The sequence below is a fragment of the Poromitra crassiceps genome (assembly GCF_964638095.1).
Source record: "Poromitra crassiceps genome assembly, chromosome: 30".
In the NCBI taxonomy this organism is placed as follows: Eukaryota; Metazoa; Chordata; class Actinopteri; order Beryciformes; family Melamphaidae; genus Poromitra; species Poromitra crassiceps.
This window is the reverse complement of record NC_139652.1, coordinates 11,411,022-11,473,521: the sequence shown is the minus strand read 5'-3', so window position 1 is coordinate 11,473,521 and position 62,500 is coordinate 11,411,022. Positions and strand designations below refer to the sequence as shown.

The following is a 62,500-nucleotide window of genomic DNA, read 5'->3' as shown; positions in this document are numbered from 1 at the left end:
CATTGTATAAGAGGATGACATACCAATTTGTGCACTGACAGTAGCCTCAACAGAATGCAATAGATACAGTTGGTCACGTTACCTCCGGTAACGTGTGTGTGTGTGTGTGTGTGTGTGTGTGTGTGTGTGTGTGTGTGTGTGGCCGTGGGGGAAAACGGGAGGATTTCCCCCACGCTGATCCATATGACGTCGACACCGCCTGAACAGAGCACTCTAGTAAGAGAGTGACGCCAGCGGAGGTCCAAAATGTGCGACTCAGTGGCCAATGAACAGCCAGGAAGGGGGCTCGCAAAAGCTCGCGAGTTGCAGCAAAATAGACAGTTTGTGTTGTACTACTCTGAAAGGGTTTCCCCCCCCCCCTTGAATCAAATTGTACATTATCAGCTTTATTTTAGCATGCAAAAGTAGCACGAGACCCATTCCTGGCTGTTCATTGGCTAGTGAGTCTCGCATTTTGGTCCTCCGCTGACGCCACTCTCTCTCTAGAGGACACTAGATGGATGGATGGATTTGCAAATTATACCGTTGCTGCTGCTGCTGCTGCTTCTTCTTCTTCTTCTTCTTCTTCTTCTGTTGTATTGTGTTGAACCCAGGAGAGACTGTATAGAAAAGGTCAAAGAATGAATGTGCTTTTCTTGCGTTGGTAGGCGTCTCACATATATCATCAGAACACTTCACGATGAGGGAATACAAAGTTTGAGTCTACCTCAGCTATTCAGCAAGACATCATTTTCTCCTTTCTTAAAATGTGATTTGCAAGTGTGAGAAAGTGTTTTTTCCCCCCCACATGTTTCGTGGGCTGTCTGCTCTTCTCCTGTGCACTTGTCACCAATTAGCGGGTATAGGCAAAGGACACTGCTGCTCCATATGACCCACTGGCAGTGGCTGCCCTCCAGTGCAGACAGCAGTGCAGGATTGCCTGCTGAGATGAAGTATGACCTGACTGACTGAGAGACTTCCTCCGCTCTGTCCCTCCTCACTACTGGGCCACAGAGTGGGTGGATACGCTTAGCAGCAGTCATAACAAGCATTTTTCAAAATGACCTTCATTTGATGACAAGCTCGGACATATTGAATGGCCAACAGTGTTTTCCGATCCAAGCCTCTGATGATGCTGTCCAACAAAGACGTCGCTCTCCAAACGTATGGAGGTAGGAAACAGCTAAGGGGGGAGACTGAAGATGCGGTGCTGCCTGCAGACATCATCCAGCAAAGCAATGTTAGCATCTTTAGCGCAGCACACAGTTGGACGTGCACACGCTTTAGTTGCTTTTAGTTGCTAGTTGCTTACAATTTCTTTCTGAATTAATCCCAGATATAGTTATGTTGTCAAATTGCATGAAGGCCAGTCTCAAACATGCTATCATATTGCATGCATGTGTGGTTTCTATATTTATTGTATCTGCGCCGTCGAGATCTCTATGAATGCCGTATCATCAACTTGTTGCAGAAGCGTCGCCAACAATAAACAGATTTCCATTTGCAGGCAAGTGTTGATATTGCGCGTCTTAGCTTTCCATTTCCACAGCGGCTGGTCACCCGACCCGCCCATCTGGTCTCATTTTGACACCTGAGGTTGCCATCGTGTACGCGAGGAGAAAAAAAATAAGAGCTATAGAAAAGGTGACAACAGTTCTCCCTCCTAGTTTACCTCCGTGCGCCACACTGAGTCTGACAAGCTGCTGAAAAATAGGACTGGCTCACGTTTCACCCTCAAAAGAATGTGCAGGGGCTGTGAGTAACCCTGTGGTCTGCTTTGGCATGTTTGGTCTGGCTCTTTATAATATCATGTAGTGTGCCATTGAGGAGCGAGGGCATGGACACCAAAGAGAAAGTGCTGAGGGCGTTCCTACTTTGGACTTGCAAAAAATCGACGCCAAAACCTAATAGTAGCACTGTAATCAGTCTTCCCCCTAATATTAGCACCGGGGCCTTTTTCTCCAGGGTGGCGGTTGGTTTGTTTGGCTCAGTTGGCGGTTGGTTTGTTTGGCTCGGCACATCCTCTCTGACCTTAAATTCAGTGCTGCGGCTTTCGCAAAGCAACCCTTGGCATCCTCGGCCGTCCACACACACTAATAAAAACACTGCATTAAACCTATATGATGCTTTTTTGCCCGAATGTGAATTTGGCTTTCGAACATGTAACGTATAGCGAGACAACATCCCCCAACCACATCGTATTAAACCCACCTTAAAACAGAGAGGATTATTTGATTTATCCATTATGTTTTATGGCATGTTAGCCGTATTAACTTCTCGGGGCTATTTTTGCCATATGGTTTTATCGTTGAACTCAGGAAATCTCACAGAACTGGTTTCTCTTTTATCAAAACCAGAGGTATTGGGGATGGCAAGCCAAAGCAGGCACTAAGAGAGGGTTGGGTTACATAGAGAAATAAATGGTGTGTCCCAGAAGGAGAAGACAGGAACGTAAAGACAATTAGGTCAAAGCCCCTGAAATGACGGTTTGTATTCTGTGTCACCCCCTTTGGCATTTGTTGCCCTCCTCCAAAACCTTCTTTTCACTATTGCACCTGTGCTTCATTTGCAGGAAACCCCATATTCTGGCCTAAAGGGAAGCGTGCGTCAATTAGGGCAGGAGGCAATCTATGGTCAATCAAGCCACCCAGTATGCATTCTTCGGTGTGAATTAAAATTAAAATTGATATCCCCAGCAAGGCCAATGTTTTTTTTTTGTTCTGCCACTAAATGTCGGCGATTTATCATTCAAACATCCTCGGGTTTTTTTGTGTAGGTACTTTTGGACCTCGGGTTCAGTGGGTTTGATGCTTGGCCAGGGACAATATCGTATCCATGCCAAGAGTCCAAGCTGTGAACGCTTGTCTGAGAGTTACCGTAAATCCTTCTGCTTGCACCACTAAGAAGCTCAGAAAGCCACAGCCCTGCTATTTGCCACCCCTGTGGTCCTTACAGGTAGCCACTGAGCCTCCCCAAATTAGGATCTCCATGTGCAGGGGAGCCATGCAAGAACAGAGCTCAATGGATAAAGGCCTACCTGTTGCCCCTTGTTTCCCTCACTGGAAAAGACTGGGGCTGTCAGTTTGCCTCTATGCTGATTAATCTGGCACTTTATTGGATATGATCCTGGTGATTAATGGGCTATTATCCTGGGGTGGCTTCCCCTCTGATAAAACATTACAATTTCAGATGTTTTCTGGCCCGAACTTGACATGTTTTGGCTGTCATGCACATGCAGAAGCGTTTGAATCCCCCAACATGCTAATCCTTTGAATTCGATGCATATATCGTGCATATTTCGTCATTCATTTCAAGTCAGATGTCAAACATGATTCATTTGATAACATTTTTCCATATGACCCACAGAAATACATCAAATATGGCGTCATTTTAACCGACACAAAAAGCTCCATTCAGCTCTAACCCAATTTGACAGTAATACATGTAGTTAAACCGTAATAATTCATTTCTGTCAATGGAATGTAAAAATTTGCACATTTTATACATGTTGATAATATAATTCAATGATGATGGTCAAAGGACAAATTCAAGACAGCTATAAGTGGACGATGGCTCGTTAATCTTGCCGGTCCCTCCTGACAGATTTCACTGGTTGAAGTCTGATACAGATCGCCTACTTAAAGGACCGCCGAGGCTCAAAACAATGAATTGCCATAATAAACACGATTACGTTCTTAATTTAGACCTTTTTTTCCACGTTGGAAAACGGGTTACCTGAGAGGTCCAGGAGCTGAAGTCCAACACTGCCCCCACCAGGAGTTCCCAGCAGGGTTCTTCTGGGATCACACATCAAGGTCTGTCACTGGCCCTCGACCCCTGCCCAGGCCTCTGGGACGGGGAGGGGGGGAAGATGGAGCAGGGGCGGAGGAGACAACACACCATAGCTGTGTGTAGCTGCACAGTGAGTCCTTTCGCTCGGTGCCATGCTGTAGTTGACCGCAGGATTGCAGTGTTTACTTAAGAGCCGGTGCATAAGAGAAAGACGGACCACCGGCAGTCACCACCCGCCGGGCCCTGGGCAGGACCTGGGGCTCATCTTTGTTGAAAATGGCTCTGGAACCTGCCACCTCCCACTGGGCCGGCCTATATTTAGCAACAAACTGAAAAACCTCTTCATTCTTAAAAAGCTGTTTAGGTTTCCATTGAGAAGGGGGTTCAGAGGAGGACGGGGTTGTGATGCTGCACTCCATCGCTCTAAGAGACCTGGACTCACCTGTAGATGTTTATGCTGCAGGCTCTCCCTGGTTGGATGGAAATAGACTATCTCCCAAGGAGTGCCAGAAATGCTGTCAAATAACAAGAAGGGTCATTGGGAAATCCAGTGGGAAACATTGTAGCCTAATGCCATATAGGGCTCCAGTGGCAAGGCAAAGATAGGCGATTATGAGTCAGATGACGTGTGCAAAAGAAATCCCTTGAAAGCCTAATGTGCATGGACAAAAATTAAGATGTGATTATATGAATGTCTGTTTTTCTCCAAAAATGAAACTTTTCACATAGTTAAACCATTACATATTTGCGAACATGAAGGAAAATTGCCTTGATTTTCTGGTTTAGGTCGCATCTTTATCTTGTCTGATATCAGATGCGATTGGAATGATTAGCCATGGGGTGGACTATTTGACCAAATGATGCTAGCCAGGAAGTTCCCTCAAAACTGGTGTGCAGCCAGGTGTGACCATTTTGCATGTTGTTACCAACAGAGATTTATTTGTTTACTTGGCTACAATTTCAAATGAACACGTGCTTTTGATCCCCAAACTTGTAGACATTTTGAATTAGTCTTCAGATGGAAAGTGACTATTAATGCTTAAATCTGCAAGAGATGTGAATGGTAGTAGGTGTAAGCACGATCCACGAGCTAATGGAAAGCCATAGTTACATGTGAAACTGCTCTCAACCAAAACCAAACAAACATCTGGTGAAACAGAACAGATTTCACCTTGTTGAAAGGCACCAGTCATTTAGAAATATTTAAAAAATAAAGGAACAACAAACTATAAGTGCACTAAGTAGAGTGCAGATCTCCGCCAGGCACCGCTACGCCTAACCATGGCGCCAAACCGAAACCCAACTACGAAGGGACCCACAGCGGGAAACACCAGCTAATGGGAGAACAGATTTGGACACAACACACGTTAACATTGACTTCCCTTACAGGCAAAACATATGTCTACGGTAGTGTTGCGGGGTTTGTTGCCAGATAAACTGTCGCCCAGCAGATCAACTGATGGCCAATTAACTGCCACCCAAGCCACAGGCCATGTACAGGCCATCTAGGGTGGCAAAGCGACCAATCTGGCAACCCCAGCCACACTGAACCAAGCGAGGAGAGGAGGAACACACACACACACACACACACACACACACACACACAGACGCACACACAGACACTTACATACACACACATGTACACATACACATACACTCGAGCGATTGCATGATCTCCTCCGACATTCACCTGGCGGAGATAACAATATAGCTTCATATAGGTGTATGCCTTGAATCACATCACCTAATGTTACAAAAAGTATATATATCTCGAGGAAGTATTTGTGAGTCAGGTTGCATTATGAACTGCAAGATTTTGGCCAGATCTAAGCCCAAATTAAGCCATTCCACATCAATTTAGAGGATCGAGGTTAAGACCTAATGTCGGACGTTTTTCTTAAATATTTTCTTAAAGCATCTGGATATTTAGTATTTGACTACAATCAAGACTTTGTTGCTTCGTTCGTTTGTCCAAGAAAATCTAGTAGCGCGTTTCCATCCCCGATGATGTTTTATTAATGAAGATCTGCTGACTGTGTGTTTTTATAGTTGCACGATGTTTTACTCTTCCCACATTCTCAACGTCTCATTGAATTCGGGGGGAGGGCGAATCCGAGAGAGGACATGCGTATTACATGTTTTCATTTCCCCCTTATACGCGCCTGAATAGCGAAACAATCCCCCTTTTCATGCCCACGGTTTCATTCAGTGGGTGGCGAGAGCACCACTATGATTGGGGATGAGGGAGCTGGGGCGATTTTTTCCAAGGTGAGCACCTCATGGGAGATGACTGTTCGCTGCCATTAGTTTAAGTGCAGGAGTGTCAGTTAACCCGACACTGGCACCACGAAATACTCCCTGCCAGATGGAGGGAGCTGTCCTTGAAGTCCTAACAAGCTAGGCACACAGAAACAAGCCTTTATTCAGTGTTCAGAGAACATAGAAAAAAATTGATAACTTAGCAAGGTTACCACAAAGTGTACGTTAAATCCCCACATAGGAAAGGGAGGGATAAAGGAGATTGAAGGGGGTGTGGGGAGGGGCAAAAGTCCAAAGTGGATAAAAACACAGTTTGGATGTTGCTGACTGTAATTTTTTATTGCGTTCAAAATAGGCAGGGGTATAAAACAAAGCGGTGGTTGTCACGCTAAAGGGTCCTGCTGCTTAAGAGGTGTCAAATTATTGTACCTCAGCTGGATACATCGGTGTTGGAAGCCAGGGGGCGAGAAAAGCGCCAAACCCAGCAGACTTTGGCACATTTGTCCTTTACCGCTGGCACGGATGGGCCACGCTGTGAGGCTTCAGAGCATCGATAGGCCCCCGGTGTTTTACTACCCAAAAGTATGAGCTGCTAGAAGAGAGGCGAAACATCGGGACCACCGCCTTGAAGGATAGTCCACATGACAAGGGCCATTTCCAGATGGCGTCGCTCCCAGCTCACCAACACTGTCCAAATATTCTGATAAAGGTCAGGCCAAGGAGCCGTCCGTCCGCTCAAGCAGCGAGAGGGAGCGATATACGTTTCAGTTTTCAGAATCGCATAAATAAGATCATATCAGAGGAAGTGCTAGGTTTTAGGGAATGTGTGCTCGCTGTTATATTCACACACTTTTTGAGCTAAGAGTCATTACTTAACTTAACAAAAACAATGAGACCAAAATGACCCCAAACTTTCCAGTAGGGAAATTACAAACACAATCCTCTCAGTCTGTGGAAGCAGCTCGCATAAGAAGGTCCCGAAAGGAGCCTGTTATTGTCAGCTTTGATAAAATCCACTCCTCGTTGGGGTTTTTTGCGCTTAATTGAAAATTGAGCCTGACTTCTGCCAAGAATCGCAGTAAACTGCTGAACGTATTGAGCTGCTGGCATGTTCCCTGATCTGGCCCTTGAGCCTGTGAGTGTCGGTGAGCCTCTGTTGATTGTCTGCTTCTCCTTCATTAGGTATGGTTAATGCCGAGGCTCTCCCGAACGGCGACTTTGCTCGAGGGAGGCGGCCATGAGCTCAGGACACAAGCATCCAGGAAGGAGAGGAAACAGTTTGAGGGGCATGGCGGTGTCACCACCGACACATCACAGGAGGCTTTTGAGAAGTCTTTTGGCTCTTCCCATACTGGTCCGGTACCAGTGTTCAGCCATGCGGACAGAAAAACTAAGCAGAGGCAGGTCTGTTGAGCGCTCCGGGCCAAGTTAAGCACGGAAATATTTCTTTCCTGTTAACTCAAGAGTCTGGCAGTCACCTGTGTGAGGTTACCCTCGCTCTGTTTCGTCGTGAGCCACTGGCCATTCGGTTCAGCCGTGTGAGGCACTTAAAACAAGCTCACTTGATGATGAACCATGTGTGACATGCACCTACTCATATCAGATCTGCGGTTTTTATAAAATCCTAGAAATTGGATGAGGATTCGAAATGCTGCATCGTCGGTAAAATACGAAAACGTTCACTTTGCAGGATGGATTTGCTGGCTGAATGAACTTCCCTTAATTGTTGAGGTATCGAGTTGCAAGGAGTTCCTGAAGGCCCTCAGGTTGGGGAGCCAGGGTTGTGCTTGGGGACAGTGTATAAATTTCTGTTTGGGCAGGGCTGGTGATTGTGTTTGGCGCACAGTAGCCTGCGCTGGCACACGCTGTGCTTCGCTATGCACATAGGGTGCATGATCTGTTACTGTGGATACAGGATCTACAGCATTGTAGCTCAGTTTCTTGTACTACATCTGGTCACCCTGAGCTACTGTGGAGGCACCTTCAGTGGCTGTGACCTATCAGATTTGTCTTGATCCTTTATGCCAATTACATGTGACTTCCTTACGTTTTGAGGAGATGGATGATCAACATTAAAGTTTTCCTCCAAATGATCCAGCATGGCATCCCACGGGCGACTCAGCGGAGATTTAATAGACACTTTTCTTTCCCTATATGGAAGTTCACATGCAGTAATATTTGTCTAGAGTTCCGCAAGCACACGAGCAGTGTGTTCTGTCTTCAATGGCCAAACAAAACGGCAAAAGCTCAAATAATAATGCAAATATATGGAGGCGTACTTAGCTCTTATGATGCTAACAGGCAGGTGGCCAAATGGGCATCGGCACAGCAAGGGCCGGTGAGGGAGTCTCATTTTTCCTAGAAATGTCTACAACTAAGTGTGTGTCCTTTAAGTACAGTTTGGATTGTCAACAGATGAAAATATACTGCGTGAGCACTACTAGATGGCTGTTCCTAGGCCAGGACACACAAATCTCCACTCCTGTGAAATGCACTGGACCCACTGCCCGCATCCTACCCTCCTTTTTGCACAGGAAACTGCACAGGGTCCCATCTTAATTAGTTTGGGAGTAAGGAATAACATCCTTGGAGGATTACAGATTGTTGTTATAGATTACTACAGGGAAAATGACCTAACCTTTTTTCTTCTTTTCGTGGCAATTTGACAATTGCATAGTAGTGGAACACACCACCATGGGTTCAATGTTCAGTTAAATTTGACTGATCACCAGGATCACACAAGAGCCCCTGTTAATGCAAACCCCATAAGAGTGCATTTATGGGTAACAGGATCAACTTTTCACAAATAAAAATACAGCTGGCTGACTGCCATTCAGATGTTGACCAAGTAGCAGATGTATGAGGTGACACAGTTGACCTGTGATCATACAGCGTGTTGAAATTTCATAACTTTGATTAGTTTCTCAAGTATGACTTTTGTTGTGTCAGTGGAATTGGATCAGACATTCTCTGGGTGGTAACGGTTGACTTTTCCTAAGCTCCTCCTGTGGTTGGCCCAATTGGGATTTAGACATGCTTAAAATCCAAGATAAACGGGACCAAAGGAGTCTGTGTTCAACATTTTTCTAAGTGATCCCAAAAAAAAAAATCCATTTTTAGAACTTACATCTTTGAGTCAGTGTTCATTCAAGACCTATCCCTCTCTCTCCTCCACCCATTAGGCTATATAACATTTTATTATTTCAATTGTCAATACGCAAGCCTTTATATTTTCCATAATTAGATTTTGGTTTGTTTCTACCAATATTTTTTTAATATCTTGATCTCACTAAACTGTCAAACAAAATGCTGCACGACATACTGCCTGGTAGGCCTACAGTATACAGCTGCATGTCAGGTACAGCAAGTCCATTTTAAATGAACTCATTCTGAAAATGTGAATGTTGACGATTAAAGAGCGAGCTTTGATCATTTTTCAGAGGCCATGACTGTTATGCTTAAAGAGGCACTCTCTGTGATTCTTGGCCCGTGCCTTATTTTCTGTATAAATTACACACAAAGAAAGCTTAAGAGGTGTTTCTCAAGGGCTCAACATTTTTACGCTTACACTCCATTGGCAAATCCACTATGGAAAAGCTGAACTATACTTCAAGTAGCTGTATTTAGTGCGGTTTGCAGCTGAGGTGGGGATCAATTGCTCGGTTTCTGCAGCGGCCCCGGAGAGGCCGCTCTGAAGGACAGGTGGGGGGAGCCGCACTGCCACCTCAAACCACTGTCCCCAAGGCAACATGCAGCCCTCACCACAGAGTTACACACTGGCAAGCCCAGAGAGACCCAAGACAGGCAGACAGCGGTCAGACTGCCACCAGGGTGTGTGTGTGTGTGTGTGTGTGAGAGAGAGAGAGAGAGAGAGAGAGAGAGAGAGAGTGTGTGACTGTGTGTGAGTGTGAGGAATTTCTGGTACACAGCTATGCCTCATTTTAACTGGGGCTCCGATAGGAAGCAGGTGACAGTTGTACCACCTTTTGTCTGTTCTTTTCCCTTTCCTGGTGTCAGACGAGATGAAAAGCTCATAATAAGCCCGTCTACCTGTGGTTTCTTTCAAATAAAGTGGTTAATGCTGCCCTCTTCTGCCGCAGGAGCAGATTTCATCTATCACGTTATGTAATTTGAAAACCCTTCCAGCTCCGCGTCTGATACCAGGAGGTCTGTATTAATTTAGCTGTTGTGCCATTCATTTTCAACAACATGAACATGTTTGGCCTTCAGTTAGGCCAAATTCATACATTGAACATAATGTGACAGCTGCTGGTATTTCCACCCACATGTAGGCGGAGGTCATTTCATTTTTTAGTTTTTTACAGATTATGAAAATTCAGATTGTAAACTTTCAAATGATGTGTGACACATTGTAATCTGAAAAGAATGAAGGGAGATATGCTTATTTGAATGTTCACACTCCTAAAAGCCATATTCATAGATATTGGCCCTCAAAGTTGGAGAAGCTTTTCACCCCTAGGCAGCAGCTGGGGGGACTGGACAACAAGGACTTTTATTTAACAAGATACACTTATTTACTGATTCTAAAACGGCTGCATTTTATGTGGAATGGATAGTTCAAAACCTAAACTTGTGTATTAATGGAAAAAACGAAAAACTTTTTTTTTTTCAAAAAAGAAACTATTTTCTCATTTTCTGGGAATTACAATTGGCCTAACACTGGTCCCCATGGTGGTCCCTTCCTCTGGGGAGTGTCACATGTAAAAAAAAAACAAAAAAAACGCAAAAGTATTATTTATTTGAACGCACTGATACATGTTTACTAGTCATGTAGTGACGTTTCTTTACTTTTTCAAAAACAATTAACGTTATGTTGGAGCTCTGCTTTTGTCGAATTATCCTGCCTACACTCATTTTTGCACAGGAAACTGCACATCTTAATTAGTTTGGAAGTAAGGAATAACATCCTTGGAGGATTACAGATTGTTGTTATAGATTACTACAGGGAAAATGACCTAACCTTTTTTCTTTTTTTCATGACAATAAAGATGCATATCTCGTTCTTCAGCCTGTGGTTTCTTTCTTTGTGGCGGATGACAGCAAGCGTTCCATTCATAGCAAACCAATCAGATTTGAGTTTGCTGGGGTCTCTAGTCCAATAGCGTGCGCGCTTATTGTGTGGCCCTGATGCGACCGCGGACAGACAGTAGCAAGTGGGCCGGTTTGAAGCTAAGCTAATTCAAACATCTTACAGCTAGTTAATTTTGAATGTTTGCGTTGTGATCATTTACAGCAAAGGCGCCTATCTTACTTTAAAAAAACACATCTGACTGAAAATAATTCAGCTACGAGGCTAAGAAGAAAAACGGGGCCTTTATTTTGTTAAAACATTTCTCTCCTGTTAGCTGAATTGCCAGCGAGTATAGGCGCCAGTCCTGTTTGACAACAGCGCTATTCGGTCACGTTCTTGGTGTGTTGTTGTTTGTAGCTGGCGAGCGAACTTGCTAATCTCCGTTAGCTGCGAGCAAAAATAATAGTAAATACGCTAGGCGAAAAAGCAAAACATGGCAGAATTCCTCGAAGATCCGTCGGTTCTCACGAAAGATAAGCTCAAAAATGAGCTGACTGCAAACAATGTACCGCTTCCCAGCGGAGAACATAAAAAGGAAGTGTATGTTCAGTTGTATCTGAAGAACTTGACCGTACTAAACGACAAGAGAAGTCCACCCACAGACGCGTTTTCCAGCGACGAAGAATTACCCGCTCCCGTGATCTCCAACAGAAGTCGCTCTGGCAGAGTAAGTTGAGTTTTGAGTCCAAAATTGACATACATCGGTTATTTGCGGGCACTAGATGTGGTTTATGCAATGCAATGGTAAACTCGTCTATATGGATTGATAAACAAAACACATTTGTATATGACTGATTTAAGTATTCATATAATCATTTGGCAGAAAGCTACCAGAAAGACCGACAAGCCCCGTACAGAAGAAGTAGAAGTGACAGAGCTCACTGATGAAGACTTGAAAGAACAGCTGGCAAAGCACGGTGTGGAAGCAGGACCCATTGTGGGTAAGTTTCTTGAAGCAGGAAAGATCTGGTGATAAAAAGTCATAGCATGCAATTGTTCTTTACTGCCCCACTGACATTTTCGAGATGGTTATCAGAAAGATTTGGAATAGGTAATACAAATTTGTTTGGACTTTGATCTTATGAACCAATTATCTCTGCCAACATGCTTGCTGGTATCTATCTACCGGTAGTTACCTTTGACTCAGTAGTAACCCAATTAAAAAAATAAATGTAGAAAACCATGGGCTTATTGACGCTGAAGCTGTGTGCTATGTAATGAAATACTCACATAAAAGCTGCATTTATTCAGCAAAAATGTGTGTGAAACGTGTCAGAGTGAAAATATGTTAAAGTGTTTGAAATTCAAGATGTTATCTAACTCCTTTCTCATTCCTGTGTCCCCTCTGTTCAGCCTCCACCCGTAAGGTGTATGAGAAGAAGCTTCTGAAGGTTATGGACCAGCCTCCAGCTGAAACCCCCATGGCCCCTGAACCTGCCACAGACCTTACAGCTCTGGCAGACAGCAATCAGAACGGCAACACAAATTCTGACCAGTACAGCGACAAGGAAGATGGTGAGCTATTGCCACACATCACTGACCTTCACTTGAAATTTGACTTGCCTCGGCAAACAAAAGCATGGCCTGAAAGTGTCTATGAACATGTTGATATGTGAAAGAACAGGTCACCGTGACTAGGGATGGGGCAATAGCTAGTATTACTGTAAGTAGTAAAAAATATATATATATATATTTAGGATACCGCCAAATGAATACTTTTTTGTTTTTCATTGTGACCACCATAACTGGCTCTCATCTGTCATTACTGATGTTTTATTTCCCCCAAAAGGGGGGGCACTATGCAATTTATATTCACTTACTTGGATTCATGTTCTGACTGAGTTAGAGTAGATGCAAACCAGTAGCTCTTTAATTGAGATGCAGCTGATTTTATGTTTGGTTTTTTGTTATTTAGAATTTTATTTGTTGTGTAAGCTACATCAGTATTTCCTAATTTTATTTATTTTATGTTATTTTTTAAGAAAAAGGTAGAATATGTGGCAGGGGCGGTGGTCATTGCTGTAGTTGACATTAAAAAAAATCTATTGTAACCATTATTTCTCACTGTTAATGTTTGCATTGCCTCTTTTTTTTGTCAGAGGAGATCGCTGCCCCTGAACCAGAGCCTGTTCCTGTAGTGGAGAATCCTGTGCGAAGCAGAGGGAAAACTCCTGTCACTGTTAGGACCAGCAGCAGACGACAAACCAAGGTGGGATGCTTTCTACTGGTCCTAAACCCATATAACATACATACAGTACATACACACACACACACACACACACACACACACATACACACACACACACACACACACACACACACAGCATGTGGCTATACATTTGTACAAAGTATCTTACTTTCTCAACATACGGTACTTACAGGTGGTGGAGGAGAAGCTTGACAGTGACGACCAGACCCCTATGAAGACTGGGGAGAGTGTTGTTGAAGATATCCTTGCCAATGAAATTAGCACGCCAACAGGCATCAGGTAACAATCAAACATAATTTTCTCTCTTTGTTACTTTTGTTATTGTTTTAAGGTGCTCACATACACTGACTGAGGTGCCTATGCCACATTTACTGTGACACATTATTGTTTTGGAACTACAGAGCTGAACAGTTAATCAAAACAAACGCACACAAAAATCAAAATTGCAATATGGACTTTCAGATGCTGCAATTACCGTAAATTCCGGACTATAAGCCGCACCGGAGTATAAGCCGCACCTGCAAAGTTGACTGTTTTTTACATATATAAGCCGCACCGGACTATAAGCCGCGGGTGTTTTAATGTTTTTTTATTTTTTATTTTTTTATTTATTTATTTATTTATTGTGTTTTAATGTTTAATTACCATATGTAAGGGTTCATGCACAGAGGGGATTGTCGGGAAAGAGATGGCTGTTTGAGGAAGCTCCCATTTATTAACATTTCAACAAAACAACATAACACAACACCACCTGTGTTGTGTTATGTTATGTTATGTTGTTAAAAGAGGGCAAGAGAGGAAATTAAAACAGAAGTGGATTTATAGTTAGAAAGAGTGCTAAAAAAGAGAGATTTTTTTTTTTTTTTGAAAAAATCCATAGATAAGCCGCACCGTTATATAAGCCGCAGGGGCCAAAAAAGCCCAAAAAACGGGAAAAAAGCCGCGGTTTATAGTCCGGAATTTACGGTAATTGCTAAAGAGTGAGGCATCCAAAATATTTTCCAGCTCTGGGAAATCTTTGGTCCATGAATCAAGTACAGTGTTGGTGAAAACCTAAATCCTGCACACTGACCTCAATTCTCTATTAACAAATCACTTTTAATGCAACAATTTTTCAAGCGCAAGAAAATGTATGGCAAGAAAAACTTGTGATGATGCCGATGTGAAGCTCAAGCTTTAATCTCAACTGCAATATTCTTGTCAAATCAGATTTATTTTGATTTTTTCCCCCAATATCTTTCAGCCCTATTTGGAACATCTACGGTAGTAAAATATTAACATTAAAGTTAGACATTGTTTCATATTTTTCGATGTTCCTCTGTGATCAGTGCAACCTGCAGGCGGCCGATCCGAGGAGCAGCCGGTCGACCGCTGAAGCCTAGCGACTACTGGCTGGACGAGTCCCGCGTGCAACGCAGCGTCCACACGGAGACCCGCTCCTACTCCGAGTCCATCTCCCGCGTCGGCAGCATGGCCTCTTCGAGCAAGGCGGCGCCAACCACCCGAAAAGGCTTCCTGTCCGTGATGCTTAAGTTGCTGCTCCTGGTTGCGGTGGCGGGCTCTCTCTACTACGCCTACCAGAACCTGGACGGCAGTCAGATCGACGCCCTCAAAGGCCTCCTGGACAGCGTGACCGTCCCCCTGCTGGGCATTGTGGACAGCGCGGCCACCTACCTGGGCATCGGTGGCGGCAGCGGCGCCGCAGAGAGCGCTGGCAAGTAAGGACCCTGAACCATCCCCACACCCTCCCTGCCATCTGCTACAGCTCACCACAACCCAAGCAGCAAACTCAGACCACCTCTTCTTTTTATACATCGAGTAAAGGACACTGTTTTAATTAAGAACGGTAAACTCCACCCCCCCCCCCCCCCCCCCCCCCATATCATTGTTTCAGCTTTCCTCCCACAACAAGAGGGAGGTCTATTCAAACAGCTTCTTATGGATAACGCTGTTTCATGGCAGTCTGAAGAGACTCGTCGTCATGTTTTTAACCTGTGAATTGTTTGTGTCCTTGTGTGTATTTAACCCTTACATGTAGAAATGAGTGCAGGATGGAGAGGTCAGTTTGTCCGTGCATGGTTGTAGTTTTTGAAGGACATAATAGTTTCTGATGCTCTGTGCCAGGTGTTTTTTCTGACGGTGAAGTGCCTGGACACTGTTAGCACTTAATGCCCTCCCACTTTAAAGCACAAAGCGATGCTACTAGCAACAAAATTTCAACGTGTATTTCCTCTATGAATTTTTAAATATACACTAGTTATAGAGCTAGATGGAAGGTCTCATTATTTTTAATGGTGCTCAGGTCAATTCCGCTCCTAACTAAATGTAGTCTCTGTGCTGGGAGGTGACGTGGTGTAATCAGGTCACATCACTGTATGAGGAAAATCAGACCGTCTTAGAGTTGAGGTAGAAAACTGTTTGTTTTTCCAATGGCTAATCACTGATTGAATCCCAGTGCAGAGGGCTTAACGATTATGACTGCAATTATAATGGTCATTTATGCTCCTGTTGTGATCACGATTGTTACTGTTGATTAGCTTGAGGAAGAGGATTTGACTGCACTCTTGTATAAACACCGTCACTGTTTTCAACTAATGCTACAGTGGATATCCTAAATTAAATTAAGGTATTGTTGATATTCCATATTATTTGACAATTACTCATTGAGGAAGCTAAAAATTGTATCGGAACAATTTATAGATTATTCATTGTCCAGCAGCCCTACCAGTGTGCTCATGTGAGTTTACATGCTTTGGGTTTTAGTGCTCCGTTTGTGCTTTATTTCTGTATTTTTGTGTGCGTTAGATTTCTGATCCTTGAGTCCTGTCTGCAGGACTGGACCACATAGCCCACCTCACTTTACTGCATGTGTCCGTGCACACCACTGATCTGGAAACAAAGAGACCATGGAGGACCTAAATCCTTATTTGGGGACAGTTCCAGTACTTCATCTTACTCTCTTCATAACGCTCAACTACTTCTGCCTGTGTAAATTATCACGATTTGATATTGTAGTGCTACTCTGAGAAAGATGGGTTGTTTACCCACCGGAAGTGGGGTGCATCATGGGTGCATTCTCTGGAGGTGATGGTTGTGAGAGAGAGAAAATTATCCAGTGCATTTTTCTTTCTATTTTGATATTTTTCTAACGTGGTGTGTTCCAAGTTTTTATAGCACATATTACGATAACATTTGAAAGCTTATGCAATGTAAAACATGCAAGTGATACTGTATCTTAAATCTGAACCTTGTTTACGTAACACATGATTTGGTCTTTCATCAGGCAGCTCTCTGACAAATGGACAGAAATGCTAGGGTTATGTGGGTAAGGATTTTTAATCTATGATTATGTAGATGGTATATCATGAAATAAAATTTGTTATTGCCAAATGTTTTGCTGTTTGTGTCTTTCTGTAAATATGACGATAAGTGAACGATAAGGACACAAAACACAATTGGGTGGTTTAAAACAAAAAAGCACAACAGCTCAATATTCTATTGCAAACTATGGTTTAGCCCAGAATAGAAATGGCAGCTAAGAACAACAAATCATACATCAGAAATAATGGATAGCCTACATCAGCAGAATCATAATTATTTTTATTTCGACAAGGTATGTTTGCACATCCAAGAAAATTGACTTGGTGTAGTGTTACATGATACATTATATATTAGACAAGACAACGACAGTAAGTTAATCATTTTAGTTATTCCTGTCTTATCTGCCTACATTATGATATAGCAGCAGCACAGTTGCTTATTTTCATACACACTTTCAATGTCACCACTCTGTCTGTGCATGTGACCATTTATGGAGGTCGCGTGACGTCGGACCTCCTGGCTGGAGTGCGTACGTTTATATTACTTGATGGTCCCTGCGGGTGGAGTTCTCGAACTGCACCAATGCCAATGGAGAGCCAGGGAGCGCGTGTGCAACAAATCAAGCGTCCCACCATATTGTCCGACAAGATTCTGCTTGACATTTCCCTGCATTCTCCCTTTTCACTGGCGGAAGCCCCATAGCGGCAACGCCATATTTCTAACGTTACAACAAAGTCTTAAAAGTAAGTAAAGAAACGTTCTCGTCATATAACCTGGCTGACTACTGGGTAGATCACAGGTGATCCGTCGTTTTTGAAGAAATAAAATTGAGCAACGCGATAGATTTTGAGAGGAATGCTGCCAGTTTAGCCAAGCTAACGTTATTAGCCAGCCAACGTGCTAGCATTAACTAGCTACAATGAAGACAGCAGCAGTTAGCATGGATGCTAATGCTTATGGCAAGCTGTTTTCTTTTCTTGTCTTTATTTTTATGGCAATCTGTTTTAGCATTTAATAACTATCCGGAATGAACATTACAGAGATCAACGACGACATTTCTAACGTTAGTCGTAATTACATTGTAATGTGACTGGCTAGTCTCAACTCAAGCCAGACGGTCTCCTACATTCTGCGAGAGCCAACTCGTCTGTTTTAGAGACGACTAGCGTTAACTACATTGTGACTAAACGTTAATAGTCGTTTAGATAGATACCGGCAATAGAGTTTTCATTCAAGATATTCTTCCTAGTCAAAATGAACATTTCAGATTTCCACAACAATGACATTCTTCCTATACAAATTACGCCAACATTGCCTTTCAATGTGTATGGAGTTTCTCATTACAGGTATCTACAATTCAGTTGCAGGTATCCGCAATTAAATTATGACTTAGGAAGAATGAGATTGTGACATTATGTTCTTTTTGGCTAAGAAGAATTTAATTATGGATATCTGCAATACATAAGTCTAGCTATTAAATGTTAGAACGGCTTGTCATAATTAGCTGTTCAGCTGGAGATGCTTTACCAAAATGTGTATTTAATTAGACTTTTGGTTTGTTGGTTTGTTTTGTTTTGGACTGATTTCTCATAATTTCCCACTGTACAGCTGAGCAGGACAATGTATCCCGGTGCGCTGACTCAGCTCTCCAGGGCCAACCCCTTCAGTGCCCCGCTCTTCTCCCTGCAGAAAGTGGAAGAACCGACGCAGAGCCCGGCTCCTCATGGACGACTCCAGCGCAGACTGGCAGCCGCTGCAGTGCCTGGTACTACTAACTCACTCTCTCTATTATAATAGACAACAAACATGGTTTCCTCCTCAAGTGAAAGACCTCACACTGTTGAGCAATGTCAACTCGCTCTCCCTAGTCATTCAGGTGTTAAGCAAGAAGAAAAGTTGTACAATTGCTTAATGTGAAGGTGACTCTTGACAGATTGCCCCACTATCTTTCCATCCGTGGGGGCATAGTTGTGATATTGCTTCAGTGAAATACGTGATCGTCGGTGGCTTCGGTGGGATCCCGAGCTGTCCGCCCTTGGCTTAGTGATGCAGGTCTGTGGCCTCACCTGGAGTCTCTTGGCTCTGCCCTTTGATCACAACTAAAGCTACTGATTTCTAAAGCCGTTTGACGTTTCAGCACTAACATCACTGGTGAAGAATGGGGAAAACCAACAATGGATTAACCATTTGCTTTTCTTTTGAGTGACAGTGACAGACCCGGCCTAACTGAATGCTCCCTTAAACATAAAACCATAACAGTTCCATGATATAATGTAGCTGAATAATTTATTTTGTTTTATTTATTTATTTACATTTTTACTACATTGTTTGAGCGCAGTTAACCATTTGAAACCAACAGGACAGTGCTGTTTATGTATATCCGTTGATTTACTGAGAAATCTGCAACCCTTGTTGAAATGTCACTTTCTACAATGTCATTGTGTGTGGGGTGGAACACTTTCTCAGTAAATTCATGGCTTGTATTTGCATTCCTAACATTGTGTGATAAACGTCAGCCTAATCGCGTGGTGTGTGTGTTTTTTGCCTTGTCTTCTCTGCGGCAGATTCGGAAGTGAGCTTTGGCTCTATGAAATACTACGCCTTGTGCGGCTTCGGGGGCATCCTGAGCTGCGGGATAACGCACACAGCTGTCGTGCCCCTCGATCTGGTCAAGTGCCGCCTGCAGGTCGGTGTTTGAGCTCTATTGTGAATGTGTATGCATTATAGATTAAGTAAGGGATAATCAATGCATTATAGATTAAGTAAGGGATAAAGTTTGGCTTGCCTCTGAAATGCCTTCAAACCATTTAACGCACACCTACGAGCTGATTATCCCGCTTATACCATGGCCATTTGCCAACAATATACTGTCAAATAAAAGCATTCGCAAATATTTGCTTGGTGAAAGTTTTGCACCCAAAATCGAAAGGTTATGAAGAGCTCACCATTGTCACGACAAGGAATGATTCTAGTCCCTTTTACAACCACGCCGGTTAGGCGAATATGCTACTAGCTTAACAAGCGCAAACCTTTTAGACACCCCCCCCCCCCCCCCCCAAACACCACCCATATCCCCCTAGCCATCCCTCGAATCCTGAATTTCTACCACCTTCCTATCCCGAGCTACGGCCATTTTCCCACTAAACTCACTAAACGCCCATGAGTGACTGGCTTTTCCATCTCATGACCTCGGCGCGACCACTGGTCCAGCGCCATGGTAAGATACATGTGAATTTCACTGCCGCAACAGCTAAATCTGTCCATGGAAAAATTATTTTTCTCAGCAGAACTCACAATCTCTAAAGCAAAGTTGGCTGGCTGACTCAACAGGCACTAGAAATCGTCAGCTATGACAGCTGTGCTGTGCTATGGTGGGTAGTGGATGAATTTAAAACGGTGATTAAACTTGAGCCGGACTACATGTGCAATACACGGTTTTAAGACACACCTGCCGGCCAATAGGAAAAGAGTATTCACCCAGACCATGGTCTACACTCCTTACATCATGACTCGTCACTAAGCCTTTACTGTCCTTGTGCTTTAGGTTGACCCTGCCAAGTACAAGAGCATCTTCAAGGGTTTCTCCCTCACAGTGAAAGAGGATGGGGTCCGAGGGCTCGCCAAGGGCTGGGCACCCACTTTCATTGGCTACTCGATGCAGGGCCTCTGCAAGTTTGGCTTCTACGAGGTGTTCAAGGTGTTTTACAGTGACCTTCTGGGAGAGGTAAGCAGTGTTCAGGCCTGGGCCAAAGCAATCACTTCTTCCTGTCTCAACTTTAGTGGCCTGGTGGTCATAGAGGCCATCCCATAACAAGAAGAATGCTGATTTAGATTGCTGTAACGGTTATTGTGTCCATCAGTGTCGAAGTTCTCCCAAGTACATCACTTAACCCCTACCTGTGCAATTGCACACTTGAACTGTAAATATCAGCGTAAGAAATTAATGTATAATGTGTAATAATAAATGTATTAAACTAATAGGTTTGCATTGGCATATTGGCAAATGAACACTGTATTTGAACAACTGAGATTTATTTTACTTTACTTTAAATGACAATGTAGCATTCTTTCCTCCTGCTGTAGTCATCATGGCAGGCCTTACAGAACAGCATGGTGTCTTTTCCTCTCCCTCGTCAGTCCATCTTCCATCCTTTGACTGCTGAGTCTTTCCCAGTGTTGGCTTCTTGTTGACACAGCTCTTTGTTGTGGAGTTGGTTGCATTTTCTTCTGCTGCTGCTGGCTACACAGTGCCAACATTCTCTACAGGTTCAACTCCTACTTAAAAAACGTCCATTGTTATTGCTGGAAAAAACGCCTGGTCAGGCTACTAATCACCAGGGGCCGGTTGCACCAAGTGGTCTTAACTATGCCTGGTCGTAACTCCTACGTCGGTCTTAGTTAAGACTAGTCTTTAGAGTGGATTTACGCCTGTTGCACCAACGCGGCTTACGTCTGGTCTTAACTACGCCGGTCGTAGCAATGCAATGCATGTGAATTGCCAGGGAATGCCCCCTGATTGGATGATGTTGCAAAAATGTGCCTCGCGACCTGCTTGGAGCGTCACTGTGCCACTACGCTCTATCAGCCACTACTACTGTATGTGCATCACTACACCCTCCCTCGCTCCGGGGGAAAAATGGCGGCGATTGAGTGCCAGACAGTCTGAATGAAATTGAATGTAACGTTCCCAATTCTATGTATTAAATTCAAAAAAACTAACGGCAACATTTGGGAAGGCTAAGCCACACAACTAGTTCGTTATAATCTAACATCATGCTTCGATGGCGACGTTACGGCGGTGACGATGACGGTAAGGACTCAAAAAGGTCTCCGCTGATAGACGGAGATCTCTGTTACAGGCAGGCACTACGCCTCCTCCTGACCAGGCGTAAGAGTTACGCCTGGGCTTAGTGAAAATAAGGCTTAAGCCCTCTTGGTGCAACCGGCGTAGCTGTTAGGTCGTAAAGTTATGACCGGCGTAGCTTAAGACCAGTCGTAAGACCACTTGGTGCAACCGGCCCCTGTGGTGACCCAGGGGAGACGGTAGACAAATTCATGCCGTGAGGGTGGTGGAGGGTAGGCCTAATTATCAGGGACATTCCCCCCCCTCATATTTAATTGCACGGGTATTTTACAAACTTTCGGGGGCATTTTTGCTCCGCGCCGCCATTCATTTCTGACATCTCCATGTATGTGTCGCTGAGAAATATGTGAAGAAACATAATAGAGCTGCAACGATTAATCGGTTAATCGATTAGTCGATCGACAGAAAATTAATCGACAAGTATTTTGATAATCGATTAATCGTTTTGAGTACAATTTTAAGAGAAAAGGTCTAAATTCTCTGATCCCAGCTTCTTAAATGTGAATATTTTCTGGTTTCTTTACTCCTGTATGACAGTAAACTGATATTATCTTTGAGTCGTGGACAAAACAAGACATTTGAGGTCGTCATCTTGGGCTTTGGGAAACACTGATCGTCATTTGCTACCATTTTATAGACCAAACAACTAATCGATTAATCGAGGAAATAATCGACAGATTAATCGATTATGAAAATAATCGTTAGTTGCAGCCCTAAAACATAATGTCATCTTACTGAGTGTTTACATGCCGATTTAAAGGCTCTAAAATTCCCACACATAAACATTTACATGGCTGACTTCTCTCTAACCCCCGTTTAACAACCAGGAAAACACCTACCTATGGAGGACGTCTCTCTACCTGGCCGCCTCGGCCAGCGCGGAGTTCTTCGCCGACATCGCTCTCGCCCCGATGGAGGCGTGCAAAGTGCGGATCCAGACCCAGCCGGGCTACGCCAACACCCTGAGAGAGTGTGCGCCCAAGATGTACGGCGAGGAGGGACTGTGGGCGTGAGTCTCTTCTCTCATCGTAAACCAACTGCTTTGTGTAACAAAACAAAACAAAATGGGTCCTATATACAGAATAATGCCTCTCATGGTTCATTTGACGACATTGCTTACATTTCAACTAGGGATGCACGATATATCGGCAATCATATCGGTATCGGTCAGATGTTGCAATGTTAATATCGGTTATCATTATCAGCCAAATTCTTCACATTGATATGAAATAATGCAGTAAATCTATGATCTATGGGCTTTTCCAAAGGCTTTGCAAATAAAGAAATGCATAACTTTTTCAAATTCAGTGTTAACATGTGTTTTTCAGTATGTGCAAAATGTGATGATCATAAAAATGTGGTTTTATACAGATCATATCGCCATCGGTAAATATCGGTTATCGGCCATAACAGCAATGTTAATATCGGTTATCGGCATCGGGCAAAATTTTCATATCGGTGCATCCCTAATTTCAACCAGGCTCTTCAACCAACTTCAGCACAAAGCATTGTAAATAAAGCACAGGAGAAACGTTCTAGACACCTTATTTCTTTGTTCTGTTTTTGCTTTTATACGTTTCTGGATGAATGTATGCATTGATTTTCTCTAAGAACGCATAGTCCACTCCTAACGCTTCAATGTGCAACTGTTCACCTTGAAGCAGGAAGATCATTACACCAGCTTCTCCTCCCCCTCAGTTGGTGAAGGTCACTTTGAAGCTGTGTACAGGCAAAGCAGTGTAATCACATGTCCCCCTGTGTTTTTGACCGGGTTTTGTCACGTTGAGCTTTGTTGCTCTTCCTTTTCTTATTGTTTGCTTCTGCCATTGTTGTTGCTATTACATCCCTGCACTAAGGCAATGGGGAACATGAGGCTAGCATTCATGTTAATAGACCCATTTCACGGGGGCCATTTTGTGCCGAAAAGGCAGAATAAACACAGGTGTAAGCAAAACACTAATGAGGGTTTCCAAATTCCAATCATGGACGTTTGAAACCCTCATTAGTGTTTTGCTTGCACCTGTGTTTACCCTGCCTTTTCGACACAAAATGGCCCCCGTGAGAAGGGTCTATAGCCACAACCGAGCCCAGAGTAAATATAATACACCCCAAAACATCCTGAGCATAAATAAAAAGCTAGGTTCAGGCAAACATTTAGGCATGCACAGACAATAATATATCATATTTATTGTTCTTTTAATGTTGCATATTTTAGCTTTACTTTTCTCTCTTTGTGCGAGAGGGGACACGCTCCTTAGATCCACCTCTGGGGGGCCCCACCACGGGGCTCCCAGCAGCTTCCTGGCTGTACAGTTGGAGGTGCTTGAGTCATTGGCGTGTGAGAACAGTCTACCTGCTCCTCAGTCCAAAACGCTGCACTGGCCCTTTACCGGACATCAACCAGTGCAGACAGACTGGGGGGCGGACATCGTTTGCAATTATGTCTTTATTATTATTAATTATAATATAATTATATAATAATAATTATTATTAATTATTAATAATAATAATAATAATAATAATTAAAAAAAATATATATATATTATAATTATTACCATTTCCCGTTGGTTTCTGTCTGTAGTTTCTACAAAGGCGTGGTGCCTCTGTGGATGAGGCAGATCCCGTACACCATGATGAAGTTCGCCTGCTTCGAGAGAACGGTGGAGCTGCTGTACAAGCACGCTGTGCCCAAACCCCGCAGCGAGTGCAGCAAGGGGGAGCAGCTGGTGGTCACCTTCGTGGCCGGGTACATCGGTGAGTCTGAGAGCCGCTACACGAAACCAGCGTGGAAATATGTCGATTATATATATATGAAGATTTATTTTGTAGTGGTAGCTGTTTGTGCTTTTTACCTGCCAAATCACGTTACGTGTGTAAGATCTATATATATATTGGGGAGGGGGGGCTTCACGTTTGATCACTCAGCAAGTTTGGCTATTCAGTGGTGGGGGAAACTCTGGGATACGGTAGTCCTTTTTTAAAATAATGTCATTTCCAAACAACATAATGGAACAATTCGTAAATAAATAAATGTGCAAAGAAATACATTTTCGATGTAGGTTTTAGAGAAGGTTTTAATGTAGCTGTGGTCAGGCAGGAATGTTCTATTGGAGTTGGATGACATGACATGGCCGAAACCTAAATATATATGCAATAAAAGGCATATATATTTAATAGAAGACCTGTTATGTTAGCCTGATGCTAGTCTTGAGCGTAGCTGCCTTCCACTGCTAATGAAGTGTGTGTCCTCGTGTGTGCCTGTCCCGTTTGGCTCTGCAGCTGGTGTGTTCTGTGCCATCGTGTCACACCCCGCTGACTCGGTGGTGTCCGTGCTGAACAAGGAGAGTGGCAGCACAGCCGTCGGTGTGCTCAAGAAGCTCGGCCCCAAGGGTGAGTACAGTGGTCGCCCCCTGCTGGTCATTAAAAGTACCTGAATCAGACACGCTCCTTAGATCCACCTCTGGGGGGCCCCACCACGGGGCCCCCAGCAGCTTCCTGGCTGTACAGTTGGAGGTGCTTGAGTCATTGGCGTGTGAGAACAGTCTACCTGCTCCTCAGTCCAAAGCGCTGCACTGGCCCTTCACCGGACATCAACCAGTGCAGACAGACTGGGGGGCGGACATCTGTTTGCAATCAATGCTGAAGTATTGACACTTCCCCTGAACATCTTGGTGTGGCACCCGTGTGGTGAAAAGGAAACGGTAATATGGAGAAGCAGAAGGGAGACATGTAGCAACGTGCAAATTGAAAAAGAATCGGAGTCTGAACATGAAAACACGGAATAAGTTCCTAAAAGTGGATCGTCGTCTTGAGATGACGACAAACGACTATAGTTTTTGTGCCGTTTCTCTGAGGGTTGTACTGTAGCTGTTTCCCAAAGTAATAAATACATGTTACTTGAATCTTGTATCTAAGGGCCGCAATAAGACAGTTCAAAGAAGACTTTCTAGCTACTGCATTGAAAAGTAACAATGTACAGTATGTTGAAGTGTGAAAAATGCAATAAAATAGTTGTTTTTCCTGAAACTGCGAATAATAACTGTGATTGCATTTGCATAATGTAATTGGGATGATCATGTTTGCCATAATTGTGCCACCCTATTTCCAAGTACTGAGACATTTTGGAAATGCCCAAAAAATACTGTGCAATCGGGATACAAATCATGACTATACATTTAAGGTAGCTGTAGAGCCAATATACCATGTTCAGCTATGAAGTCAGATAGCATAGTTGACATAACGCCTATCAGCAAATGCATATACTGTATGTATTGAATACGGGCCAAATTTCACACAATCAGTCAATCACTTTAAGGTCTGTTTATCTTAAAATGTGAGTTGCGTAGGAAGTTGGAACCTTGACAGTATTCACCTTATTCTTTGCCCATACAAGGACGCTTCTGCATAACGTAATTTCGTAATCATCTTTCCGGTTTTAAACACGGAAGTAGAGTACGCATACCGCAGTCATTTAGACTTGCCAAAAAGCTGTTTTCAAGCTAAAAAAAACCCCCAAACTGTTTTAACGTTTTAATATTTGTCGGGTGAGAACATAACATATATGTGACCAGTTTATCAGAATAACGCCTATTGGAAATCTTTAACGAGCAGCGAGAACCGGGAGCGCTGGCTGTGCTGACACCGGTCGGACTAGCTATCTGTTAAACCCTGCTGTAGTTAGGCTACTGGCAGTGAGAAAACACTGTCGAAGTGCTTTTGTAACTAACGTTAAATGCCGACCGGGTACAGCCATCGGCTCCTCGCAGCAGACTAACGTTATGAACATGTAACTGAAGTTGGCCGCAGTGTAGCTTAATTCTGAATGTTGCCAAACTTCATTCATACTGACGTTTTATTTTGAAAACGGCCGCCAACTAGCGCTGAACCGGAAGAACAAATACGTTGCGTCGAACGCGGAAGAGAGAAAAAGTGGGCGTGGTGAATAATGTTATTTATCCTGAATGTTAAACCCTTTTTCCCCTCTGTCTGACCCCAGGTGTGTGGAAGGGTCTGGTGGCCCGTATAATCATGATCGGTACACTGACCGCCCTGCAGTGGTTCATCTACGACTCGGTGAAGGTGTACTTCCGCCTGCCCCGCCCCCCTCCGCCAGAGATGCCCGAGTCCCTGAAGAAGAAGCTGGGCCTGACGGAATGAGACGAGCCGCCTTAAAACCCGCCGCGACCCTACATTAGACGCAGCCTTAACGACCATCCGCACAGCTCCGCACGCGACTCGTCCTTTCTGTTACAGTCAGAGCTGTCCTGTCAGCCCACCTGTCCCGGGCCTCAGGTCAAAAAAAACTGTGAAACTAGGGACGGAACGAGTGAGATTTGGAGAGAAGATGACACGTTCAAATGTTCATGTTCAAATAATGTTCATAATGTTATGTCGCCCACCTGTCCCGAGCCTCAGGCACCTGTCCCGGACCTCAGGCACCTGTCCAGGGCCTCAGGCACCTGTCCCGGACCTCAGGCACCTGTCCAGGGCCTCAGGTCGCACTTGTAAAAAAAAACTAGAAACTAGGGACGAGTGAGATTTGGAGAGAAGATGAGATGTGCAAATGTTCATGTTAAAATAAAATACGACTTGAGGAATCTCTCTTTTTTTAAGGGTCTTCTTCTATTTCTCATTTCGAAAAGGAAACCATGTTCTTATAGGTGGATATCGTACCAGCTGACTGAGGTGACAGTGGGATTGCCAAACTGAGTCTCTACTAGGGGGGATGGAAAGGCTTAGTCAATGAAATCCAGTAGGCAGCAGCAGCAGCAGCCGGCCAGCAGAGCAGGGAGAGGAGCAGGCGCACAGTACAGCACATCAAGGGTAAGTCTTACTGTAGTGTTGCAGAAAAGACGGTGTTTACAGCTGAACGGCAGACAGCAAACTGATGGGTTTGCTTTGAATGTATAGCTGGACCTTTGAACAGGTGACCTGCCACGTTTTTGATGTGGTGTGCATGTTACAGGTAGATCTAGTTAGGCTCCTCTCTAAAGTCCTTGAACAGGTTGAAGTTGAACTTGAGTAGTCGACTTGAGGCAGAAAGATTGAGGAACTATACTTTTTGAGAAAAGTGTATCCAACTGCTTTCATGCTTCAACAGGCTGTTATTTGGGGTAGTACTGCCCACCCTTGACGTGTTTTTCTGTATACCTATCCACCTTATTTCTAGCTGCCATGATGCCTTATGGGTGCTTCTTCCGGTGTGATCCTCCCAGCCGCCCCCACCCCGTTAGTTGCTGACAGCTTGACACCCGTCTGTAAACGATGTTTCAAAGCTGCAGGCGAACGGAGCAAATCAGGTCCAGCTTGGCAAAAATCTTGTCGATAAATATCCAGAGTTGTTCAAAGAGCAACAGAAAAAGCGGGTGTGATAGATAAAATTATTACATTCCCTCAAATAAGTCGTCAAACCAGTCTTATTTATTGTGACAAGCAACCCCCCCCCCCCCCCCTCCTAGCATCAGAGTTTTAATGACTCGTTAAAAATCTGATGCTGTGAGGGATGGGGGGGGGAGCTGCAACAATCAAGTCACCGGACCAAGTTAAACCGGACCTTGTACCCATAATTATTTTACAGCGGGGCATTCAAAAATAAGGTGGATACTTTATTTATTTTTTATTCGTGATGACAGCTGCTCTGATTTGTCAATATTGTGTTTTCATCATTTTCTGCCTTTGTGCGCTTCCCATAACATATAAGTTATATTTATTTTAGTGTTAATGTAGACATGTAGTTATCATGAATTTCAGACATTTAATTTGCTGTCATATATATTTATAATCCATGTGTATGAAGTACTCGAGTAAACGTACATTTGCGTTGGTTAGAGGTTAGATTCCCTGTTCGAACCCGACCTAGCCCGTGGTTCAGGTCCGGTATTTCCCCTCTATTCCTCAGACCAGAGCAGGGCTCGTGGTCAGATATAAGGCGCTTTCTTTTTCTTTTTTTATAATTGGGGTAATATTTGGTGTTATAATCAGAATGGTATGTGTACATTGTGACCTTAGAACCTTATCAATTCATGAGATTGAACAGACAACACGGATATAGTTTAGATAAACGGCAAACTTACTAAGACGTTTTCGGGTTCGGACCGGGCTCGGGTCGGGCTTGTTTTTTTTGGCGTTACTTATTTTTTATTATGTACCCCAATACATTTCACACATTAACACGTTACGCGTTACCTAAGCTGTCGAAGACAGACAAAGTGTTAATTTCGTCGACGAAAAGTATGACGAAAAATGTTAGTCGACTACCTTTTTCCCCAAGACTAAGACGAGATTAAAATGTTCAAACCTTTAGTTGACTAAAACTTGACTAAACAAAAAGAGGATGAGTTTGACTAAATATGATAAAAACTAACAAGGACATTTGACACAGGACTAAGACTACGACTACATTTAAAAATAGACGACAAAATTAACACTAATTATAGACTGTTTCCCCCACTCAATGCAGCAATTCAGGTTCCTGTGCTGCAGCATCATAGATCTAGCTGACATTTAGCTGTCTTAAAAACATTTGCAGTAGTTGCCACAGAACCCACCCAGTCTTAGCTAAGGGTCTTATCTTAGACTAAAATACTTATGGTTTTATTTGACTAAGATGAGACTAAAATGCTCAAACTTTTTGTCGACTAAAACTTGACTAAATAAAAATAGGATGAGGTTGACTAAATATGATAAAGACTAACAAGGACATTTAACACGGGTCTAAGACTAAGACTCAATAAGAAAATAGCCGATAAAATTAACACAACTGTCTTGTCTCTTATACTGAACAGCTAGTTCAGATGCAGTCCCAAATGCTACAGTGCCGTTTTAGAATATACAGTATTAAAATTACTCATGTAAGAGTAAAAGTATAGCATTATGAAAATACTTAAAAAGTACAAATCCACAAAAAAACAACTCAAGTACAGTACTTTCCACCTCTGCATGCGAGGTGGGGTCTGCTTCTGCAGCTTCTGTTTTTGCTGCTTTCTCCAGCAGAGCTGTCACGCGCCTGCATAGTGCCACTGCCACCACTGTCTTCTCATCTGGACCATCGACAGGACAGGTCACTCCTTTTACCAGGAGGAAGCAAAAGTATGTACTGAACATGAAGAGCGTCTTCAAGTATCTGTAGTTTTCTTATTCTTGTAACACTTTTTTGTCTGGGACATTTTTGGCTGTTGATGAAATGTCTGACTTCTCCACACAAAGGAGTTCAGGGCTAACTTATCTTTCTTGGACACCTTACAACCATTTGCTATTCTCTAGCCCGTGTTGTCAGTCACAGAACGTCTACAGAAATAATTATTATATTATACCATATGGTAGGCTATTTTAATTAATGATTAGTCAAGTAGTAACGTCTGTTCAGAAATACGTAATTAAGTTTCATGATATTCACTGATAACTCCTGTGACCTTGCCGGGTAAGCCTCTGCAAGTATAAATCCCTTGTAGAGACAGTTGGAGATGTAGGGTCAGTATGTAAACAATGCCCACGGCCAAATGTATAATACTAGGAATTGAGCGCAGACTCTGGAGATGATGCGGCATGGCTGCAGTTATGGAAATCGCCCGCTCCGTGGGCTCCCAAAATTGTGACTGACAGTAACAACTAAGCATGAAGCCCTGCTTTACTTGAGGGGGCATAAACATGGTAACTAATGGTAAAGTAATCATGAACTAATGATGAATTCCATAGTAACAACTAAGTATGATGGCCTGCTTTACTTGAGGGGGCACAAATATGTATAACTAATGGTGAAGTAATCATTAACTAATGATTACCGGTAATTCCCTAGTAACAACTATGGTAACTAATAGTCTGTTCTTAAGTGTATCAGACAGTGGCGTGACGAATAAGGAAATATATATGTATATCTCTTCATGAAGAAAATCAGCAGACTCACAAAATAGATGTCAGTCAGTCACAGGATTCAAAGTTTCTCAATGGATCTTTAATTTGGTCGCAGGAGTAAAGTGACAGAGTGAAGGCATTTGGAGAGAGATAGAAGTATGCCAGCTCAACAACGCCTCAACCCAAACTGTTGTCTTTATAGTTTTATCAATGCGTCAAAACATTGCAAAATGTACGCCCCCTTATCCCAGCAACTGGAAGGTCACAGCAACATCACATCGGTCTCGCGTTGAAGAACCCCAAATCATCGTCCTGTTTTTCCAATATGCCCGTCTCACTGTTGGTTAGGCAATGCCATAACTAATAACTATATATTTTTTTTTGGAGAGAACATTTTCACATGATCCCACAAGGCCAGCTGTCTGTCTGTCTGTCGGCTGAGAAACCAACTGTCTCTTAACCTTCCACACATGCTGGTGTCTGCACACAGTCAGCATAGTTTGAGGTATCATGGCTTGATTTCCTCCCATCAGAAGAAGCCATTAGCTGCCATTCATTTTTGTACAGTATGAAAAAAGAGACGGCATTCAATTTCAAATTAGGTTTGGCACACAGACAAAAAGGTATTTTAAAAACAACGGGTAAGGCAAGATCATATTTTTTCATATTTTACATAATTTGTCTCGTAAAGTGGCAAGTAAATGTCAAAAATAATAATAATTACATACGGCATTGCAAAATGATTGGAGGAAATGTAAACTAGACTGAAGGGAATGGGCTATACTGTAACTCTAAATGAAAGTCGTACAATTTCAAAACGTCTCAACAATTTGCAGGACTGTTTAAAGTTTTGCAAAAGGTGTGAGGCGATAAGTAATGATGAATGAGCTGTGTTTTCACCTTTTTGCTTTCTTTTGTTTCCGTCAGCTCCTCTGCCCTGGGCGTCTTCACAGGAGTGGGCCGAGTGGGGGCGATCATGGGTAACCTGGTTTTCGGGGAGCTGGTGGACACTAACTGTGCCGTGCCCGTGCTGCTGGTGTCCGCTCTGCTGCTGATGGGAGGGCTGGTGGCTCTTCTGCTCCCACAGACCAAGCAGACGGAGCTCACCTGACGCCTCCGCTGCTGCTAACCCACCAAACACGGTTCAAACATCCTCGAAACCTCCTGAAGCAACCAGACCTGAGGAGGATCGCTGCCCCGGAAGCTCTCTGCCCACATGATCTCCTCTGCCTGTTCTTCTCAGCCTGTTTGAATGAGCTCAGTGGTTTGAGTCCTGTGTTGTGTCATCTCCGTTGCCTTTTATAGTGCCTGCCTCTCATAAAATGCCACAAGACTACAGATAGATTTTTTTTAATATATATATTTTTTATTTTTTATTATATAAATTATTTTCAATGGACAGTCGGCTGTATCCGCCTCCAGGAAATGATTCAGGAAAGAGAGCAGGAAGAGATGCCGTACATTGTGAGCTTGTACAAATTCAAATGGAGCCAGACACCAGCCAGCTGAACCACAAGGACACCTCCAGAAAAAACGTAAAGTCAGTTTCTAAACTTTTCGAGAAGGTTTCCGTTTTGATTCTCTTTTTTCAAAAAAGGATTGTGTTGAAGATAACGTGGTTATAAAACAATCCGATGTCTCATCAGTGAGTGGATTTGAGATTGATCTGAGTGTGGGCCTTGCTCATAAAAATGTCCCTGAATGTTCATGTCAACTTGGTCTTAAATGGACGTTTCAGGCTTTGAAGCAGCATGTGTGAGTGATTATCCAGTCAGTCCCAATCTTCTCAGTCCCCTTCTCACTCTGATTATCAAGTCAGTCCCAGTCTTCTCAGTCCCCTTCTCACTCTGATTATCCAGTCAGTCCCTGTCTTCTCAGTCCCCTTCTCACTCTGATTATCCAGTCAGTCCCAGTCTTCTCAGTCCCCTTCTCACTCTGATTATCCAGTCAGTCCCAGTCTTCTCAGTCCCCTTCTCACTCTGATTATCCAGTCAGTCCCAGTCTTCTCAGTCCCCTTCTCACGGTCTTTGTTGTTGAGCTGTGTAAGTCAGTGCAGTGCAGGTCAACGGAGCTAAAATACATTTTTCTGCTAAATATGCAGCACATTCCAAAAACCTTTCCTACAGCGGCGTCTGTTTCACAATTGACTCTAAGACGGGTCTTTTAGGATTGTTTTTCTAATAAAATAAAATAAAATGCAGACTCATTGACTTACACAAGCATTGTCAACAAATGCCTCTATGCCTTTTTTGTTTGTTGCCAAATTGTGTGTATATCCCATGCATGGATTTGGACATGTGGGGAGGTGATGGAGAAGTAGGAGAGGGTACAATTTAGCATCCAGCCACCCCCGCTGCAAATCTGTGCCATGATGCCTTCAAACACACAAACAGGACCACAGTATTTCAATATTCCAGTAGAAAACCAAAGAGTGCTGACACAATCAGTAGTAGGGCCACTACAAGTGTATGATATTTTCACTTTGCTTTGTGACTAGTAGCAGTTTTAAATAAACCATATAGTTTTGTCTTTGTGTCAGTTGGCTCTGTCTGTGGGTCCGTTTTATGAGGTGTCACCTGTACTTGACGATTATTAGCGAGAAACTAAAACTAAGAACTAAGACACAAACTAAAAATAGTTGACTAAAACCTGGTGTAACCTGGACACTTGTCCAAGTTTACACCAGGTTACCAGCTCCTCACTCTCATGCCCTCTGGATGGCGGTACAGGTGCATTAGTGCCCGTACTGCCAAACTAAGGAGCAGTTTTTATCCAAGAGTGATGTGCCTCCTGAACCAGTCTGCCAGTAGATGTCAGACCTGTGCTGTCCCCGACCTGCACTGCACTGACATTTGCACACGAGACCCTGCTGCTATAGAACTGTTTACTGACTAGTAGACTGTATGACATTGCACACACAATATGAATGCTGCCCATTTTTAATGCTTATTTTATTCTATTATCTTTATTCAACAAGTATGACATGATATGGTATAGGCTATGTGGGATATCTTTTTTGCCATATATCTTTGTATTCCTATGTAGCTTGGTACTGCACACTGAATTCCGTTGTACAAATGACAATAAAGGTGTTCTATTGTATAAAACCGTAGGCTGGCATTGTAGCATGTTTCCAGCATAAATGGGGTCAAACCTTTTCAGCTTGGAACCCAAAAGAGAAATTTGGAGTGAGAAATAGGGGGTGTGGTGTGAGAGAGTGTAACAGCCCTTCTCAGACGATGTAAATATCATGGTACACTTGCTTCACTCGATCACCAGCCTAAAAACAATGATAATCTACTAACTAGACACAGCAGGACCCCAGGCGTGATCTGCGCATGCTCGCCCCTTCACGTGACGTCACATGAACACAACCAATGGCCAACAAGGCGGCTTGGTTCAAAACTCCGCTCTATTTAAAGCCCAGTCAGTGCCTACTTGCAGCAGTGGCAGTCAGACAGTGCAGTACTCTACTTGCAGCAGTGGCTTACATACAGCAGTACTCTACTTGTGAAGCAGTGCTCTCTGGACGGTTCGAAGATGGATGATGTCGGCAGAAAAAGATCCCCCTCCATGCAGAGGATAGCGAGCTGGTGGGCAGGTGAGCCATTTTCAACAAACTAGCAACAACTAACAACAGCTAGTTAACACCGGTTAGCTGGCGGCAGTTAGCTAGCGTTAGCTTAGCAACGTTGTCTTGAACCTGGATGTGGTTAATCGTAGATTAAATGGTGAAATCCACGGTTGCAAGTAACGTTTTTAACTAACAAATGCAATTTTTAATGATGTAGCAGCTGTGTGGGCTGTCCATGTCGTTAATTTATGTCGAGTTTGAATGTTTCATGTGCTGCTAGCTACTGTTGGCTAAATAACGTAACGTTGACACAGGTCCGGCATCGTTTTGCGCAGCCATGACTCGGAGCCTTGCGTCGTTTACCAAGAACTTGCAATCATGTGGGTGGGGGAACATTTTATTGTCCCTCCATTTCAAAACTCATTCCAGTGAGCCTGCAGAAGGCTTTGCTAGATGAGGGACAAACACGTTAAATGATTACTCGCAACAAAGAGTTGAAGGCGCTAGACGGCGCAGAGTGACATTTTCGAGGAGCTCCACGCTAGAGCAGGGCTACCCGGCCCGTCGGACTCGGAACCCGGGTTCGGACAGAAACATTGAAGTCGCGTTCGGGCTCGGGCCGGGCTCGGTCACGTAATGAGTCACTTGTTTTTGCCTTCAAATATATCTATCATCAGCTCCTGAGCTAATTTACTACGTTAATGAAAGCACTTGAAGGCATCGATTGAAACACGCCCAGACATGCACTCTGCTGCTCTGCCCGGAGTCAGCTGCGTGTCGACACCGTGCAGTACTTCTTTCAGCGATGTGGGATTGTGTGTGGGCAGTGCACGGCACGCACGAATTAGGCTGTTTGGTGCTTTGCTTTGTACATTACGTATTAATCATTGACTGCTTTGAATTACGAGGACTGATTTTGGTTTGGGATTATATAGGGCTGTTTATAGGCTGGACAGACTCATTGAATTATGCGCTCGCTGCGCTCAGAGGGGGAAAAAAAATCAGGGAGGGGGTTCGGGCGGTGTTACGCGCAAATCGGCCCCCCTGTACATGCGCGCCCCCCTATGTAAACAAACGCATTGGACAGACCTGCCCCCCGTAGTACCACATTTTAGCCGCCAGGTGTCATCTGGACATAAAAACACTGCTACATTTACAGGCAGACAGTACGTTACCACAGATCTTCAAATCTCACTAAATATAGACAGTTTTCACGGAACGATGTTGCTAGGGAACAGTTTGAAACCTAGCTTAATTCCTGACAGTTATTGTATTAGCAAACACTGCAACTGGAAGTAAGCTAGGGACCATTTAGAATGCCAATAGTCAAGTTAAAACCGTCTAAAGTTGGATTGTAAAAACGTGTATTTGTAATTAAGAAAATAAATAAATAAAAAATCATGACTTGACAAGTAGGCTATAGGCTACGTGCTGTAGACATACTCTGTTATAATAAGGACATGCAAAACACATTACAACTGGGATTTGAACTCATGCCTCCCTAATCTGCAACATGGACCAGAAGTCAGCGCTTAACCCACTCCACCACAGAGACCATTAATGGCAATTGGTGTGTTTTGCATTAGTTAAATCGTTTCTATGTGCAACCTTGCTCTCCCGTACGTGATTGTCCCCCCTGTCTAAACACCTCTCCACACCTTCCACTTGTGTCTGGACAGAAAGGCCCCCCTGCAGTACCGCATTTCCACCACCATGTGTAGTTTCTCCCATGGAGGCTTATGTTTAACTGTAAAAACAGGTGCTAGTGAGATAGATAGATAAATAAATAAATAAATAAATAAATAAATAAATACATACATACATACATACATACATACATACATACATAAATATATAAATAAATAAATAACATTTAATCTCTAGGTCTCTTTAGATTGCCATAAGATGGACTGTAAAAACAGGTCAGTAAAATAAATTAATGAATAAACTAAAGAATTCATGGCCTTACAAGTAGGTAGTCATACTCTGTTATAATAAGGACAAGCAACAAAGATCACAGGTGGGTTTTGAACCCATGGCCTCCCTAATCTGCAACATGGACCAGAAGTCAGCGCTTAACCCACTCCACCACAGAGACCATTAATGGCAATTGGTGTGTTTTGCATTAGTTAAATCGTTTCTATGTGCAACCTTGCTCTCCCGTACGTGATTGTCCCCCCTGTCTAAACACCTCTCCACACTTTCCACTTGTGTCTGGACAGAAAGGCCCCCCTGCAGTACCGCATTTCCACCACCATGTGTACAAATGTTTCTCCCATGGAGGCTTATAAAAGAATGGAACCTCATCAAGTCTCGTCTGTACACACTAGCCCATTTAAAGGGAAAGGTTTCCAAATGTAGCCTATATTTAGGTTTTGAATTAATTGGAGTACCAACATTTCATCTCTTGCCAAAGGATGGACTGTAAAAATAGGTGTTAGTAATCAATCAATCAATCAATCAATCAATCGACTAAAGAATGCATGGCCTTTCATTGGCCTTAAGTAGACAAACCGTTATAAAGACATGCAACAGACAGTGGGATTCGAACCCAAGGCCTCTGCAGCCAAAAGTCAGCTCTTAAACCACTGCACCACAGAGAGCTTTGATGACTGTTGCTGTCTTTTGCATTAGTTAATTCCTCTCTATGGGCAATTCTGCCCTCCCATACATGCTTGTCCCCAAGACCTCACATCTCTTCCACTGTCTATGTGTACGCCTCATGCAGAAGTGTCCCCTGCTGTACCACATTTCTGCCACCAGGTGACTGGGAAAACCAAACACCTTGCTCTAGTCTTCCTAGTTCCTCTTTATTGGGGTCACAATATGACCGTAAGTGGTCATTTTGACGTCAAGATTACAAGCTCTCTGATGATAAATTCCTCAATTGGGAGATTCATGCATTTATTGTGTTAATATCCTTTAGAAAGACACTTAATGTGAAGAGGCAATTTTTTCTATTCTGTACAGGCACAATTAGATTGACCACACCTTGTTGCAGGTTGTTTCTCACAATCATCATGCTAACCATGTCTGTCTCTTTCATGTATTGCATGTGTGAGAGAATGCAACAAGCAAAGGTTCTTGAAATAACATGTATTAATGGTTGGTAGACTGATCAACAAGGAATATGCCTACATGTGTTTTGCTTGAAAATAATAGCATTTCAGCATCTGTCACTAACTAGATTAAAAGCTATAGGCTATCTGTTTTGTTTCAGACAGCCTTGTGACTTGCTTTGAACACAGAAAGAAAGAAGGAGCCTGCCTGCATATCAAAATGAGGCTAATAATTGCATTTAACTTGTTTATTTAAAATAGTACTTGACCAAATAGAAAACAACAGAATATTGACGAAAAACCATTTTGACTCTAGCACAAGTCTGGGTAAGGAATGCTTATGAAAGATTCTGAGGCCTTAGTAGAAGCTTAATGTTCAAGGCAAGGCAAGGCAAGGCAAGGCAAGGCAAGGCAACTTTATTTAATGCCAAAAACAATTCAAAGTGCTTTACAGAAATAGAAGAGATAAAACAATACAACAATGGAACACATGAAATTACATCAGGAAAAAAATTACAATCACAGTAAAAAGTGACAATAAAAAAGAATTGAAGTTGAAGAATACTGTCTGACGAAGAGCTGTTTGGCTCGAAACGTTACCACTGCACTTGGTGCAATAAAGCTATCAAAAAGGAGTCCTTTTAGTGTGCGAGCGATTTTTTCATTTGTTTCACTGTTATATTTTTTCGTCTCAGCACCTACCCGAAGTCTCGGTCCTTGGATGTGCATGTTTACATCTATTTCAAGTTGAAGAATACAACATGAATCTCCTGGTAATTCAACGTATTAGCAAGATACACCTGGGTGTATTCATTCTAACAAAGCTTGTTTGCTGGTCGGACAAAACTGCCTCCCCACCAAGCCCCGCCCCCGCAGCAGACATGTGCAGACTCGAGTTTGCCAATGAGTTTGCTTCAAGTAAGTCAAGACAGGCAGATTCAATGGTGGAGTGCATGCGCCCCCTAGTGGATGCATGCATTTACACAGGGGGGGGCACGCATGTACAGGGGGGTTGATTTGCGCGTAACACCGGGCTCGGACAGATTATCAATTGACACCTGTCGGGCCGGGCCGGGCTCGGCTAATAATGTGACGGGCTCGGTCGGGTTCGGTAAGGAAAATTCAGCCCGAGCCCAGCTCTACTCCACGCCCCCTAGAGCTGCGCGATCGGACGCCCAGCTGCAGCGACCCCCTCGGCGCAGTCAGCCCATCGATTTCGCTCGAGCATAATTTGCGCCGTTTGTTTGTTATTGGGTTTTTTTTTAAGCTCAGGGAGTAAAGTTATGTAACTTATGTGCAACAACCAAGACCACACACAAATGCCCAAATACTGTTGTAAGCAGGCTTTGTACTGTACAGCCAAACGTAACGTTAATATGTCGGTGCAAGTTGTTAAACTCGTCTTTTCCCTCCACCAGAGTTGACCCCTCGCCGCCGCTCAGCTAAAGTGAAGTTTGTGGACCTGTCTCCCGTGGCTACTCCCCCACGCCCATGGTAGGTATCATTCTGGACTTGCATTAATCGGACACTTTGGTCTGACACCTTGCTTGTCTAATTGTTGGAGCAATATTTTGCATTAAAATGTAGCCTAATACTTAATTTGCCTTTAATCCTGTAGCACATCTCTGCAAGAGTCGCCTCAGATGAGGATGGTGAAAATGCAGATCCAGCAGAACAAGTACAGGGATGGGCTCTTGAAGGAGTTGGATGAAAACAACATGGCAGTCATAGAGAAAGGTATTATAGCATGAAAAAGCACACTTATCCTTTTAGTTTGTGGTTGGTTAAAGTAATGATGATGTTCATAACAGAAATTGGTAAACCCTCTTGTACTTTTTTTTTATATGTAATATTTCATAAATTGAATGAGTTTTCTCAAACTGTTACTATCTTACAGAATCCGAGATTGGCCAGTTAGAGCACGATGTGGGTCAGCTGAAGGACAAGAATAAAAAGTTGAAGGAACAAAGGGATGAACAGGAGCAGGTTCATGGTCAAGAAATAGAGAAGTTACAGATGGAGAACAACAGGTAAGCGCCAAATTACATGGTGGTGCTTGTGGTGTGAAACCCCCCCCCCCCCCCCCCTCCCCTCGGACAGGAAAAGCTACAGGACGTCTGATTAAGCTGTATTTATTCATGTATAAATTGCCTGACCCACAGTTTGAGAAACACTCCTCATCTGTGTCTTTTAGGTTGAAAGAGCGCATCCAAGAGCTGGCAAATATAAAGACCGGCCTCCGCAGTGACCATGCCCTTCTGGAGCATAAAGTGAATACACTAACACGTGATAATGCAGATCTCTCTAACCAGGTAATGAAATAATGGCCATTGGCTTGGCCTATTCTACTTTTCCTTTTAGTTAAGAAACCCCACATTTTAAGTATTAATGTTTCCTTTTTATTTGTGTCAGGTGGGACAACTTCGTGTACAGCTATCAAAGTCCAAGGCTGAAGTGAGGAGGTTGACATCTGCTCAGGCGGAGTGTAACCGTCTGTGTGACCGTCTGCGCTCTAAACTCAGCCAAGCTACCACAACCAAGGTAAGACTAAAGCCTTACATATTTTGCCATATATTCTGTTACAATGTTGGATGTTCATATTAAACATGCTAAAATGATTTCTGTGTGCAGCAGACTGTGGTCGATGCAGCTAAGAATTATACATAGATTGCAAATATCACCCAGCCTTCGTCATAAAATGAATGCTAGCCTGTCTCCCCTCTGCCTTAAGTGTAAGATAGAGGTGGGAGATTACACTCACTGCATATGGTCATGTCCTAAGATAGAACGATACTGGTCAGACATAGTGCAGCAGTTGAGTGTCATCTTTGGTGTGGAGTTGGACCCAGACCCTGTCAGCCTTATTCTTGGTCTTCCCCATAAGAAACTCGTTTATAAACATCACAAACGGCTATTTAATTTATTAACTTTTGCTGCTAGAAAAAATATTATTTTATTTTGGATTAAAGACAAACCTCCAACAAAGAGGAACTGGCACCAGATAATTATGCAGCTTATGCCTCTGGAGTTCATGACGTGTATGCTGCACTCAACAACCGATGTCTTTTATAAAGTGTGGGAGCCCTACCTGAAATATATCGACCCTAACCTAGCAGAGACACTGACTATTGGATACCTCAACCGAAGTGATACTGCCACCTGAATACTGCCTTTTGCCTTGTACATCTAATTTAATTTAATTTATTTTATCGTATTCTCATTCATCTGTCCATCCTTTTCTTCATTGTTGTCCACATATGTGTCTTTGTGAAGTGTTTAAGCTGCCCTGTCTTTTTTGTTTTTGTTTTTTTGTCTTTGTCTGTCTTGTCTTGAAAAATTGAAAATTGAATAAAAATATTATTGAAAAAAAAAAACATGCTAAAATGTTCAAATAATTAGGTAAATAAAGTAAACATATGTGAACGTTATCCTCATTAGGGAAAAATGCAGGATTTCGACTGCTCTGAACGACAGGTTACGAGATTTGAACGGCTCTACTGAAGGTTACTAATGTCCTTCCTTTTTCCTCAGGAGGATATGAGCGAGCGACTGCAGATCCTACAGGAACAGAATGCTCAGTTCAAAGAAGAACTAAGCAGAGTCACAGAAGAGAGAGGAGAGAGCATGGGGCCCATAATGGAGGTAAAGTGTATACTACATTATATGTAATGGGTCCAAATCTAGCCCAAAACATCATTAACTCGACTGGTCAATATATAAATTGGAATCAAATTTTTAACCACTGTGCAACTCCTCTTTCCACAAACTGTCAACAGAAAGAAAAGGAGACGGAGATCACTCGCCTGAAAGAGCTGATGAGAGATCTGTTGGCAAAGCAGCGGCAGCAGAGCACACTGCAGATAGAGGCACTTAAACAGCGCAACGCAGAGTCTGAGGGAAATGTCAACCAGCTCAAGGAGGAGATGCAAGCTAAAGAGGGACATGTCAACCAGCTCAACGAGGAGATTCAAGCTAAAGAGGGACATGTCAACCAGCTCAACGAGGAGATTCAAGCTAAAGAGGGACATGTCAACCAGCTCAACGAGGAGATTCAAGCTAAAGAGGGACATGTCAACCAGCTCAACGAGGAGATTCAAGCTAAAGAGGGACATGTCAACCAGCTCAACGAGGAGATTCAAGCTAAAGAGGGACATGTCAACCAGCTCAAGGAGGAGATTCAAGCTAAAGAGGGACATGTCAACCAGCTCAAGGAGGAGATTCAAGCTAAAGAGGGACATGTCAACCAGCTCAACGAGGAGATTCAAGCTAAAGAGGGACATGTCAACCAGCTCAACGAGGAGATTCAAGCTAAAGAGGGACATGTCAACCAGCTCAACGAGGAGATTCAAGCTAAAGAGGGACATGTCAACCAGCTCAACGAGGCACTTCAACAGCGCCTGTCTGAGTCTGAGGGAAATGTCAACCAGCTCAAGGAGGAGATGAAAAACTTAAAGGCAACCTCTCTCAAAAAGGCAGAGGAGCAGGTTCAAGCGATGGGAGATCTGTTGGCGAAGCTGCGGCGGCAGAGCACACTGCAGATAGAGGCACTTCAACAGCGCCTGTCTGAGTCTGAGGGAAATGTCAACCAGCTCAAGGAGGAGATGAAAAACTTAAAGGCAACCTCTCTCAAAAAGGCAGAGGAGCAGGTTCAAGCGATGGGAGATCTGTTGGCGAAGCTGCGGCGGCAGAGCACACTGCAGATAGAGGCACTTCAACAGCGCCTGTCTGAGTCTGAGGGAAATGTCAACCAGCTCAAGGAGGAGATGAAAAACTTAAAGGCAACCTCTCTCAAAAAGGCAGAGGAGCAGGTTCAAGCGATGGGAGATCTGTTGGCGAAGCTGCGGCGGCAGAGCACACTGCAGATAGAGGCACTTCAACAGCGCCTGTCTGAGTCTGAGGGAAATGTCAACCAGCTCAAGGAGGAGATGAAAAACTTAAAGGCAACCTCTCTCAAAAAGGCAGAGGAGCAGGTTCAAGCGATGGGAGATCTGTTGGCGAAGCTGCGGCGGCAGAGCACACTGCAGATAGAGGCACTTCAACAGCGCCTGTCTGAGTCTGAGGGAAATGTCAACCAGCTCAAGGAGGAGATGAAAAACTTAAAGGCAACCTCTCTCAAAAAGGCAGAGGAGCAGGTTCAAGCGATGGGAGATCTGTTGGCGAAGCAGCGGCGGCAGAGCACACTGCAGATAGAGGCACTTCAACAGCGCAACGCAGAGTCTGAGGGAAATGTCAACCAGCTCAAGGAGATGAAAAACTTAATGGCAACCTCTCTCAAAAAGGCAGAGGAGCAGGATCATGCGATGAGAGATGTGTTGGCGAAGCAGCGGCGGCAGAGCACACTGCAGATAGAGGCACTTCAACAGCGCCTGTCTGAGGGTGAGGGAAATGTCAACCAGCTCAAGGAGGAGATGAAAAACTTAAAGGCAACCTCTCTCAAAAAGGCAGAGGAGCAGCGGCGGCAGAGCACACTGCAGATAGAGGCACTTCAACAGCGCCTGTCTGAGTCTGAGGGAAATGTCAACCAGCTCAAGGAGGAGATGAAAAACTTAAAGGCAACCTCTCTCAAAAAGGCAGAGAAGCAGCGGCGGCAGAGCACACTGCAGATAGAGGCACTTCAACAGCGCAACGCAGAGTCTGAGGGAAATGTCAACCAGCTCAAGGAGATGAAAAACTTAATGGCAACCTCTCTCAAAAAGGCAGAGGAGCAGGATCATGCGATGAGAGATGTGTTGGCGAAGCAGCGGCGGCAGAGCACACTGCAGATAGAGGCACTTCAACAGCGCCTGTCTGAGTCTGAGGGAAATGTCAACCAGCTCAAGGAGGAGATGAAAAACTTAAAGGCAACCTCTCTCAAAAAGGCAGAGGAGCAGCGGCGGCAGAGCACACTGCAGATAGAGGCACTTCAACAGCGCAACGCAGAGTCTGAGGGAAATGTCAAGCAGCTCAAGGAGGAGATGCTAGCTAAAGAGGAACACCAGACACAGGTGAGTGTGATCTCACACACATTGAATACAGCGATTATACACATTGAATAAGACAGGCTCACAGAAAAAGACAAAGGTGTCATGTGAAATTAGTGCTGGCAAAGGTGTCCCAGGTAAAAGGGGCAGCATGTTTAGAAGCTTTTCTACCTAGCTCAGTGCGAACACGTGTTTACATGTTTACTTCCATTGACAACTGACAGTCACTAGCACTGTGATCTTCCTACATGTGCTCTGTGAGGACTAACCTATCTGTTCCTTCTGTAACACCACAGATGGAGACGGAGATGGCGTCACTGCAGCGCAGGGTAGGGGTGGAGGAGCGTTATGTGGAGTATCTCAAGAATCAGCGTGAGAAACTGACGGACGACTTGGCTGACAAAGAGAGCGACGTGGAATACCTTTTGGGGCAGCGCAACAAGCAGGTTGGTACTGGCACACACAGACACACACACACACACTGTACGTTGTGTTGAAAACAGCCCTGCATTATAATGCCTCTCATGACTCATTGCACTGTGTGATTTCTTTCAGGTGGCGAAGGCGCAACGGGAGGTCAGGAGGACAGTGACAGCTCAAAGCTCCGTGCACTTTGATCGCCAGCGCTCTCAACTCACAATGTCGTCCATCGTGAAGGTTTTTTAAAGCAGTAGAGAAGGAGCCAGCACTCAAAGAAGTCCTTTTGAGGGTTTTTATTCCTGTTGCAACCACAACGTACGCGTTTCAGCAATAGCCTTCGTCAGCGTTCTTGTGCCGTGCACCTAAGACTTTATTTATCCAGTGAGTGTGCGGGCTGATGGCTCCCCAGCTATATCTGCTTTGTCCATCGTGAAGGTTAAATGAGTTTGTAAATATGTTTATAGTGTATATATTTTGTAAATATTTGTGTGTCTAATTTTTTTTTCATCCTTCATTCAAATCCATTCACAAACACTATTTTGAGCCAAAGATGCTGAGTTTTCTTTTTTGTTTTGTTACATTTGTGCTTTTTTTCTTGTGTGGAATTCATGAGTGCAAAAAGAGGCAAGCTGAAAACAATGACATTCCCTCGCCTCAAGAGCCGCCTCTGATGGCAGAGATGCTTGTAAATAAATTTGATTTAATTTTTATTTTCAGTTAATTGTTCTCTTTTCTTACATGAATACATATTTTTAGAAGTTGAGTCGAGTATGGTAGTAATCTCTCAAGACAGATTTTCGATTTGCATGGGGAAAAGAACACTTATTTTTAACTGATGGATTCACAGATTGGTATGGTAAATAAATAGTTATACATAAAGTGGTAATATGCAGGTATATAAGGCAGACTTAATAATGTGGATAACAAAATGTACAGTAAGATTTAACTCCCAAATGTATCAATTTCCCATTGCTAATTATGCAATATTGAGACAAATTACAGACAACTTGATGTATTTTGCTAACAGTCCATTATTATAAAAACAAACCTTATCAAATGAGTGGAAATAATGATGATGGTCTCAGAAAATCAGACATCAAAGTACCTAATGTCTCTGTTCTTTACCAGCAGGTGGTAGTAAAGTCAAGGCTAAGCCAATATTTCATCAAAATACAGTAGTGGTATTAGAAGGTCTATACTACTGTACTTGCATTAAGACGCCCAAAGCATAATAATAGAAAGCTTATGTTATCAGTAAGGAACAGAGGACCCTTGAATAGATGAGAAACTAGAAAGAAACATAAATGGCTGTTCTGTTAAATATTTTCATTGTATTATTACTATTAAAACCAATTTTGGGGGGAACTCAAGATAAAACAACTATTGTTTTATACTTTTTTTGTATTACTTAATCTTCAAACTACGGTAGTTATATACAAACATATTTTACAATGGTCGTATTCCACAACAAATGGTTCCAATATTTGGCAAGAAGGACTTTGCAACACAACAGTGTGGAAACTCCACACAGAAAGGCCCTTTTCACGAGATAGCCCACCTGGATACCAGGAAGGAAGAGATATACCCCCAGCGTCCCAAGCGGCAATCGAATCCAGGACCTTGCTGTGAGGCGACAGCACTACCACTGCACCACCGTGTAAGGGTAGACGGAGTTACGGCTTCAAAAAGGTGAGACTAGATTTTGTAAAAAATATATATATATTTCACAATCAAAAAACTTGTCTTTGCAGAAGGTACAAGAAAGTCAATAGTCTGTAAATTTAGCAATACCTGACCTCAACGGGGGAGAGCGCCCCACCAGCTGTTTGTGTAACTGTGGCCCTGTGCTCCCAGGCCTACAACCTGATCCACAAACACTCTGGACTCTTCCTCAACCCATCATAAATCACATGACTGGTCTGTTGTGCCCCCCCCCCCCCCCCACCCCTACATGTTTACTACGAACCTAAATGTGTCACAGCTTCATCATTCATTCATAACTTTTAGCTGCTCCATAATATCAGTGTTGTAGAGTGAAAAACCTTACGATACAGCATCGTTTGGCACAAAAAGACACGGCACATTGCACATTTTCCATCTTAATCATATTTTTATTTGTATAATAAATAAAGTTGTAATACTTCAGGACCACATTTCACAACCACACAAAGGGTATGATAAAGCATATTCTGGAGATTTGAAAGGGGAAAGCCGTGTGGATAAAACAAGTGCCAGATTGATCAATCAATGCTCGTTGCACGGATGATGTTTTGGATAGAGAAGTTCCTAGTGAGAGGAGTGAATTTCCTTTTTCTCAATGGATGCTTATGTTGAAAGTAGCATTTCCTACTCCTTACAGTACATTCTTTATTGTGACTGGAAATGATGGGTCTGTATAATTAAACGGTAAACAATACACAGAGTACAAAAAGGCTGGGGGTTGAAACTTGAATGTACTCCTTTGGTAAAAACACATTCGCCGTTACGGTTTCCCAACAGTAAAGAAACAACAAACAAACAAATAAATAAATAAATAAATACACAGCGATAGATAAGAAATGTGCAGCTAGGTCTGTGGGCACAAGAGGGTCCATAATAAAATAGAAGCCACTTTGTTGTTGGGGGAGGTTTCCTCCTATAAAGCGTGACCTCTGACCTGAAATCAAAATGTAACAAAAGGCATGAGAACAGAGTCGAGTGACGGCTGAGAGCCATGGAGACACTCTGCTTGAAGTTAACTTCTGGAGCATCATAGACACATTATCACCTCAGTCATAATCGAATGCATATAGACACATTATCACCTCAATCGTAATCTGATGCATGCTCTCTTGACAGGAAAGAAGGTTAAATATTAAACAATCATAAACTTGTTATGACAGTCTAAGGGCAAAGTTTGAATAACAAAGGCAGAGTTTTCATTTTTTTTTTACATTTGTGCATAACAGCTACTGCATGTGTGAGAATCGTTTCAATTGTTGGGGCTAAAATAAAGAACCTGCTCTATTGGTAAATCGCCTTGTTATGATTTAATTTACTTTGACTTAGGCCTTAGTATTCCCTGAGGAACATGGGCCATCAACAAATTGTCATTGCCATTCTTATGATTTGGCGCAATATAAATATATAATTGATTCATTGATGAATTATTGTCAGTGTAACGCCATTTTCTGGATGTGATTATAATGTGCCTAGGATCCCCCAGTTCAAGTAAAGCGTTAACCATGCTCATTTTTGAAGATGGCTAATTATCTACTGTTTGTCAGGCCAATTATTAAGTGTCACTACGCCCACACACACACACACACACACACACACACACACATACACACACACACACACACACACACACACACACACACACACACACACACACACACACACACGTGCGCACTCACACACATACACACCACACCTTATACGTTTAGTGTATTACATGTTGCAATACATACAATAACATTTGTACATCTTTCACTTTTGATAAATGCCCCACTCAATGAAACCGCATTATAACAGCTAGGGAAACCGCTAGCTGCAACAAATAGTACGGCTGGAGAATCAGATTTGCAGCAGTTGAAGTGAAAATCCTATTCTATCCCCCGTAGCAGTGGGTTATAGATGATATCTGATGGAGTGATTCCTCGGTCAAGCCAAGTGTTTTTCTCCTCATGCTACATTCATGTGTGACTGAAATAATGTCATGGCCACTGATTAAAGGGATAGTTCGGTTTGTTTGAAGTTGGGTCCTATGAGGTACTCTCATACAGTCAGTGCACTGGGTAAAGCACTCTGGATGCATCGTGCACCGAGATAGGAGAACTGCACTCCAGCTGTGGCAGGCACAGAGAGCTGCCTGCTGAGTGTGAAGGCGGCCATGAGCAAAAATGTAAAAAACAACAGAAAAAATACATTAAATGCTTCCATACTGCTCACCTGGCATAATCCAAGTCTCCACAAGCCCTGAGATGCCAAGTTGACTTGAAAAGATGTCATGTACACCCTGTTTTTAGCTGAAATCGTCACTGGAGCTAGCAGCTGAAATTACAACAACTATAGGGTACAACCTTGCTATAGTGATGATTTTAGCTAAAAACAGGGTGTAAATTACATATTTTCAAGTCAACTTAGCATCTCAGGGCTTGTGGAGACTTGCATTATGCCATGTGAGCAGTATGGAAGCACTTTATGTATTCTTTCTGTTGTTTTTTACGTTTTTGCTCATGGCCCCCTTCACACTCAGCAGACAGCTCTCTGTGCCTGCCGCAGCTGGAGTGCAGTTCTCCTATCTCGGTGCACGATGCGTCCAGAGTGCTTTACCCACTGCACTGACTGTATGAGAGTACCTCATAGGACCCAACTTCCAACAAACAGAACTATCCCTTTAAGCTGATCCAATAGTCTCCTCTTCAGCTAATTATCAGTTGGAGTTGAATGAAAGTAAAGATAAGAATTCTTCTGATAACGGCATGCCAACATAAGGGCCAACATAGGTGTTGTTTGATTGTCCTAAATATCGTGTCATTTGCTCCTAATAGTCATTTCTAAAAGTGGGGCTCCTAAACAGAAAAAATGAACTAGAACAAAACATTGTGGACATTTCCTCACACTGACACCGCTTTCAGAGTCAAAGAAATGCCACAGGTGTAATGAGCATCATTTGGTGGGAGTGTGGAGATAGGCGGATGGGGGGGGGCAGGGGGGTGACATCACTGTGTCAGAGCCAGGTGGATGTCTTTCACCAGCATCGTGCCGATCACCATCTTCTCACAGTTGACCGTCAGCTGGGCACCACCTGCCTCTTTTGTCGCCACGGTGACCAACACCAAGCTGCCACTGGTCACGGTCCTGCCGGCGAACCTGTGGACAGGAAGGTCAGGAGGAGGGACAGGAGGACTGGAGGTCAAAGTGCAAAGGACAAAGGCAGCAAAGATCGAAAGTGAAGACGAAGCCAGGGAATAGAGGATGAACAGGTTTGTCAGTCGTCAGGTTTTAGATTCGATAAAAGCAATCAACATTCGGGTGACTTTGCGAATCGTGTTGCCTGCTAATGGTCTCAATGGGAGCTCCCGTGCCTGTGCCTGGACTAACGCATGAAGGAATAAAGTGTCAAGCAAAACTCAAACGGCGGGCCGGCCACCTGGTAGAGCACGGCAGCACGCACCATAAAGGCGTAGGTCCTTCCCGTGGCCGGCCGGGGGTTCGAATCCGACCCGTGGCCATCTGCCGCATGTCATTCTCTCTCTCTGTCTAACTACTGTCCTGTCAAACAAAGGATGAACATGTCCACTAGGTGGCTCATGTTACAATATGTTACCAAATCCATCTAATTGTAGCTCTGACTGAAGTTTGGTCTGATTTGGATGACATTTGGAAGGCAGGATGCATTTGCGCATTGTGCTCCAGTCTTTCCAAAAATGACCAAATGACACGGATTGGTCTCATGGGGGTGCAGATAATTAAAGCTACAAAATGTGAAATCAAACGTGACATCTCAGATGCCACTGGTGATGATGCATTTTGACGCTGGTTCTGCTGTGATTACTGTCAAAACATGACACCGATTGACCTGATGATGCTCATCTAAAAGGTCAACATTTTAAACCAAAGCCATAACTGCCACATCACTGGCTCAGTTGGGACAACATTTAGAGGGATGATGCATCTTCACACTGTACTCCAGTGTTAAAAAAAAAAAAGAGACAGTGATTGGCCTGATGAGGGCGCTATGAATACATTTCAAAATTATACCCCACTGGCCTGATTTGGATGAAAGTTGGAAGGTTGATGCATTTTGGCACTGTGCTGTGGTGGTTAAAACATGACACTAACTATTCTTGATTTAGTGTATATCCACGATCAGCACCGACGAAGGCGGTTATTTTATTTTTTTTATTTTTTTTGGGGGGGGGGGGGCGGGGGGGATTTGATTTTCCCAAATCCAATCCTTCAGTCCTCACCTGCATTCCTTATCTGAGCCACAGGGAACTCTGCTGAGGCTGGCGGCGGCCGTCACCCTCTGGACGATGGCGTGGTCGTTCTGACACTTGTCGCTCAGGGTCAGCTTCTCCGAGATCTCGTTCATACCCATCAGCTGACCTGGAGGAGTGTCAGCAGCACCACATCGGTCAGGATGTCGGAGACGCTCCACATTTTGCTCTCAGCAGGTTCAAAAAGCCAAGCAATAATTAATTGACAACGGGGCGTGTGCTCGTATCAGCTTGGTGCGATGGTTGTGACGAGTGTATTCCGATACACTCTGGTTTTTGTACCACAGAAATTCATGAAATGCAATCAATTATTTCTGGAAAATGTAGCATTTCATTCAAACATAGTTATATACAGATAGTGTCAATATGCTCTAACACGACAGTGATTTCAACCTCACCAGAAGCCTCTCCCGTGGTCCTCTAGGGAAAAGATTTGATGTCATACTCAATACATCAATGATTACAATGCAAAATGCAAATGCAAATGAAAGTGGAATGCACTGATGCTTCCCACTGAACGTACTGTAGTAGTGTATACTGTAGTAGTAGTAGTCTCTGTAGTAGCGAGTGTACTGTAGTACTAGCAGTGTACTAGTAGTAGTGAGTGTACTGTAGCACTAGCAGTGTACTAGTAGTAGTGAGTGTACTGTAGTACTAGCAGTGTACTAGTAGTAGTGAGTGTACTGTAGTACTAGCAGTGTACTAGTAGTAGTGAGTGTACTGTAGTACTAGCAGTGTACTAGTAGTAGTGAGTGTACTGTAGTACTAGCAGTGTACTAGTAGTAGTGAGTGTACTGTAGTAGTGTAACTGTAGGGATTCAATTGTCTCATACAGTGAATACACAAGAGGCACATTTGTGCACTAGCACATTGTGAGTTTTCTGTGTCGTTTTGAAACGGACACAAATTTGGCACCGAAACAGTTCTCTCTCCCCTCTCCCTCCAGTAACTAACACTGTAGAAGTTGATGCAAAACCCATTTAGACAAACGAGTGCGTTTTGGCATCGCAAGACTTTTGACTAGGGCTTGGTATCATTTAAAAAATGACAATACCAGTACCAATACCAGTACTCTTAAAGTGATACCGATACCAATAGAGTAATTCATTCAATACCCTTTTAACTTTGGAACGTTCTGGTGCCATCTCGGCACCAGAACTGTCCGCTCCGTCACATACTGTAGGCCGTGCTCGACTTCACCACCACAGACTGTCTGGATTTGTAGTTGCTGTGGTAGTGTTGGGCAAGTTCCTTTCAAAATGTAATATACTACATATTACTAGTTACTTTCATTTGAAAGTAATAAGTTACATTACAATATTACTTTCTGTGTAGAGTAACTTGTTACTTATTACACTACTTTTGCATTACTTTCACCAAAACAGCAGCAGCAGCAGAATGACATCGCCGCCCCGGCACCATCCCGAAAAATAATTTCAACCGCCTTGAAGTCAGTGTTAACCATCCAATATTCTAAATGTTATGCATCTTTTTTAAATATGTGCTTTGATTTAATAAAATGTAACTCAATTTGTAACTTGAGTTACTTGACAAAGTAATATATTACATGTAATGTTACTTTTGTAATGAGTTACCCCCAACACTGATCATACATCGCATTAGAATGGAAAACACTTGCACAATTGGCTGCGAGCACAACCATACAAATAGCGATTTTTTTCATCTAGATCTGTGTACAAAAAGGATCGAATGCAAGTATTGTTTGACCAGAAAAGTCTTGATACTACTTGATACTGGCTTTTTTCGTTCGATAACTTTAAGGTATCGAGTACAGACGTTTGACTCCCAACATGGTCAGTGGTTATCAGAGGTTCGAAAGCCCGGATAACAGAGAGATGGTGTGAATGATGAATTGCACATGATCATCTCAAGGTGGCGCTGTTCTGAGCCTGCCGTTCTTACGGGAAGAGTGAATCAGCATTAGTGGACTCAGTGGATGAGCATTGCAGGTCATTCCCGGTGGTGGAGTGGTGGAGCAGCGTCTAAAGATGCAGGTTAGCTCAGGTGAATCTGGCTGCCAAACTACAGACCTGGAGATGCAGTCAGTTATTACCAAGGCAGGAGGGGACAGCAGGAGAGAGGAAGGGGAGGAGTCAGCTCCAAGCGTTAGAGGGAAGGAACAGGAAGTGGCGACTGGGGGTTTTGTGTGTGAGGTGGGCTAAAAGGCAGGTGGGCACACAGACAGCTGGTAGCAACAAATCTATCAAAGCCAACTTACCCAGATTCTTTAAAAGCGTCTCTATTGGGAACAAGTACCAAGAGGATATGACAGTGTTGAAAGACACACTATGGGTTGATAGGAGCTGAAAACCTTGCTCACTCACTGTTAGTCACGGTGGGAAAGTTCTCTTCAATTTGCGTACAAGTAACACGACTTTACACTTTCAAATTGCACGCAGTGAATACACCGAACTTGCCAATTGCGTGCAGTAGCGCCAAAGAGTCGGGAGTTATAACCAGGGAGTAGCATGACGTTGTAATAAGCTGGGCGCTGCGTAGGGTGTAGTGGTCGGGGCGGACAGGGGAGAAAAACCCTCGGCTTTTACACCGGAGAGCCGCGCTCGCGTCGCGGCGCGTGCAAATTGCTACATTCGACCGGAAGTCACATTTACTGTTTACGTTATTTAAGCATAAGCCAAACAATAGCCCTAACCCTAACCCTAACCTTAACCAAGCAGCAGGAGCCTTTTTCTCCGTGAGGTAAACAGAGAGAGAAGGTAAAACACTGCCCATGTGCTTATATTACCGAGAGTATACAGTATATGATACAAAGTGGGTTGATTATCGGTAAAGCCATCCTTTAATCAGATCCTGTCTAGTGAGCTTAACATTATATAACTGGATAAAAATCAATCAATGTATACTTAACATATCCAAAACAGTTTGTATAATATTCAGTTCTAATTATAGATGATCACAACCTTAAAATGAATCTACAGATAGAGGGTCAAACTATACAACAGATGAAAACAGCTAAGCTTCTAGGACTCTGGCTTGACTGTGCACTGTCTTGGTCTGATCACATTATTCATAGCTTTCAAGGGGCGTTACGTGCTGCCGGGAACGCCCACCTGACGGTCAAAAAAAAAACTTGATCATTCTGCTGCCCGCCGAGTCGACTAGTTTCTCACGCTGTTTGTTTTAGAGCTGCACGCTTTGCATATTAAGGACACGTCAATTGACACGCAGCCGCCCCGTGAAGTACTGTTTGAGCGGACGACAGCCCAGGCATCACTTTTTAGCAATAGTCTCACTAATCCCACAGTGGTTTACCTGCTTTTGAGATCTGCAAAAAATAGTTTGCTTCTGTCTCACCCGTTCTCCCTCTCTCTTCACACGCGACGAGGGCTGGGCTCCACAGCATTATAAAAACGAGTCCGCACTCCGCACGCAGTCTCTTGTTGTGAAACAATTTCTCCGAACTGCCATGTGTTGGACAGTAACGTTAACGATAGTTTGGTTTGTTTGAAGTGCCCAAAACGTGTAGTTTGTTTAGATATCCTTCTTTTTCAACGCTTGATAGATGGTCTAAATATTCCTGACTGGAAACTGGTGGAAAAAAGACCGCTTTTTGCTGCAGTGTTCAGCGCCATTGATGTTTTGAGTTTTGACCGCCAGAAGGGGCGTTCCTTGTACTTACGTAACGCCCCTTGAAAGCTATGAATTGTTGCACCAAATTGTCTGTTCATTGGTTCTGTGTGATCTGGATTATTGCTCTGTGTTGTGGGCATCTGCTTCTAAATGTCTACTCAGAGTTACAAGTAGCACAAAACAAGGCAGCTAGGCTGGTCCTGGGGATGCTCCCCTAGGTCTAGTGTAGCAGATATGCATGTACGTCTCACATGGCTTGACTATCGGCCAACTTAATTATGTATTTTTGTAGTTATTCAAACTCAGACTCCTAAGTTTCTTTTCAATAACATCATTTACAGTTCAAATATTCATACACACTCCACTAGAGGGGTAAGTGGTGGTCAGATGACTTTACCCCCGACCTAGAACCAACGATCTGAAAAAAGCTGTGATAATATACAGGGCAATCGCATCATGGAACCGTCTTCCATGTAACATTTGTTCTGTGAAAAGGAAAGTCATGCTTTAAAAAGAGTCTCAGATCCTACCTACACTCACATACATGATCCTGATACTTATCAGATCTCTTTTGGTCCGCTTTTAGGTTTGCTTTGAAGAGTACAAAGAAATGTACTGAATATATGTTAATTATTTCTAATTTATTATATGTTAAAAAACCTTGAACCTATTTAGACCGTCTGTTAACATTTAGGCCTATTAGCTAGCAGGAGGGCTAGCTGACCATGCAATAGTGTTTTGTCTTAGTTTTTCGATTTTGCTTTTTATTCGTCTTTCTTTGTCTTTTCTTTCATTTGAATTGTAATTTTCTTTTTTTTCGACCCGCCACTAGTCTTTTTCTTTTTTCCAGTATCCTGTTTTTTCATTTTGTTTTATAATAATTACGCCTGCTTTTATTTATTTTAATTTGTATTCGTTTTTTATTTTTATTTTTAATCTTTCCACTTCCACCATACAGTTATATTACCTATTGGATTTATTTGACATTTCCCTTTTATATTCCAGTGTTAAAAGCCAATGCTTGTATTGTAAATCGTTGATAGCCTCTCATGACTCACCTTGCTCCTTCTTAAACTCGTTCTCCGTCATGAAGATGGGCATCATCAGCTCTCCAACCGGTGGTTGAATCGACACAAAGAACTTCCTGGTGTGAGTGCTGCAAATGAACAAGACATTAAAGAGAACTTGTTTCAGTGCTTTATTATAGCTCTAAGACAGGGGTGGGCAACATTTCTTTCCAGAGGGCCATACTGACTTACATAAAGTAAGCGAAGGGCCACACATTGGACTGATAACTGCCAACACTCCTGATTTTTGTGGGGGTCTCTCTCTCTATTTTTAACACTCTCTCCCGCTGTGATTGGTCATTTCTCCTGTTAATCTCCTTATAGCATAGCGATACAAATCAAATGGCTGTAGCGGATGAGATTTATTAACGTAATGCTGTCTTTTATTGACTTTTTGTGGGTTGTTTTCCTTTGAGGACGTTGGGGGCCGGATTGAGATGGTCCAGGGGGCCGGGGCCGGCCCCCCGGGGCCGCATTTTGCCCAGGTGTGCTCTAAGATCACAAGGACTTATTTCAAGTAGCATTGCCTCTTTTCAGTCAGAACATTGTTGCATTGCCTTGTGTGTTTCCCTTCCACAGCACACAGCTGTACACAGCCTATTACAGCCTGGCAGCATGAGAGAAGGGAGGCCTGCAGACACGGGCAATGCTAACAAGTTTACCAGAGCAAATCCAATTTCAAAAATGCAATAGACGCATGAAAAAATAGTTTTGGTACGGCATCAATTCTGTTATTTCCAACCAAGAGTATGACCCATCGTCATTGCCATTTCCAGACTCAGAGGAGCTGATGAGGAGCAGTAAACACTACGTTGGAAAACAGCAGATGCTCAATCTCACCACAGCTGGAAGTTGGCTGCTTGTGTTGAATCACAGAAATCTATGCCCATCACAACTGTGGCCGTCTCTCCTGCAGGCAGCACCTCTGTCAACACAAGAGACATGAGACAAAACGTGTTCAGCACCTCTGTCAACACCAGTGTTGGGGGTAACTCATTACAAAAGTAACATATTACATGTAATATATTACTTTTAGCAGTAACTCAGTAATATAACTTATTACTTATAGGATTTCAGTAATATTATACCAGTTACTTTGTCAAGTAACTCAAGTTACAAAGTTACTTTATTTTTCAATCAAAGCACATATTTAAAAAAGATACAATCATTTCCTAAGCAAACTGTGTGTTTTTATGCAAATAACCACTATAGATGACAATAACAAAAGGAAAATAATAACATTTAGAATTTTGGATTGTTTACACTGAAGTTCAAGGCGGTTTCAATTATTTTTCGGGATGGCCATGTCATTCTGCTGCTGCTGTTGTTTTGGTAAAAGTAATGCAAAAGTAGTGTAATAAGTAACGAGTTACTCTACACAAACAGTAATTTTGTAAAGTAACTTATTACTTTCAAATGGAAGTAACTAGTAATATGTAGTATATTACATTTTGAAAGTAACTTGCCCAACACTGGTCAACACAAGAGACATGAGACAAAACGTGTTGACACATAAATCAATAAGATAGTAACACTACAATCCCAAGTGCTCAATGGGGCAAACTATGGTCTATCTATATCTTAAGTAAAAACTCAACCAAATCCAATCTTGCAAGAGGTAGAATATGACATATTTCTGTTACTGTTTTGAATGTTTGACAAAAACACTTTTGTCCTAACCCTTTATACAGCTGCTAACTCTAATAATAATAATAATAATAATAATAATAATAATAATAATAACTAGAAGGGGCTCGATTGAGCACAAACTTCTGCCAAATTCTCCAACTTGTGCAGCCTCCGGTAAATACTGTAGCATGTGAATGCATTCTGTTAAAGCTGTGTTCACACCGAGATATTTATTTTTCTCTCTGTCGCACGATTGAACCCTTTGGAATTGCTCTGTTTAAATCGCTCGTCAACAGGCACAATAATTGACGGACATGTGGGGACTATAACGTTATGCAATGTCATGATATTTGTCCACTACGAGCCACCATAGTTGTTTACAAGCTAAGCCTATCAGCGTGCTCCTAAGGCGAGCTCTATACCGGTAGTACAGACTTCACTTCATGTCAGCTCTCAGCCTGTCAATCAGCTGTCAATGTGGTTTGTTGCCACACAACAAACCAGCGGTTTGTTCCAAGCCAGTGTGATCCTTGACTCGCTCTCACACGGCAGCCAATCAGCGTTGAACAGCGAGCGACTGATGCCAGCGTAATTTCGCTCGAGTTGGGATATTTCATCTCGGGCGACGAGCGAATTTTGTCCCTATCGCTCTGTCTCTGTCGCTCGGACGCCCAGCGATTTTTCTCCTGGGCGAATATACGCTCAATCGCACGTTTGCATTGACTTTGTATGTAAACTCGATGCCAGCGAAAAACTTTAAGAGGTCGGTGTGAACGCAGCTTAAGCAGCAGCTTAAGCAGCAGCTGCTTTAGACTGTGTGTGTGTGCGAATCGCCTCCAGCTCTAGCACGTTTATGTGGCGAAGCTCCTGAGCCTCCCACCGGCCGTTTGCCGACAAATGCCCGCACACCGCACCCCAACCCCAGAGGGAGGCGTCGGTGCGAATCACTAACCTGAGCGGGACCGGGCCCAATCGAGTGCCCCTTGAGAGGGAACGGGGGGCTGCCCATATGACCAACGCCTGGCGGGCCTGACCTGTCATAGGAACCCTGCGATGACGGTCCCTGGCCGGATCCATGCGTAGCCCGAGGAACCAGATTTGGAACGGACGCATGTGTAGCCTCCCCAGAGGGAGCACATGCAGTGCCGAGGCCATCAGGCCCAACATGACTGTGCACTGATGGACTGACACCGAGGAGTAAAGACTTAGGGCCCTATTCTCCCACAGGCCATCGGCGCTATTACGGGCCTTAACCGCAAAAAAACGTGCCTTGCGCCTGTTTCGGGAAAATAGCAATAGGCTTTAGGCTGCCAAATGCGCTTTAGGCCGAATGGGCGTGGCGGAGTCCCTGAATGCGCCGAAGTGGGCGTGTCGGCGCTAAATACCGGCGTACTGCTATCTTCCAGCCATCTTCCGACCTGGCCTACTTTTAGCGCTTTGCGCTTTTGAAAAGCAGGCCTAAAGCAGGATTCTGTGCACCGGGGACAGGAAAGTGAATGGAGAATACAATATATAGAAAAAAATACTTTAGAATACAATAGAATATAAGATTGCAACCCTTCTCAGGCTTTGGGTGAAGCTGTAATGCAGTTTCATAAATTTAGTTTAGGCTATCATAATAATCCCCATTTATGTGTAATATAGCTCTACGTTTTATTACCCCCCCCCCCCCCCCCCCCGAAATTAGCTAGGCTACGAATATTACTAATATTCCTAATTAATATGTATTATTATTTCATTCAGATAATTGACATTATAGGCATGTACCGTAAAATACCAATTAGAAGCCGACTTCCAAATTGCCGCGGGTCCCATATATAAGCGGGGTCTGGATACATATTTTGTACATAAAAGCAGGTCCCAATTTGACGCCCGGTTGGTTTTTTCAATGTTTTCTTTTTACCTTTGCGACATCCTGTTGAATGCATCTCCCAAACACAACGAAGAAGAAAAATCGGATGAAGAATACGAACAACGAGGAAACGGGAACAACGAGGAAAAAAAACACATGCACGAAACTTGCTGATCAAAATTCGTTTTCCCTCAACATCTGATGATTCTGAAAATTGTGTAGGCATTTCCTGAAGATTTTTATACACTAAAACCGACATCTCTGGTGTAATAATTATTTTGAGAAATGTGCCTATGGTATATTTCCCTGCCAGCGGGCATAGAAGTCCGCTTCTAATTGGTATTTCACCGCTCTTTCACATGTGCGCTACTGAAGAGGGTGCTCCGTGAGTGATGAACAGCGGAGGAGGCAGCGCATGCAACAAATAATCTGCTCACATGATGATCATGTTCTCTCACCTTCAGCGGAGAAAGTTTAGTGGTAAATACCGGTAGGTCACAGTTCAGCTCAAATTTTATTTGATTTCATGTACAGGCCAGAACTGGCATGCAATGTGCTCTGCTGCGCTGAGAGGGAGGCGCGGCTCTCCCCATAGACAAGCAATCGTGTGGGGTGCTGACTGTAGCCAACTCATTAAAATAAATGGTTTAAATAAACAATTTCATACTATTTACAATCTTTGCTGAGCAATATTTTTGTACAAAAATAATTAAAGCAGGTCCCAAACTGCCGCAGGTCCCATATTGACGCGGGGTCTGGCTACATATTTTGTCAATTAACGCCGGGCTAATAATTGGTATTTTACGGTATTTACATGCTTGCAGTATTTTAACTGCAGTTAGATTGCTTTGAGAAGCATAATAATATGGAATAATAGCCTATATATGGAGATAGACAGACCGGATGAAGGGAGGGGGGGGCGGCGGAGCCCTTGGCTTTGTCTGGTTTTACCGGATTTGTCCAGGAATTGGAGCTTAAAAGGCAAGCGTGTGTCTCTTCCCTGCAATTCTCCAATGAGCGGACAATGCATAATTTTACGCTTAAAAGGCGTGGTTATAATGGTTGAGGCTGAGTTTAGCGCCGATACCAAGATATCAAGTGCGCCTTTCCACGCCCACTGCTTTGCGCTGCGGCTGGCGCTCGGCCTAGAAACTGCGCCGCTGCAACGATAGAGCCCTTAATGTCCTCGCTGCCCGCACCGTGCGAGCCTGTCGCTCCGGTGAAAGGCGGGCTCGCATGGCCCTGGAGTTCAACTCGAGCCCCAGGAAGGTAGCCGTCTGCTCTGGGGCGAGGCAGCTCTTTTTCCAGTTCACCAAGAACCCCAAGGTTTGTAGGTGATTGGTCAAGGTGGGCAATAAGACGGAACGAGCCTAGTGTCTAAAGCTATGTAAGAGAGCTAACTCAGAGTTAACCGCGGAGCTTTGAAAACACGTCTTCTCAGTGGCTGGAAGAAACGTAGAGTGGCGGACCCTGGGGCTGACAGGACGTGACATAGTCACGTGGGTGAGGTGGGTGGCCATGTCAGGCCCAGGGGGGCACCACGCCACCTGCGGGTGGGTGGTCGGTTTTAATGAAAAATGAAGCCTGCGTTAGTTCATTCAAGACATGATGTCATAGTCTACGCCCCAGCTGTACCAGCTGACAGCCTCTGTTTGGTTCACCGTTTAACCAATTCTCCAATCACAGTCATTCTCACAACAAGGCGGTCCGTTTAAATAGGGCAGCCTCTCACTCACTGATCTGTTCCCCACCTTGCTGGATCGTGCGGCTGCTGGCAACGCTTTGCCACCTCCACCCCAACCTCCACCTTTTAGATCAAATGCAAATGCTATCATGTATTGTAGCTCTGGAGTCTGCATGGCTCAAAAAATGAACATGTTTCCATGTCTTGCTTTTAGGCTCCCTCTTTTACTTTCTATGGTTTAAATGTATCTGGAATATTTTATTCCCATGGGGGATTCTGCTTGCTCTCCCTGCTCGGCGTAGCATGCTGCTGAGCCGAGTTCAGGGAGAATTAAATTAATTAAATATTAAATTAAATATTGAATTAATTCTAAGAGCGGAGCCTTCAACGCCAAACATAATTGTATGCATTATATTCATTTATGCAATAAATGGTTAATTCTATGACTTGAGTGTTCTTGAATGAAGTAATTTTGGAGCAAAATGACAGTCTTCCATAGAGCTGCTATGCAGCGTTGTAGGCACTAGTGAGAGCTTGAGTTCGAAACGAAGTAAAACTAACCCTTACACATGAACTAACCCTAAACTATTCATTATTAAATCATATATAAATTAATACTTAGTTAACATGAACACCATTATTAAATGATTACTAGGCACATTAGTTAACTGTTAATTAAGGGCCAGTTAATTATTATTAAGCATTAACTAGCCCCTAATTACTGTACCCTTATTGTAAAGTGATACCAAAGTGGTTCAGACATCACTGGAGCGACTGCACACCACAAAAACACTCACCGATCTCTGGGAACTCTTTGATCCTCATCCCGGACTGCAGCTTGGCGTCCGCTATGTGCAGGTTCTTGGCCTCGGAGCCGGCGCTGTTGGTGAACTTCATCTGCACGGCCACCATGTGCGGGTCGGGGCTGAAGGGCTGGCGGCTGAAGCAGTACTCCACAGACAGACCCTCGCCTGTGATGCGGTGCAGCAGCTCAAAGCTCCTCAGTGCACTGGACGGAGTGATGGCCTGGGCCAGACAATGGGAGACAGTCACTAACCAAGTAGTAGCAACCACCAAGGGTGGATTTAAAGAGTAACTACACTAATGCCTACCCCACACTACAGGATTTTCAAATCCTTGAAGATTATAAAAATCTTGAGAGCCCACACACTACAGGACAGAGAGAGCCGATTTTTTAACATTTCAATCTTGGGACACACACACAATCGCGTCTGTTCAAACGCAACCCCACACACTAGAAGATTATGCCGAAGATTCACCTTGGAAGCAGGGCTCGAGTTAACTTTTAAAATGCCTATTCAGTGTGCGCACCGGGTGTAGTAGTAGTAATAATGATCATAATAATAATAATAATAATAATAATAATAATAATAATAATAATAATAATAATAATAATAATAATAATAATACATTTGTGTAATTTTGTTTTCTAAACAAATCTTATTTTTTGTTTTTATAATGCATTTGCACTGAAAGGATTTGTTTAACTAATACTTGCGCGGACAGCCGCGTCCATTCGGGGTGTAGGCCTACTGTGCACGGCCAGGCGAAAACCGTCTGCACAGGTGCCTTGTGGAGTGGCGCGTCTGCTGATTTGACTCACTTTTCCGTGCGGACACTCGCCGATGCGGGAAGCATATGAGACCTAAGCGCTTGTTGTAGGCTACATGCTTTGCAGTATAGCATTAGTTTTCCGTCCCGTTCAAAGACGCACGGGTATTTCACCTCGATGACAATTTCCTCGTTCTTTGTTTCTGTGCGGGGCTGCGGGTGGACGCGGACCAGATTATTTTGCGAAAAACTAATGGAAACGCAGCTACTACTGGCTCTCTGCTCAAGATGCAATCGCCTGTCGGGTTGTAAATATCTAACATGTTAGATATGCCCGATTCACAATCGGGAAGAGGCAGTCTTCCCGATTGTGAATCTTTGAACCCCACACACTACAGGATCATTTGGGAAGATTATCTGCCCGACGCGCGTCAAATCGGGAGCACCCCCGAGAAAATCGGGAGGGGGGAATCTTGGCCATAATCTTGCAAATTATCCTGTAGTGTGGGGTAGGCATAAATCGATGGGGAAGCCTGACAACCTAATGGTGAAAAGCAGGGGAGTGAACTGACCTTCTGCTATTGGCTGGTCTCTGTGCCCTGGAATGTCCCCTCTATTCACCTTATTACTGGACCTACGTTTCCCATGATTCTCAGCGATTGCCGGTTGTCGACTTCCTGTTTACATTTTTTTCACTAGCAAGGAGGTGCGCGCCGCTGTCAAAGAGTGGGAACGTTTGGCTTATTTGATCTGAAATGGCTAAAAATAGTAACGTTGTGTGGTTGCATAGCGGCGATATTTTACAAAAACGAGGTGAATGTCAATTGTACGGCCTTATTTTAGCGGAAATGTCTAAAAATAGTATGTGGTTGCATAGCGGCCGCTTTTATTTTGAAGGCTAAACGTCCAAACCGGAACTCTTATTATTTGGTCATTGAATGTAGCTTTAGCGGTCTCTCTCTTTCAAGATTCAAGATATTGTCACTCCGTTGTGCACGTGTGAAATTATTGTGCTGGGGGGGGCTCCATTACAAGACATAGCTAGGTACAAAGTCACAACAATTATTATGATTATTTTCAGTCTCTTTCGCTATGAACGGTCCTGGGCGGAAACAGGCAACCGGCAGCTGGAAACAGGGAGGGAGGGCGTCATGGAAACAGGGAGGGAGGGTGTCATGGAAACAGGGAGGGAGGGTGTCATGGAAACAGGGAGGGAGGGTGTCATGGAAGCGCCCACTGTCTCACCAGGAAACTCGTGAATAGAGTACAACAGCTGGTGACATCACCCGGGACAAAGACCAGCTAATAAGAGAAGGCCAGTCCAGCACCCTATTTTTCACCATTAGGTGTCAGGCTTCACCAGACGTTCGAGTTTGGATGTGGTCACTCTTTAACTAAGTACATTTAGTATTCATGTTCCTGCAATTAAACTTGTATTTTATAATACAATTACATTTGAAATCACAACCATTAGAGTACAATTTTGTGGCTCTCCATAAGAATCAGAAACTCAACAAATTGGGGAATAATCTGGCTTTCCTTTGTGCATTTTATTCTGTATTGTCCAATTTTTAAAAGAATCTAGTTTTTACTCTGTCCTCTCGTCCTTTTAGAATCACATGGAATCTAACAGTTCCATGTGATGTGATACATGAATAAAGTATTATGCAAGTGTAGACAGTGTCTGGGATTATATGTCTTCAGTATATACCTTTTTT

The 62,500-nt window shown here is 43.5% G+C and overlaps 4 protein-coding genes across 4 annotated transcripts; 3 read left to right on the top strand and 1 right to left on the bottom strand.

Annotated features, from left to right (window-relative positions):
• Window positions 1-11,197: 11,197 nt before the first annotated feature.
• Window positions 11,198-16,716, top strand: LOC310800591 (lamina-associated polypeptide 2, isoforms beta/gamma-like). The gene is made up of 6 exons (XM_083663214.1): window positions 11,198-11,789; window positions 11,946-12,063; window positions 12,476-12,637; window positions 13,222-13,331; window positions 13,504-13,610; window positions 14,660-16,716. Exons 1-6 carry the CDS (start codon window positions 11,556-11,558, stop codon window positions 15,051-15,053), a joined length of 1,125 nt encoding a protein of 374 aa, XP_083519340.1. The 5' UTR covers window positions 11,198-11,555; the 3' UTR covers window positions 15,054-16,716.
• A 593-nt stretch (window positions 16,717-17,309) lies between these two features.
• Window positions 17,310-27,111, top strand: LOC310800592 (solute carrier family 25 member 3-like). Its single transcript, XM_083663215.1, has 8 exons — window positions 17,310-17,395; window positions 18,261-18,417; window positions 19,217-19,338; window positions 20,197-20,376; window positions 22,344-22,525; window positions 24,098-24,270; window positions 24,796-24,906; window positions 26,513-27,111. The coding sequence occupies exons 2-8, from the start codon at window positions 18,273-18,275 to the stop codon at window positions 26,671-26,673; spliced, it is 1,074 nt and encodes a 357-aa protein (XP_083519341.1). The 5' UTR covers window positions 17,310-17,395; window positions 18,261-18,272; the 3' UTR covers window positions 26,674-27,111.
• Window positions 26,905-33,368, top strand: LOC310800392 (uncharacterized protein; the record flags this gene model as incomplete). The annotated part of the gene is made up of 3 exons (XM_083662992.1): window positions 26,905-27,011; window positions 29,509-29,604; window positions 31,294-33,368. 3 exons carry the CDS (start codon window positions 26,905-26,907, stop codon window positions 31,475-31,477), a joined length of 387 nt encoding a protein of 128 aa, XP_083519118.1. The 3' UTR covers window positions 31,478-33,368.
• Window positions 33,369-48,085: 14,717 nt separating this feature from the next.
• On the bottom strand, window positions 48,086-60,102 carry LOC310800391 (AP-3 complex subunit beta-2-like; the record flags this gene model as incomplete). Its single annotated transcript, XM_083662991.1, has 5 exons — window positions 60,008-60,102; window positions 54,886-54,970; window positions 54,037-54,134; window positions 49,337-49,475; window positions 48,086-48,236 (listed from the first exon to the last, which is right to left on the bottom strand). The coding sequence occupies exons 1-5, from the start codon at window positions 60,033-60,035 to the stop codon at window positions 48,086-48,088; spliced, it is 501 nt and encodes a 166-aa protein (XP_083519117.1). The 5' UTR covers window positions 60,036-60,102.
• Window positions 60,103-62,500: the final 2,398 nt, after the last annotated feature.

Coding starts and splice junctions, on each gene's coding strand:
- LOC310800591 (XM_083663214.1), top strand. CDS start 11,556: ATGGCAGAATTCCTCGAAGATCCGTCGGTTCTCACGAAAGATAAGCTC. Junction 12,064..12,475: donor GGAAGCAGGACCCATTGTGG/GTAAGTTTCTTG, acceptor CCCTCTGTTCAG/CCTCCACCCGTAAGGTGTAT. Junction 13,332..13,503: donor GCAGCAGACGACAAACCAAG/GTGGGATGCTTT, acceptor CGGTACTTACAG/GTGGTGGAGGAGAAGCTTGA.
- LOC310800592 (XM_083663215.1), top strand. CDS start 18,273: ATGTATCCCGGTGCGCTGACTCAGCTCTCCAGGGCCAACCCCTTCAGT. Junction 22,526..24,097: donor GGCGAGGAGGGACTGTGGGC/GTGAGTCTCTTC, acceptor TTCTGTCTGTAG/TTTCTACAAAGGCGTGGTGC. Junction 24,907..26,512: donor CAAGAAGCTCGGCCCCAAGG/GTGAGTACAGTG, acceptor GTCTGACCCCAG/GTGTGTGGAAGGGTCTGGTG.